We start from the raw sequence: 72,089 nt of genomic DNA, 5'->3' as shown, positions 1-72,089 counted from the left end.
ACGAGGTTAACTTTATTCTGGGCGCACCAGGACGATGTATACCCCCCGATGGCTTCCTATGTGACTAATGAAAGACAGAGCTGTTACACTAAACATTTACAGTTCAGTTTCCAGCTTTTTTTAAGTGCACTGCGCCAAATAAAGTAACAAATGTGACAAACGGTTTGTGAAATGTTTGACTTTTTCTTGCCAAATTAGAAAAGTGACAAGTTAAATGGGCATGGTCACAAGAAGATAAAGCCAGATGTATTCAGAAAAAAATTAAAATGGTGGCCAGAAGGCAATAATAATAATAATAATAAAGGCAATAATAAGAAAAAAAGTTTGTGGGCACTATCACAAACAAGATGGAAAATATTTATATAGAAGTATGTATTTTTTGCTAAAAACAACGCATTTTGGACTGATGTGTTGTTTTTAGCAACAAATGCATTCTTATGTGCAGATATCCTCCATTATGTTTGTTACATTTCCCACCACAAAACCTTTTTCTTATTATTGCCTTTATTTTAGACTTATGGGCCTTGTCTGGCTGAGTGGGTGTAGCAGCAATCTGAGTTGAATCATCCTTCTTCACCAGAGTTGTTCCTGCAATTGTACAATTTTCCCAAATGAAGGTCTTTATTTTTAAAGGAAAAAGAAATCCAAACCTACAGGGCCCTGTGTGAAAAAGTTTTTGCTCCTTAAACCTAATAGCTGGTTGGGCCACACTTAGCAGTCAGAACTGCAATCAAGAATTTGCAATAACTGGCAATGAGTCTTTTACAACCCTATTGCCTACTCATATTTGCAGAATTGTTGTAATTCAGTCACATTGGAGTGTTTCTGGGTATGAATTGCCTTTTTAAGATCATGCAACAGCGTCAGCCTTTCAGAGATGGACTTGCTGAAGTGTTTGGATTGTTGTCCTACTTCAGTGCTTCAGCTTGAGATCACAAACAGATGGCTGGACATTCTCCTACAGGATTTTTTGTAGACAGCAGAATTCCTGGTTCCATTTACCACTGCAAGTCTTCCAGGTCTTGAAGAAGCAAAACCACCTAAGACCATCAAACTACCACCACCATATTTTACTGTTTGCATGATGTTCATTTTCAGAAATGCTGTGTTACTTCTACGCAAGATGTAATGGAACGTACACCTTTCAAAAATGTCAACTTTTGTCTCATCAGTCCACAGAGTATTCTCCCAAAATTGGGGGGATCATCAAATTGTTTTCTGGCAAATCTGAGATAAGCTTTTATGTTCTTATTGCTCAGCAGTGGCTTTTGTCCTAGAACTCTGCTATGCAGGCCATTTTTGCCCAGTCTCTTTCTTATGGTGGAGTCATGAACACTGACCTTAACTGAGGCAAGTGAGGCCTGCAGTTCTTTGGATGTTGTTGTGGGATCTTTTGTGACCTCTTGGATGAGTCATAGCTGTGCTCTTGTGGTAATTTTGGTGGGCTGGCCACTCCTGGGAAGGTTCAACGCTGTTTCATATTTTGCCATTTGTGGATATGGCTCTCATTGAGATTTGCTGGAGTCCCAAAGATTTAGAAATGGCCTTATAACTAGTGTTGAGCATTCCGATACTGCAAATATCGGGTATCGACCAATATTCGCTGTATCGGAATTCCGATACCGAGCTCCGATATTTTTGTGATATCAGAAATCGGAATCGGAAGTTCCTATAAGTTCCCAGGCGTGTGCGGTGCGTATGGTTCCCAGGGTCTGGAGGAGAGGAGACTCTCCATCAGGCCATGGGATCCATATTCATGTAAAAAATAAAGAATAAAAATAAAAAATATGGATATACTCACCCCTCGGACGGACCCTGGACCTCAGCGGTGCAACCGGCAGCCTCCGTTCCTAAGAATGCAGTGTGTAGGACCTGCGATGACATCGCGGCTTGTGATTGTTCGTGTGAGCGGTCACATGAGCGGTCACGCGACCAATCACAAGCCGCGACGTCATCGAAGGTCCTTCACTCTGCATACTTAGGAACAGAGGCAGACGCTTGCAGTGGTGACAGCCAGGGGCCATCGGAGGGGTGAGTATATCCATATTTTTTATTTTTATTCTTTATTTTTTACATGAATGTGGATCCCAGGGCCTGAAGGAGAGTTTCCTCTCCTTCAGACCCTGGGAACCATCCAGGATCACTTCCGATATTTGTGTCCCATTGACTTGTATTGGTATCGGGTATCGGTATCGGCGATATCCGATATTTTTTGGATATTGGCCGATCCAATCCGATACCGATACTTTCAAATATCGGCAGGTATCGCTCAACACTACTTATAACCTTTTCCAGACTGATAGATCTAAATTACTTTGTTTCTCATTTGTTCTAGAATTTCTTTGGCATGATGTCCAGCTTTTGATTAGCTTTTGGTCTACTTCACTTTGTCAGGTAGGTCCTATTTAAGTGATTTCTTGATTGATTGCAGGTGTGGCTGTAATGAGTCCTGGGTGTGGCTAGGGAATTTGAACTCAGTTAATTTATGTTTTAAGGGGGATCACTTTTTTCACACAGAACCCTGTGAGCTGAGATGTCTCTTTCCCTTAATAATGAAGACCTTTATTTAAAAACTGCATTTTGTGTATACTTGTGTTATATTTGTTTAAGATTTAAACTTTTTTTGGTGATCAGGAATAGGAACTTTTTGCCTAGGGCCCCACTTTGTCTAAAACCGGCCCTGTGTGCAAGAACATTGATGAAACATAGCTTTTTAGCACTTCCAGCACATGGATCACATACCTCCACTCCCTGTTACACCCCGTCTGGTCTTATGGCATTTACAGAATTAATGTGATGATATTAAAATTCTCTTTATAGGACACCTACATAGATACAGTATGTCTCAGGGGCTACAGAATAAGCACCCAAAAGGCAGCTGTGGCTTTACAGCATTTGTCGGGATTACGATAAATGATAACTATTCTCTAAAAAAACAGACGATGGTCAATATATTCAACTAATTTTAGTTTGGAAGATCTGAGTCTGAAAATTGAAGACTTTTCCTCGTACATTATTGTTCATTGTGAGCAAACATGATACTATTACTAATCAAAACTTTTCAACTGCTTTTTGAAACGCACTGTCAACTGCATTCTCAGCTGCCTGCTGAGAAGGAGCAATCCTTACAATGGAGAGTAAACATACTGTCAAGAACACTTTCTACTTGAGTGAACAACATCATCAATACATTAGAAAAGAGGTCTCTTTCTTTGTTTCCAGGTACTACTGAAACAGCTTGTGCTCAAATTATGATTTTTTTTTTAGCGAATAACAAGTCACAAACAAAAGGAACTTGGAGATGACTTAATGTAATGAGGTTTTCGTTCCTGTTTTCAGATTAATATAGATGACATAAGCTTAGTGATTTTTCCAATGGTGATGTTGAAGACTTTGAAGTTTTAGTGAAGTCAGTTTAATTTTCGGCTTCAGTTCTATGTGACCTCAGGCGAGTTAAGTCATTTCACCGAGCCTCAGGCAATGGATTGAATGGATAAACTCTCTGGGGTCTGTCTCATCATGTGAGTCGAGAATAATGCTGTCTACGGTGACATGGATGCTTAAACAAACAAGACATAAATGAATGTCTTTATTAAAAAGCAAAGTTTCTTAAGACATTGGCTCTATGAGCAATTATGTTGGATTCAATTCAAGGTCTAAACTATTATTAATGTGAACTTCAATAAACTGTACACAAAAACTTGCTATCAAGACAAATTAAAAATTCAATTCACTTTGACAATTATCTTCATATATGTTAAAGTCCATGTTGGGCCCACTTGATGAGATGGTTACACAAACAACAGTTAGTGCAGCAGGCAGGTGTGGCACGTGGGAGACAGCCAGTAGAGGTACTGGAGACCGCATGTGGACAGGATGCTGAGGGACTGGAAGCTGAAAGCAGCCAGGAGACATCCTGGAGACCGCAGAAAAGTTGCAGAGATACTGAAGGCCATGGGAGACCGGACTCAGAACAATAAAGTCTTAATACCAGTACACAGGTGTGTGTCTTGTTGAGCCTTATATAGGCCCAGGCAGATAATCACATGGGATCACGCCAGACTATCTGCATATCTGCAAAGCCTGAAGTAGAGCACAGCAAGGTTCATCAGACTGAGGTGAGGGAAGCAAAGCCTGGATCTAGGACAGTTGGATAACGGTTGGTCAAACCTCTAAATGGATGGAGTCAGTTCATCCCACTGGAGGTCCTCTAAACGGAGTCTGGACACTTTGCAGGAATATGGGCTGGGCAAGAGCCGCCAGGAAGATTACAAGGAAGGAAGAAAATCCAACATAGCAAAACAATCCCAAAAATTGTCAAAAATGTTTTTATATAAAACCTAACATTTATTCCATTGTATTAAAGCTACATAGAAGGTCAAAACCAAAAAAGGTAGAAAAAGACTGACATGTTTCAACAAAATGCCTTACTCATGGTCAGAACACTGATCCTAACTTACCTCCATGTATCTAAAAAGGTGTAATATTTTGATTAAAATTGGTTGGAGAATGAATGAGCAGTGAGGAAGGAAATAAATAATGTAAAAATACATTTAACAGCAGAAACAGTGAACTTAAAATAAGAAACATAAAAAGATATATGTACAAATATTAGCAAGCACAAGGTAATAATTTGCACTTTGTTCTTCCTTTCTTTCTTCGTCCTTCCTTGCAAGTTGACAAAACCCAATAATTTTGATGTAACTAACTGAACATCTACTATGTATGAGGGGCCCTGACTATCCCCAAAAGATGATGTAATGGGAAAGAAGAGTCGAGAATGAATCATTTTAAAGCCCGACCATATTATTCCCAGGGGAAATAGGCTGCTGCTAACAGTATCTGGGGGGCTTACTATCTGACATCGGGGGGTTTAGAGAAACAGCTGTCGGCCAAATACATGCTCATCTGGCAGAAATCTATTTGATGTATGGCCACTTTTAGAAGGATACCTTGATAAAAGTTACAAAATGACACTTGTAATATGTACAGTATGCAAGGAAATCCAGCAGTAAAAGTTTCAATGCACATTAAAGAAGAGTTAATAAAAATGGACTGTCTCAATTATAAAAAAATATTTGTTGAGATCGTGCATCCTTTTATATCAAACCTTTAGGCACAGCATCAGCAATTACATACCCGATGTAATCAAAATGCTTTGGACTGTAAATATGTATGAACGAGTCAGTAGAACAATCGTTCATAAGATGAATGTTTAATTTGCCAATTGACCAAGTTCTGCAAAAAAAAAACAGGTATATCTCACAAAATTAGAATATCATCAAAAAATTAATTTATTTCAGTTCTTCAATACAAAAAGTAAAACATATATTACATAGACTCATTACAAACATATCAAGAGCATTAATACCGTTGTTTTTAAACCAGGTATAGGTACTTTTGGCAGTGCGGACAGGTGCCAAGCCGTGCTGGAGAATGAAATTTCCATCTCCAAGAAGCTTGTTTGCAGAGGGAAGCATGAAGTGCTCTAAAATGTCCTGTAGACGGCAGAGCTTACTTTGGTCTTGATAAAACACAGTAGACCTACACCAGCAGATGACATGGCTCACCAAACCATCACTGATTGTGGAAACTTCACACTAGACCTCCAGCAGCTTGGATTGTGGTCTCTCCACTCTTCCTCCAGACTCTGGGAACTTGATTTCCAAATGAAATACAAAATTTACTTAATCTGACAACAACACCTTGGATCACAGAGCAACAGTCCAGTTCTTTTTCTCCTTGGCCCAGGTAAGACATTTCTGGTGTTGTCTATTGGTCATGAGTAGCTTGACACAAGGAATGCGACACTTGTAGCCCATGTCCTGGATATGTCTGTGTGTGGTGGCTCTTGAAGCAATGACTCCAGCAGCAGTCCACTCCTTGTGAATCACCCCCAAATGTTTGAATGGCCTTTTCTTAACAATCCTTTCAAGGCTGCGATTATCCCAATTGCTTGTCCACCTTTTTCTACTACACTTTTTGTTTTCACTCAACTTTCCATTAATATGCTTGGATACAGCACTCTGTGAACAGCCAGCTTTTTTTTTAGCAATGACCTTTTGTGGCTTACCCTCCTTGTGGAGTGTGTCAGTGACTGCCTTCTGGACATCTGTCAAGTCAGCAGTCTTCCCCATGATTGTGGAGCCTACTGAAAGAGACTAAGGGACCTTTTTAAACACTTAGGAAGCCTTTGCAGGTGTTTTGTTAATGATCCTAATTTACTGAGATAATGACTTTTGGGATTTCATTGGCTGTAAGCCATAATCATCAACAATAACAGAAATAAACACTTGAAATAAATCACTCTGTGTGTAATGACTCTATATAAGATATGAGTTTCACTTTTTGTATTGAAGAACTGAAATAAATAAACCTTTTGATGATATTCTAATTTTGTGAGAAGTACCTGTATATATATTTATCTTTTGAGAATTGTCCTACCCTGCAGGGAGTGAAGGTGCTATTACAACAAGGCTCTAGAGGTCCAGAAGAAGACAACCCCATTAAGAGCTGAATTCACAGCAACATTCAAACACTATGGTCCATTTCTTAGTGTTGATAACTAACAGGTCCTATTAATGAATTGTTCTGTGCAATGACCTGAACAACAAAGATTTCAATCCAATAAGTAGAATCGCTTATGTTTGTAAAGATGGACCTTGGTATCATTTATTTTGATGGACTCAAGGAACCTCTGTCCAATATTTTATACAACACAGCTGTGCTGAAGAGCAAATATAGCAGCAACATTTACAGCATTACAACTGCCTGGAGGATAGCTGACTGCAGCTCCTGACATAATTTCCATCTATTTGTACTATTTCCATTCGTTCTCCTAATGTTTTGTATCTCCCTCTGGGTTAAGGAAGCACAGTAAAAGGACTGAATTATAAATATGAATGTGAAGACAGCCTGCAGATCCAAGACCTGAAATAAAGAATGTTAAAATGGGAATATATGCTATTTAATAAAAAACAATCATGAATTAATCTGCTGAAATTTGATTCTGCACATCCACTTGAATTTCACCAGGAAACTTGATTCAGATCGAATTTATTCCTTGAGAATCAACTATGCTATGAGGTCTCTCCTGCCCCCAGAGCATAATAAGCAAAGACAAAAATAAATAAATAAATTTATACTCACCTCATCTCGGCATTCTTCTCTTTCTGTGTTCCGCCATCTTCAGCCCCTCTGTGCTAAATGGGCATCAAAACATCATGACATGAAGTTGCCATACCCCTCAAAACATCATTGACTAGGTCTAAGGTGAAGTCAAGACATCCGGGGGATGCATGTCAAAATGTCTCAGGACAATGTTGTGAAGTTTTGAGACATAGTTAATCACAGAGGGGTTGAAGAAGCTGCAAATCAGTAGGAGAAGATGATTGAAGGTCTGCAAGGCTGGACAGACGAGTGTTGAAACTAGGTGAATATATTTGCATCTTTTCAGGCCTTTTAGAATTCAGAAATATGGTCTTCAGTTTGATTAGTGTAGAATTGATTTGCTACAATGGAGAAAATAAATATTTGATACACTGACGATTTTGCAAGTTTTGCCACCTACAAAGAATGGAGAGGTCTGCTAATTTTATTGCAGGTACACTTAATCTGTGAGAGACAGAATCTAAAAAAGTCCTGAAAATCCCATTGTATGATTTTTACATAATTAATTAGCATTTTATTGCATGAAATAAGTATTTGATGCAATAAAAAAACAGAACTTAATATTTGGTGCAGAAACCTTAGTTTGCAGTTACAGAAGTCAGATGTTTCCTGTAATTCTTGACCAAGTTTGCACACACTGCAGCAGGGATTTTGGCCCACTCCTTCATGCAGATCTTCTCCAGCTTTTTCCAGATTCAGGGCTGCCACTTGGCAACATTGAGTTTCAGCTCCCTCCAAAGGTTTTCTATTGGGTTCAGGTCTGGAGACTGGCAAGGCCACTCTAGGACCTTAAAATTCTTCTTACGAAGCCACTCCTTAGTTGCTCTGGCTGTGTGCTTTGGGTCATTGTCTTGCTAGAAGACTCAGGCATAACCCAATTTCAATGCTCTTACTGAGGGAAGGAGGTTGTTGGCCAAAATCTCACGATACATGACTCCATCCATCCTGCCTTCAAAATGGTGCAGTCGTTTTGTCTCCTTTGCAGAAAAGAACTGCCAAAGTATGATGTCTACCCCACCATGCTTCACGGTTGGGATGGGGTTCTTGGGATTGTACTGATCCTTCTTCATCCTCCAAACACGGCAAGGGGATTTGATATAAAAATTCTATTGGTCTCATCTGACCACATGAGCTTCTGCCATGCCTCTTCTGGATCATTTAAATGGTCATTGTTGAACTTCAAACAGGTCAAGACATGTGATGTAGTGAGTAGGGGGACCTTGCCTGCAATGCAGGTTTTTAATTTATGATGGATTGGTGTGTTAATAAGCCTACGAGGTGAGATCTTGCATGGAACTCCAGACCAAGGAAGAGTGACAGTCATCTTGTGTTCCTTTCATTTTCTAATAATTGTGTCTACAGTTGTTACTTTCTCACCAAGCTGCTTGCCTATTGTCCTGTAGCCCATCCCAGCAAACATGATAAAACCAAGAACTACCAAAACAAAGAATATATAATAAAAAGATATATCTTTATTTAAACAGAAGTATTAAGCAGTGACAGCAGAAAAGCACACAGTGAATGTGTACATATCAAGATATACATAAGAAATGAAAATTATTTTTTTAAAAAAATGTATATAAAAAGACCAATTTTGCATGTGGCGGATAAGGTATAATTATAAAGGTAAGATATACAGTGTGTATATATATATATATATATATATATATATATATATATATATATATATATATATATATATATATATATATAAATAATATTGCCCCTAAGAGGTATAGACACCAAAGAAAATAATAATAAAAAATATAATATATATAGTGAAAAAATATTATACAGGGAGTATAAATAATTAACTGCAATGCACAGACCAAAAAATCAAAAATAAGGGGGCACACTCGTGAGCTAAAAACAACAATACAAAATACATAAATAATATACACAAAAAATATATATACACACACAAAGTGCATACGAACAAAAAAATATATAAAAATATATAAATATATATATATATATATATATATATATATATATATATTATTTTGTACACCTTCTCATATAGGCTATGTTCACATTTGCGTTGTGCGCCGCAGCGTCGGCGCCGCAACGCACAACGCAAACAAAAACGCAGCAAAACGCATGCACAACGCTGCGTTTTGCGCCGCATGCGTCCTTTTTTTCATTGATTTTGGACGCAGCAAAAATGCAACTTGCTGCGTCCAATGCGCCCGGACGCGTGCGCCGCAGTGACGCATGCGGCGCAAAACGCAAGTGCGACGCATGTCCATGCGCCCCCATGTTAAATATAGGGGCGCATGACGCATGCGGCGACGCTGCCGCGCCCGACGCTGCGGCGCAGACCGCAAATGTGAACGTAGCATTAAAGATTTTTCTGTATTTTCATGACTATGAAAATTGTACATTCACATGAATTAACACATGTGGAAATATATACTTAGCAAAAAAGTGTGAAACAACTGAAATTATGTCTTATACTCTAGGTTCTTCAAAGTAGCCACCTTTTGCTTTGATGAGTGCTTTGCACACTCTTGGCATTCTCTTGATGAGCTTCAAGGTAGTTTTCTTTGGTGTCTATACCTCTTAGGGGCAATATTCTATATATATATCTTACCTTTATAATTATTCCTTATCCGCCACATGCAAAATTGGTCTTTTTATATAAACTTTTTTTTTTTATAATTGTAATTTCTTTTGTACCGTATATCTTGATACGTGAACATTCACTGTGTGCTTTTCTATTGTCACTGCTAATACTTCTATTTAAATAAAGATTTTTTTTTGTATATATTCTTTGTTTTGGTAGTTCTTGGTTTTATCATGTTTGGGGTATGGATTAGTTTCTTCCTTCAATGGTTCCCACTTAATCTTTTGCACTTCATGGTGTTTCTATGGTGTCTAATTATTTCCTTATATACATTTTAAATAAACAGATAATTTTTATATAATACGATAGAGTGTCACTGTTGTGCTTATCAAATCCATCCCAGCATTGTGCAGGTCTAATATTTTGTCCCTGGTGTCCATAGACAGCTCTTTGGTCTTGGCCATGGTGGAGAGGTTGTAGTGTGAATTAGTGTGTGGACAGGTGTCTTTTATACAGGTAACAAGTTCAAACATGTGCAATTAGTACAGGTTAGGAGTGCAGAGTAAGAGGGCTTCTTAAAGAAATCTGTGAGAGCCAGAATTCTTGTTTGTTGGTAGGTGATCAAAAACTTATTTCATGCAATAAAATGCAATTTAATTATTTAAAAATGTAATTATTTAAAAATTATACAATGTAATTTTCTGTTTTTATTTTTAGTTTCTGTCTCTCACAGGTGAAGTGTACCGACGATAAAAATTACAGATCTCTCCATCCTTTGTAGGTGGTAAAATTTGCAAAATCGTCAGTGTATCAAATACTTATTTTTCCCCACTGTATATGTCAATTACATATGGAATTTAAAGCTTCATCATGCAAAGAAGCCAAATATCAACACAATCCAGAAACGCTGCTGTCTTTTCTGCGACAAACATAATTTAAAATGGACTGAGGCAAAAAGGAAAACTGTTCTGTGGTCGGATGAATCAAATTGTGATTTTTTTTTTCTAGAAACCACTGATGCAATGACCTGAGGACTCAAGAGAAGAGGGACCATCCAGGTTGTTATCAGCACGCAGTTCGTACATCTTTCAAGGTATGAGGTTGCATTAGTGCCTAAGGGTACCGTCTCACAGTGGCACTTTGGTCGCTACGACGGCACGATCCTTGACGCTCCAGCGTCGCTCCATTATCGCTCCAGCATCGTAGACTGCGGACACACTTCGCAATGCACGGCGCTGGAGCGATAATTTCATGACGTATTTGCGATGTAGAAGTCATACGGGACAGTCGTACGGGCATGTCACACAGGAGGTGCTCTCACAATTCAGAGCACATTTTGCATAATCTATGCGTGACGTTGTTCATGAGAGAAAAGAATACAGCGCTCGAGAGCCGCGGTTTTATCGGCCGGGAACAATAGTACCACGTCTGTTGAATGAGCGCACAGTATTGTACCGCCCAATCAGCACACAGGAGGTGGAGAATTTGGCGCTCCTACGTATCAAGCTCCTCCACCCATTACATCGTATACAATATCGTGCACACCTTTGTTACACAATGCGATCATGCCGCCACAGCGGGACACTTGACGACGAAAGAAAGTTTCAAATGATCTGCTACGACGTACGATTCTCAGCGGGGTCCCTGATCGCAGTAGCGTGTCAGACACAGCGAGATCGTAAGTATATCGCTGGAATGTCACGGATCGTGCCGTCGTAGCGACCAAAGTGCCACTGTGAGACGGTACCCTAAGACATGTGGAGCTTATACATGAAAGGCTCTATCAATATTGAGCATTATACGGAGGTTTTAGAACAACATATGTTCCCATACAGACATCTTTTTCAGGGAAGGTCACAACAGCATGGCTTCACAGAAGAAGCATTCGGGTGATCAACCTGTCGCCTGCAGTCCAGACCTTTCACCAAGAGAAAACAAAAAAGCACAAAAAGACCTCGGACTGTTGAGCAGCTAGAATCCTACATCAGACAAGACTGGGACAAAATCTCCCAAAATTCCAGGAATAGGTCTCCTCACTTCCCAGATGTTTATAGACTGTTGTTAAAAGAAGAGGGGATGCTACACAAGGGTAGACATGGCAGGGCCCAGCTTTTTTCAGATAAGTTGCTGCCATTAATTTGTAAATGAGTTAATTTTTTGTTAATGAAATACAAAAATGTCTAAAGTTCAACTTTTGATCTGTGTCTATAGTCTGTTATAAGAGATTTCCATTTCACAGCACTCCTGTTTTCTTTACACAATGGCCCAATTTTTTTGGAATTGGAATTGTATGTGTAACCAGTGCATCCCTTTAAAGTCAAAATAAAAGGCAACAATAGGTTTAATGGCACTCAACAAAGTGGAGACGGTATATTATTATTTTACTACTAACTATGTGGCACAATACCCATGTAGGACTTGAATGTCCAAAAGAACAAGCAAACAAGAGGGCGATGAGTCTGCCCAACGGCAATAAAAAAAAAAGTAATTTATCAATTTTGCATTTCTTTTATTTAGGCTACTGCCCAAACTATTACACTCTGACAATATTTTTAGTGTCATCACATTGAACGTTAAGTAACTGGAACTTCTTGTTACAACAATTGACACTTACCCCTGAACCATCACCCTGTCGTGTAATCTTATCCATTATGCTTTAAAATGTCAACTAACAGGTCATTTTCTTGAAGTTAATATTTACCAACAACGATACACCCTAACTGCTGCCGAGACAAAAACAGAAATTGTAGACTTAAGTGCCCAGGGCAAGGTGTGTCTTCTTAATTTTAAGATCTTGGAGGTAGCACAGAGAGAAGTAAAATACAAACACTTCTCATATCGAACTTTAATGGTCTGTCTGGGCTTGGCTGTTGGATATATGAAAGTTCAGTATTATTATTATTTCACCGCCTTTAGTTCATTCTCGAGCTATGGCACTTGATGGATGAAAGATCTGTTGGAAGATTGATCTTGTGCAAGCCTAGATAGGTCTCCTTTGCCATTATTTTGCTTCTGATCATGATGTTCTGCAGCTTTTGGTCTTCCCTCTGGACCAATCGATATCAGCATCAAGTTTTCCTAGCAACTTTGATCCTAGCCCATCACGAGCATTGGTCAAACTCAGGTTGTCCATCGACTTTTCCCCAGCACCTTGTTGAGTGCTTTCTGATCTAGGTGTTCATCTACCAGCATTATATCAAATTCATTTAGTAGTACTCTCCATAATGTTTCTCCATCAATTCTATTTATTTTAAAGAGTTTTTAGACTTCTAAAAGAATGACTATTAATTTACAAATACCAAAAAAAAATCAAAATCTAATATAATTAATATGTATTTTATCCTTGCTCCTCTACCCTTGATGAATAATGGCATTGTTACAGATTTTGCATTGGGACCCAGAAGCCTCAAGTTTCTCCTGGTGCAATTTTTTTTATATATTTTTACACAATTGGGACCCGATTAATTGCATTTTTAGAAGTCAAAAATGCTGTGTAAGAATAAAATAATGTAATATTAATCTTCAAAATAAAAATTTTAGTATGGAGTTGTTTTCACAGTTTTTAAAAACATAGGTCAAATGTGCTCTGTTCATAAGAGCCTTGCTGCATTTTTCTTTTCTTTTAACAACATCTCTCAGGCATTTCCATGGAGATTTTTTCCCTATTGAATTCACTGTATAAGAACTAAAAAAAATGAAACAACATGCAGCAATGTATTTACAACTGCAGCTTTCTTAGGACTGATTGCTAACCCTTCATGACATAGGACATACATGAACATTGCTGGTGCATAGAGCAGGCTCCTTACATTGTGCATGCTCACTGTGTTAGGGCATGTCAGTGTTTCGGGTACATGTGGTGTCAGTTTTCACCCGTACCAGAGATGCTTAAACACGTCTGCCCACATGTCAGTGTGTTTCCACGGACCATGTGTCCATTTTTTAACAGGAGCACAGTCTGCAATACGTCCCGCGCACACTGAGGACACACGGATGACATCCGTGTGTCATAAGTGTGACACATATCGGCACCTGGGAATCAGTGGTACAGTTCGTAAACGGTGCCGGCTACTGAAGACCGATCTTATCATTCTCTCCTGTTCGTGCAACGATCAGAGCTAGCAGGAAATGTTGAGAGTTGTATTCAACTGATAACAGCAAGAGCAAGCGGCGGCTGATGGGAGTATTCATCAGCCTCTGCCTTTGCTTTAAATAAATAAATACATTTAAAAAAAAAATGTATTTTTGATAACCAGCCAGGCAAAACCGACAGCTGTGGGCTGCACCCCCCAGTTTGTCAGCTCTAGTAAGGTTGGTTATCAAGAATAGCCGTATATTTTAATTATTTAAATAAATAATTTTAAATAAAAAAGGAAAAGTATGTTTTGTTTTTATTTCAAATAAAGGACTTTATTCTGATTGTGTGATTATTCGCAAAACAACTATAGGATTAGTAATGGAAAAGTGACTTAAAGACGCCTCTCCATTACTAACTCATGGGCTTGATGTCACTGGACAATACAAAGGTGACATCAACCCCTCAAATATGTACCCCACTTGCCACCGCCACAGGGCAAGTGGGAAGAGTCAAGCAAAGCACCAGAATTGGCATACCTTTAATGGATGTGACTTTTCTGAGTTGACTGCAAGCTGCTATTTTTAGACTTGGGCGGCAATATCCATGGCACTTTACCAGCCTGAGAATACCAGCCCCCAACTGTCTGCTTTAGCTTGGCTGGTTGTCAAAAATAGGGAGGGCCCCAGCCATTTTTTTTTTTATTATTTCTTTCAATAATTAAAAATATGGCATAGGGATCCCTCTGTTCTTGATAACAAGCCTTGCTGAAGCTGACAGCTGAGGGTTGCAGCCCGAAGCTGTCACTTTTGCTTGGTTGGTTATCAAAAATACAGGGGAACTCACGTCATTTATTTGCTTATTTATAGCACAGACGGCAGCTGATGAATACTCATCTTGCTCTAGCTGTTATCAGCTGAATACAACTCTCAACATTGTTCCCTGCTAGCACTGATTGCTACATCGGGACAGTGATGGGAGCTGTCTTCAGCACCCGGATCTGGGGAACAGCGCTAACAGTGCCGATGCTTCCCAGGCATCTGTATGTGTGATACTGATACGGCACATGGGCGACACATGGTTGCCACATGTATGCCACAAGTGTTACACATGCTGATGTGTCCAGTACTGGTTTTTCTGGTACTAGAAATATCAGGACATGTGAAAGAGCCTTTAGACAGACAGCACCCGCCTTTAACTGGAGCAATGGAAACAAAGGGCTTTAAGACATGAAAATTTACCGTACAAGTAGTTGAGTGATCAAAAGTCCTCTAGGGAAACTAAAATATATATATAAATAAAAATTGATGCATCTTTCTTGGAAAATATTTTATAAAATATTACACTGAATCAAAATATCACAAATTTGACCATTTTGTAAAGAAAAAAATATGCATATTGGTATCACGGAAACAAACATTATTTATTCCATATGGTAAACACTGTAAAAAAATGCCTGAAAAACAAAATTGGGGGTCATAAAAAAAAATGGAATAAAAGGTGATCAAAAAGTTGCCTGCATTCCAAAATCACAAATAAATAAAAATAGGAATAAAAATACAGCTTGTCCCACAGTTTGTCCCACAAAAAAAGTACCCAACAGTTCCATTAAAAAATGGCAGGCAAATCAAATTTGTATCTATAAAAAGAGCATTTAAAAGTAGAAAAATAAACAGCAATTGCTATTATATTTCATCATCTCACCCACAGAGTTTTTACACATTTTTCTGTACATTATATAGTAAACTAAATGGTATCATTCAAAACTACAACTCCAGCTACAAAAATTAAGGACTCATCTGGCTCTATCGAATAGGGAAAAATATGCTATGGCTCTTCAAAGACAGGGAGGAAAAAATGAAGGCATAGAAGCAAAATTGTAAATGGCTAGAATGGGTTTAAAGAAAACTGTTTACTACATGTTTTTTAATTATTATTATTTAAAACTGAACATCTCACTAAATATTGGGCCTGGGCATTGATTTTTTTTCTATACACTGCATTGCTGTAATATGTTCTCATGAGGTTTAGACTGCCTATTATGCAAATTTGCTGTTTGACTATGGAGTTTGGGCTGGTGGGGTGGTAATAGAGATTCTTCTCTGGAGCCATTTTTTTTTTACCCTGTATGATGTTGCCCAGTCATAAGAAGGCAGCGTCATAGAGGGGGGGGAAATAAATGTCCACTGAGAAGGCCAAAATAGGAAAATGAGATGTAAAGTTTGGGAGTGTTGTGTCATCATTAGAGGAGCATTTGTCCCATGAGAAGAATGGTGATAAGTCCCAATACCTACAGTATAATAGCTCCAACTTCTCCTGCGATGATCTTTACAGATTCAGTGCTCCTCTTTGCAGTTCTTCCCCTTCTCTCCCAACAGTGTCAGGAGACTATGGGAGTGAGGAATTCTCAGTGTGGTCAAGTGAGATACATTAAGAAGACACCTCAGATTACTCTTAAAATGTCTGTTTTACCATTTTCTATGGGATTTTGATTTTTTCTGTCTGCATAACACTGGCTTATTGTGATTGGGCAGCGCCATAGAGGGGAAATAAGTAAATGCCCACAGAGGAGAAACTCTACTACTTAATTTATAAATGGCGCATGGTGGTGCTATTATAAAATAACATACTCTATTAGTTTTTTATTAATTGTACTCACTTACATAATGCCATTAAATTCGCAGTGCTTTACAGACAATGTCATCACTGTCCCCACTGGGACTCACAATCTAACTTCCCTATTTGGAGTCTGGGAGGAAACCAGAGAACCCGGAGGAAACCTACACAAACACAGGGAGGACATACAATCTCCCGCAGACTTTGTCCTTATTGGGGTTTTAACCCAGGAACCCAGCGCTGTAAAGCTACAGTGCTAACCACTGAGCCACCTCTATACAGCTCCTTCATACTCCTTTTAATGTCTCCAGTAGAATTCCAGACCTTCTCCTTAGACAAGTAGATGGCTACAGCTGGAGGAACGGTTCGGAGATTGTTTGTCGCTAAAGAGAAGAGTAAGGGGCATGGGTAGCAGTAACTAGATGGTTTCACATGGTGAGCATATATATATATATATATATATATATATATATATATATATATATATATATATATATATATATATATACATATACACATATCTACGCCAACATGGACCCATATATAAAATTAGTAGAAAACACCACTAAAGTGAAAGGTGTTCGTGATGTCATTGGTGCAAAAACTGTGGGCATACCCAGCACTATAGGGGATTAAATAGGTTATTATTTTAGATTTTTTTACTGTAATGTGTTTCTGCTCATTTAAAAAAAGTTTGGTCAATTCCTTTTAGAAAATTAGCTTATAGAAAAAAAAAGAAGAAAAACTCTCCACATATGGCTGCGCAATAGAACTAGACTAGTAATGAGCGAACATACTCGGGTGCTATTCGAGTATCTTGGGCTTGCTCAGATATCATGTTCAAGTCCCCACGGTGGCATGTTAGACAGCTGCAACACATGTGGAAATTGCCTGTTGTTTAGGCAATCCCCGCATGTGTTGCGGCTGTCCACCAACCACAAAACATGCAACCGCAGTGACTTGAACATATTATCTGAGAACGCCCGACATACTCAGATAATACCCGAGCATGCTTGGATAACACAATATCACACTCGCTCATCACTAAATTGGACTAGTAGTTCACAGGCTTTAGTTGACCAAATATAAAGCTAAAAGGCCACAAAAAAGTGAATTCTGGTAAACAAAAATAAAGACAAAATTTGACGATAAAGAATTTGGACTTTATGCTAATAGGAGCACGAAAGAGGATTCCATTTCCATTGATTATTTAATGCATCTAGAAACAAGTAATCCTATTGAGGGCTCACAATAGAAATGCAGCTACAATTGCCGTCTTTAGGTTGAGAATATATGTTACACGGTTGTGTTTGGGCGTTTCTACTGTGTCTCCGCTCCCCATTTACAAGCAAACAGCGCTATTGTGAGTATCCAGCATCAACAACAGATTATGCTTTTAATTCCTGTGACATTCCCAGGCTGTAATTAAGACGTCTGAGATGACTGGCTCAATGGGAGTGTAGTGGTTCAATAATGAATGGACTGGAGAGGGTCTAATAGCCAAGGGGCAAGAGAAGGAAGTGTTAACAAATTCCCAGAGGTTCCCTCCAGTAAAGCCTCCAATTGTTATACAAACCAGCACAGGAAAATGTATTTTATCATTTACTAATGTGTTTTTTTTTAATGCAGATTATAATAAACTATTCTTTAAGCTTTAATCAGTTCATCAATCGTGAGACAAAACTAGTAATTGCTTTACCTAATGTCCAAATCAAGAGGAATGGGGTGATAGTGAGCAGGAGAAAAGAGTCGCAAGATACTCAAATGGTAAAACAGGAATGAAAAATAATGAACAAGCAAATAAATAACGGTCCTTAATTTTCTCTGGAGTCAACTTTTTTTCACATCATGGACCTTTAGGGTTCACTCAGATTTGTGTATAAATCCGGTGAGTGTAATACGAGAAAAAATCACATTGCATTTGTGCCAAGTTTATTCAATGAGCCAGTGTTCATCTGCAAGTTTTTCTTCAGCTGGAAATGGAATGAGGAAAAAAATTGCAGCAGGCTGCATATGGCCGCATAGAACGGCAAGTCTCCCCAATGTACATCAATGGGTGCAAGTAACAAATCACACGGCACACGGACCATGCGCATGCCATCCGAGTTTTACACACACATCTCAAAGGAAACCCGACATTTCATCAGCCAAGCACAATAAATTCACAGCATGAACTGTCAGAATAGAGAGATAGAAAAGATAGAAAGATATCAGTAATATATATTTAATCAATGCTTTGCGCAAGTAGTTTTCTGGACTTGTATTTAGCTACTAAATAAATGAAAAAAATGGCGTGGGGTCACACTTATTTTTAATAACCAGCTAAGGGAAAGCAGACAGCTGATCTTATTAGTCTGGGAAGGGGAGCAATAAATAAAAGCTAGGAAAATCTGCTTTTATGTTCCTGGAATCAATCCATGGTTATACATCCTTTGTAGTATGGTGCTTTTTCCTTTTACCATTGGATAAACAACTAACATGAAGGGATGATGTCAGTCGGTGACAATGTTTAGGCAAGACCTACTATCCTAATCTCCATCCACAAGTATCAGAGAAGCCAGGGTGTGCAAGGAAAACATTCCCTGTCCCATTACTCCACCTCTAACAGCCTGACAGTAAGGGCATTTGTACACGTTATGCATTTCTGCATCTCTTGGCAGGAAAAACACAGCAGCAAAAACAAAGTGGTTTTGATACAGGGTTTTTTGCATTTTTGGTGCAGACTTTTTCCCACTCATTAGTATGGGTGAAATCTGAAAGAATTGACATGCCACAGATATAAATCTGCACCAAATCTGTAAGTCACAAATAAGCAACTTGAGCATGAGACTTCAGGATTCTCATTCACTTAGCAGGCACCAGGAAAGCCTTGAGGTTTTGTGACAAATCTGCACTTAAAAAACGCAGCAAAAACGCAATGTATGCATACAGCCTTCGGCTGCCGTCACACTAGCAGTATTTGGTCAGTATTTTACATCAGTATTTGTAAGCCAAAACCAGGAGTGGGTGATAAATGCAGAAGTGGTGCATATGTTTCTATTATACTTTTCCTCTAATTGTTCCACTCCTGGTTTTGGCTTACAAATACTGATGTAAAATACTGACCAAATACTGCTAGTGTGACGGCAGCCTTAAGGTTCATCTATGGGTTCTTCATACTGCTTGTGCCAAATGTTGACCCTCTATTCAGTATGTTGCAATTGGAAAGCCTGCCAGGGCCGTGGGGTACTCTGTACCAAACCGATCGGTTCTTAAAGGGATGTGTCACGGCAGCAGTGACCCGGTCCATGGCCCTAGGCGTCCAATAAAAGTTAAGGCAAATTGAAGGGGAAATAAAGTTTATAAGAGATTTGTTTGTGACGACACCCGTGGTGTTCGGCAATTAGTGGCCAACGTAACGGCGCAGGTCCACCGGGGGCGGTTTGTAACGCAGCAGAGTTGGTACAGCTCTCCACGGGAAGAGCTAGGCCCCAGGACAGTTATGGTGTTAAATATGATGGTGGATGTTGTGGTGCAGGGCAAGTGGCATAGGAATTATTCCGAGGACACAGCTGGGTGCAGTTTTCAACCCCGTACTCACAGTCCTGCAGATTACTGTCTCCAGCTGTGTGCTGTGTTCTCTGGGTCTGTGGTCCAGCCAACCCCCAGATGATTTGGGGTACACTTCTCCATCACTCCTCTCTTATGTTCCTTTTCTGGCAATCTCACTGCGCTGGTTTCCACCTCTCCTGCTCTGCGCCTTCACACACAGTGTCCCAAGCCAGAGGCACCGGATCTTGTCGGGCAGCATCTTTCTGGTCCCCTTAATCCTATGTGGCTGCTTTTTCAGCGAATGTGTGTGGTTGTGACTGTGGCACATACAGATACCACAGCCTCTGGCTGGCTAGCTGAGCCTTGTAGTTCTCCACTAGTCTTGGGGACCGGTTCCCCACTGCAACCTGATCCCTCCACCTGGCGATGGTTAGCGTGGATGCGGGCCCTGGGGTGGATTGCTCACTACCCATGCCCCTAGGACCCCTTCTTTCTCTCTCACTTTCTGCATCTTCTCTCTTTCTCTGTCTTCTGGTGCTGGGACGAGCTCCTCACTACTCCCCAGCTTCAACTCACTAACCCTCTAACTAACTCCTCCCACGCCACCCTCTACCTAAGGCCGGTTTCACATTAGCGTTTTGAGTAGCTGCGGAGGGCTGCAGACTTCCTCTGTGCAGCCCCGCCTTGGGCCGCACCTCCGCCTCTAGCTTTGTCTACTTCTGCATGCAGCCTATGTACCTATCTTTAACATTAGGTACGCAGGTCGTGCGGTTGTATGCGGATGCTTCCGCATGCGTTTTGACGATGCGGCGATGCAGCTTGTAGCAATTTCTTTTTTTCTCCACATTGTCAAAACGATGCATGCGAAAGCATCCGCATACAGCGGCACGACCTGCGTACCTAATGTTAAAGATAGGTACACAGGCCGCATGCAGAAGTAGGCGGAGCTAGCAGCGGAGGTGCGGCCGAGGGTGGGGCTTCACAGAGGAAGTCCGCAGCCCTCCGCAGCTCCTCAAAGCGCTAGTGTGAAACTAGCCTAATAACACTCTCTAGCCTGGGATGAGGCCACCCACCCATAGGGTATGCCCAGGTGCCCTGACTGGAGTGGTGAGGCGTTGGATGCTGGTGTAGTGCCCCCTCCTTATCTGAGAGTGGGACACCACACCTCTGGCTGAGGTGCAGTACCTCTGTGGTGACCAGACCCCAAGGGCACCACACAATAGAGATCTTGAGTAGTGTTGAGCGATACCGTCCGATACTTGAAAGTATCGGTATCGGAAAGTATCGGCCGATACCGGCAAAGTATCGGATCTAATCCGATACCGATACCCGATACTAATACAAGTCAATGGGACCCAAGTATCGGACGGTATCCCTGATGGTTCCCAGGGTCTGAAGGAGAGGAAACTCTCCTTCAGGCCCTGGGATCCATATTACTGTGTAAAATAAAGAATTAAAATAAAAAATAGGGATATACTCACCTCTCCGACGCAGCCTGGACCTCACCGAGGGAACCGGCAGTCTTCTTTGCTTAAAATGCGCACGTTTCCTGACTCCCGTGACGTCACGGCTTGTGACTGGTCGCGTGCCGCCCATGTGGCCGCGACGCGACCAATCACAGCAAGCCGTGACGTAATTTTCAGGTCCTGAATGCCTAATTCTAGGCATTCAGGATTTTAAAATTACGTTACGGCTTGTGATTGGTCGCGTCACGGTCACATGGGCGACACGACCAATCACAAGCCGTGACATCACGGGAGGCAGGAAACGCGCACATTTTAAAATTACGTCACGGCTTGTGATTGGTTGCGTGCCGCCCATGTGACCGCGACGCGACCAATCACAGCAAGCCGTGACGTAATTTCAGGTCCTGAATGCAGAATTAGGAATTTAGGACCTGAAATTACGTCACGGCTTGCTGTGATTGGTCGCGTCGCGGCCACATGGGCGGCACGCGACCAATCACAAGCCGTGACGTCACGGGAGTCAGGAAACGCGCGCATTTTAAGCAAAGAACGCTGCCGGTTCCCTCGGTGAGGTCCAGGCTGCGTCGGAGAGGTGAGTATAGCAATATTTTTTATTTTAATTCTTTATTTTACACCATAATGTTGTTTCGATACCGATACCCGATACCACAAAAGTATCGGATCTCGGTATCGGCATTCCGATACCCGCAAGTATCGGCCGATACCCGATACTTGCGGTATCGGAATGCTCAACACTAATCTTGAGTCATCTGACCAGGCAATGTTTTTCACTGCTGGGTGATCCAATTTTTACTCTTTTGTTCACTATTGTCTTGCATTTATGTTTCTCTTAGTCAGCATTAGCACCAAAACTGGTTGTCTGCTGTTGTGGCCCATCTTTGCGTAAGGAACGATGAGTTGCGCATTTGGACTCGTGAAGTGGACATAAGCGTTGTATTTGGCTGTAGTTTGCTTGACTGTGTGCTACACGGTCATCAGAAACATTCTTGACATTCTCCCCTGATCCCTTTCTTCTACGACTTGTTTACGTCCACAGGATCCCCTTTCTCTGGTTGTTTTTCCTTGTTCACGCTATTCTTGACATATTATTAACATCATTACATGGGAAAAATCCACAAGGTTTGCAATTTTTGAAAAAGTGTTCTGCCTAATCTACTGTAGCACCAATGACCACGGATTGCTTGAGTTTCTCAGATCACTCAATTTTCCCAATCCCCATAATGTGCATTCACATTGATACAGATTTACAGAAACCTTGTCCACTTAATTTCACAATGCAAGCCGGGGTCACATGTGGTCATTTAATGTAAATGGTGCAGAATCCTTATTTAAAATCTAGTTTCCTAATATTAAACCTTTGTCAGGGCACACATACCTACCAGGTGTGCTTTATCAAACTGATGTCTTTTTAAGGCTACATTCACATTTGCGTTGCGTCGGGCGCAGCCGCGGCGACGCATGCGTCATGCGCCCCTATATTTAACATGGGGGGCGCATGGACATGCGTTGCACTTGCGTTTTGTGATGCATGCGTCACTGTGGTGCATGCGTCAGGGCGCAGAGGACGCTGCATGATGCAGTTTTTTCTGCTCCAAAAAACATGCAAAAGTGGACGCATGCGTCACAAAACGCTGCGTTGTGCATGCGTTTACATTTGCGTTGCGTCGCCGACGCTGCACCGCACAACGCAAATGTGAACGTAACCTAAGTTGCACCTGCATGTCCTATAGCTTCCCCCCTGGTTGTGTGACATTGTATTGATGCCCCTGGACTATGCATCTTCATTACTATCTAACATGTTTATTCCAAGCTACCATTACCAGAGGAGGAAAATAAAAGGAAACTATAAAAGAAATAGAAGAGCTTTCAGCTTATTCGTAAAGTAAAGCTCCTTTTTGCACTTCACCGCAGAAAACTGAAACTGAACACTGTGTTACTGCAAGGCTTAGATGTGATCTGACCTAAAATTCACCAAATCCATTCCTTTCATAAACTAAGTAGGATTTAACCCAGCTCTCTGCAAAAGAGTGTTTATCCAGAGAGCTTCATCAAAGCTATAATCTGCAGCAAGTGCACAAGTCAAATTACTGCAAACATTTCTCTGACTTCCCAGAGTCGGTCTGAACCTTTGCTCTGCATGAACGCAAAACTTCTAATGGTCTGTGATGGCTGAAATATTCATTATATTACGGTTAAGCTTTGTTCACACGAATGTATTATTAGGCTGCTTTCACACATCAGTTTTTTGCCATCAGTCACAATCCGCCGACTTTTGAAAAAAATGATTGCGCCGCAGATTGTGAAAAACTGATGCGAAGGTTTCCGTTTTTCACTGGATCCGACTAGCTGATCCAGCTAATTGGATCCTAAAAAAATCGGAGCATGTTCAGTTAAAAAAAAACGGATAACATCGCCGGATTCTGTCATTTGATGGATCCAGCGCCATAGGCTTCCATTCTAGCAAACGATGGACGGACACAAAAAACGTTACTTTGTCCGTTGTCTCCGGCCACCGGATAAACAATTTTCGACGGATGCAGCAAAACACAGATGAAACATGAGGCCATCCGTCGCAGTCCGTCGCTAACACAAGTCTCTGAGAAAAAAAAAACGGATTCGGCGGCAACTTTTGCTGGATCCGTTTTTTTCAAAATTTGCCGGATTGTGACTGATGGCAAAAAACTGATGTGTGAAAGGGGCCTAAGATGGGTATCCTGGAGGACATGATATATAACACTTACTGATACATTAGTAATACAGCAACACACCACTTTGAAAGACAGAAAAGTGGCCATTTTTTTTTTTAATAAAGAACTATGTAAAACCCCTTAACATTATAATACAATATGATAGCCCCACCCCCACAATGCATTAAGCTACACACTATGAATGCTTCCACTGTGCCCTCTGCACATACTATCAGGCCACTCAGTACCCACTCTACACACTAAAATGCCCACAGTACATTACCCCTACACAGTATGATGCCCCACAGTACATTACCCCTACACAGTATGATGCCCAACAGTGCATCTCCAACACAGTATGCCCTCACAGAGCATTCTTCAACACACAAGTGATGTCCCCGCAGTGCAACCACACTGCATTCCCCCTTACAAGGTATCATGTTCTTACAGTAAATCCTCCCCTTACACACAGTATAATATTCCGAGTACATGGAGAATATCCCCCACAACAGTATGATACCCCCTCAGTACATCCCCTCACACACTATGATGACCCCACTTTATAATCCCCCACTCACAGTATGATGCGCCCACAGTGCATTCCCCCCAAAAAAAAAAAAACAGTTTAATGTCCCACAGTGCATTCCTCACGGAATCAATCCCACACACAGTATAAAGTCCCCACAGTACATTTCCCCCACACAGTATGATGCCTCAATAGTAAATTCCCCCACAAACAGTATGATACTTTTTCAGTACATTTCTCCACACACTGTGATGCCATCATTACCAACACAGTTTGTTACCCCACAGTATATCCTCCCACTAAAAGTATGATGCCCCACAGGATGTTCCTATACACACAGTATGTCATTAATAACATTAACCAAAATTATTTTTCACACATAGGGTACGACGAAATATGAAGCAGAGGTGAGCAGCGGCCAAAATCCATTGTGAATTACTCCTGCAGCAGCAACTCCAACATCAATATGGCCAACCACTGACGTGTCTGATTTCATGTACAGGGCACAAAAGAGGGCACAGGATGAATCGAGAAGCAGTAAGCAGATTGCTCGCTGTTCCAACGTTATATTCAACTGTATCTGTATTTCGAGGAGAACTAAGTCATAGTTGAAGTTGGGGCATGCTGCTGACTTTCTAGGACGGAGATAGTATGTATCGTCACTCCGTGAAGAGGAGATGCCCGAGTAGGTGTCTAATCCTTGATGCAATAATATGAAAGACTCCGCACTTGAGTACTGAATTCTTCATATTATTGTTTCTGGGACAGAGAGAAGCATCTTCCCAATTTTGGGAAAGTCTTGTGGGATCTGGGAAGATTAGAAGATATGGTAGCGGATTTCCTCTTTTGGCAAAATTACTTGTTTATGCAGTCTTTCCCACAGACGTGTTCATCAGCCTCCTCTGGTTGGAAAACATTTCCCCCCTGGGAAATCTGATTTTTAATTGGTGATGTCTGATGGACAGGTCTGGTGACAAGGTCCTCCAGGAAAGTTATGCATTCTGTAAGGAAGGCGGCAAATGCAATAACTAGTGATGAGCGAATATACTCGTTACTCGAGATTTTCCGAGCACGCTGGAGTGACCTCCGAGTATTTTTTAGTGCTCGGAGATTTCGTTTTCATCACCTCAGCTGAATGATTTACAGCTTTTAGCCAGCATAAGTACATGTGGGGGTTGCCTGGTTGCTAGGGAATCCCCACATGTAATCAAGCTGGCTAGTAGATGTAAATCATCCAGCTGCGGCGAAAAAAAACTAAATCTCCGAGCACTAAAAAATACTCGGAGGACCCCCGAGCATGCTCGAGAAATCTCGAGTAACGAGTATATTCGCTCATCACTAGCAATAACAAGTACAGAAGGAGAACTTGTAACACTTATTTGTTAGAAAGTTCCATTAAATCATGTCCCCAAGACATCTGTTAATGTAAATATCAAGCGACTAATCCCTTTAAACCACAGTTCTTTGGTATTATTCAGTTACTTATTGGAAAATGTATAGGTCACTAAGTGCTACCAATAAAGACCGTCCACCATAGCCAAACCGCATATGTAGGCACCATGACATTTTCACTCATATCTTCTTTTGTCAGCGCTATATGATTTAATTTATTAATGGACTGTGACTCCATCATTCAATGGACCCCCAAGAATTGTTTTAAAGCCCAAATGGTCAATCCACCTATCCATACATGCACTGGGGGCCTTTGATCTAATGTGTCAGAACTCTTTAGAGTTTTAGGCTACATGCACCCTGTAGAAAACAAGTCTCCCCCTCTAGAATTAAAGAGGTATTAACATCTTACTGTTATTAACATCTCATGGCTGAGCCAGGGTTACGGAAACGGCTGTTTCTGTAACTTCCATTTACTTGTATAGGAGAATTGGAAATGGCGGTGTGCACAGCACTCGCGGCTGTTTCTCTAAACTCATTCACCTCTAGCTGCAGCATTTAGTAATGTATTGCCATCTCAGCCATGAATAGCTAAGCTAAGTCCTTTATGTATACAGAGTAAGGATAGGACATGCAATTTTGTTTAACAGGTGGCTAAGAGCGCAGGATATTTCTCAAAAATTGAAAGGGTACAAATAAATTGGTTATTTGTGTCTATATTACCAGTTTGTGACCTACATCAAATGTATATTATACCTCCCCAAAAAAGAAATACAAATCTTTAACTTTTCTATTTCTTTTTTGTTGTTTTGATTCATCATTAGTGTTGAGCACGGGGACGCGAACATATTATTCGAGCACGCCGAAACCACTCGGTTAGCACCAGAGCATGCTCGGAGAACATCTTATCCCAGCACATTCGCTGATAACTATTCAGCTTCTAAAAAAAAAAATAATTAAATATTAAAAATTTCTTATTCAGGTTAATTCTTCAAGGACCTGGACGTTTTTCATTCTTGCGCCTTTGATTTTTCCTACCCTTCTTCCAAGAGCCATAACTTTTTTTTTTATTGACTTAGTCACATGAGGGTTTATTTTTTGCTGGATGAGTTGTAGTTAGAATGAATATTGTCTTTCAAACCTATCGGGGAAAAAGATTTCATGTGGGGTGAAAAATCGCATTTCCTCCATTGCTTTTTGAATTTTGTTTTTATGGCATTTAATGTGTGTTAAAAACGATTTGGTAGTAGGATTCTCCAGTTCAGTATTGTTACAACGATGCAAAACTTACAATATTTTTTTTTTTTTACATTTTATTGGTAAAAAGAATATTGTTTGTGTTGCTATTTTCTGAGATCTGTAACTTTTTAATTTGTATGTCCTATGTGAGTGATTGTTTGTTGCACGCCAAGCTGAGATTTGCAATGATGCCATTATAGCATACGTATATCCAGTGGCGTAACTACAAAGTTATGGGCCCTGGTGTGAACTTTCAAATGGGGCCCCCTATGCCAAAATATTTTCCACCCAAATTCACATTTTCACTATTCATTTTGCACACTATAGCTTTGCTGCAATGTTGTATAGTCTGACCTCAGTGGCGTAACTTTCCAGTGTCCCATCCTGGTATATATTTGTCTCCCATACTATCATTGTTCTGTAATGTATAAAAGAAAATAAACCATTATACTCATCAGGGGCTTACATAGAAGTCATGGGGATCCATATAAGTAGTATAATGCACTCACCATGGGCCAGTACAGTATAAAGCACCCCCCATAGGCCTGTATAGTATAATGCACTTTCCATAGGCCTGTAAAGTATAATACATTCACCATAGGCCTGTATAGTACAATGCACTCCCCACAGGCCTGTATAGTATAATACATTAACCATAAACCTGTATAGTATAATGCACTCCCCATAGGCCAGTACAGTATAATGCACTCCCCATAGGCCTGTATAGTATAATGCACTCCCCATAGGCCTGTACAGTATAATACACTCCCCATAGGCCTGTATAGTACAGTGCACTCCCCATAGGCCTGTACAGTATAATACACTCCCCATAGGCAAGTACAGTATAATGCACCCCCATAGGCCTGCATAGTATAATACACTCCCCATAGGCCTGTACGGTATAATGCACTCCCATAGGCAGCCAGTACAGTATAATGCTCCCCATTAGGCAGCCAGTACAGTATAATGCACCCCCATTAGGCAGCCAGTACAGTATAATGCACCCCCATTAGGCAGCCTTTATAGTATAATGCACCCCCATAAGGCAGCATGTACAGTATAATGCTCCCCCATAAGGCAGCCAGTACAGTATAATACACCCCATTAGGCAGCCTGTATAGTATAATGCACTCCCATTAGGCAGCATGTACAGTATAATGCTCCCCCATTAGGCAGCCAGTACAGTATAACGCACCCCATTAGGCAGCCTGTATAGTATAATGCACTTCCATTATGCAGCCTGTATAGTATAATGCACCCCCCCATTGGGTAGCCTGTATAGTATAATGCACCCGATAAAAAAACAAAAAAACAATACTCCCCTTTCTTCCTCCTTATTCCTGCAGTGCTCTGAGTGCCCGCTCATTTGTCAACAGCGGACGCCGGATACTGACGTCATTGCTACCCAGTCAGTGTCGGTGACGTCAGATTCTGACAGGGGGATGATGGGAGAAGGAGTGTAATGCTTCCTCTCTCATCAAACTGACCCTGCAATGACAGGCAGGGGGCCCACTGCTGGCACAGGGCCCCCCACTGGCTCCTCAGGGGCTGCACAGCGGCCGGGCAGCAGAGCAGGGAGATCGTGTTGCCCTGCTCTGCCGCAAAATGGAACTATATTGGCGCGCTGTGCATGCCAATACAGTTACATAGTGTAGCTCCGGGCGAGCCCCCTCAGAGTGCAGGGCCCTGGGCCACCTCACCCCTCACCCTCTGCCCCCCGGGTAGCTACGCTACTGCTTGGAGGGCAGCTCTCTCTGTTGCCCTGCGGGAGGAATCTCCTGCACGGCAACAGATTTTAACTTTTGCTGGTGTCGGCGTGCATCTGACCCACCAGGCCCCTGATCTGCCATATGAGGTGGAACCTGCATCTATCTCCAGAATTCAGGTTTCCTGACCCCATCCTGCATGATGAGGTGAACACAAGTCCAAGTGGAGAGTATGGAGTGGTGGTACTTCTATGGAAGTCGCGGAAAGAGACAAGTCTTGACTCCAGCTAAACAAAGAGCCGACCTCTAGCGTCTGTCTGCATGCAACATTCACCTGACTAGGTGGGGTGAGGGGACCCAGATTCTGGAGAATCTCAAAGGAGACAGAAATGATTAAACTAGGAAGACCTTTCTAAAAAAAAAATAAAAAAAAAAATTAGGCAATAGATGGCAAAATAGAAATAAAAAAAAATAAAAAAAAAGATGGTACCAGTGGGTGAGCAGACATTCACTTGTCCCTCCTGTCATGGTAGGGATACATCAGAGTATAAAACAGAAGCAAGAGAAGTGGGGGGTCTGCTATGGTACCATATATTTTTAAGGATTCACCTTATTCAAGAAATTCATGAATTATTTATTCCTATAGTTATAACTTAATAATTTCTCATTAAAATTAGCGTTATTTCTTGTAAGGAAATTTAATCTCCCGAAAAATAAAACAAACAAAAAATTCCCAGATAAAGGAGCCAAGAACCATGTCAAAAAGTTTTCTCCAACTTCCCGAAGTGTTAAACTTTAAGAACGTTGAAGCCATTAATCACCAGTCTAGACAAAGGTCATCGGGTTCCAAGTGTTATTGCAATTAACAATGAGGACTCATTCTGTGCCAAGTTCACAACACATGCCCTGTGGGATCCTTACTCTACCCCAAGCATTGCCAGCTTGGATGACATTGACAGATAATAGAACAAAGTGTCACAGCATGAAAAGAATTGCTAACATTGTTATCCAACACATTGCCAACATGCGAAGGCAACGACGATGTTTCCTCATAGGAATGCTGATGTGAAAAGAGTTTTACATAAAGCGCCCCTCTAATCATCAGCGCAGAATTCAGTTCAGGCAGAACACGCAGAGCCTGAGCCAAAGGACGCCATGAGGAATAAGTCAGGGGAGCTGGAGTGGAAAATGTGTGAATTTCACTTTTCTAGTTTTTCTGTGGGGGACAATGCCGGCATTCTGTCGGAATCATTTAACGGATGACAAAATATCTTCTTGACTTAATAAGTTTCAGAGTGTATTATATACAGTGGGAGAAAACCTAAAGAAGGGGGAAACGCTCCTAATCTGTACCCAGCAGCTACAATCCACATCTCCATATTAATCCACAATCGCACGTCCTTGTGAAGCTTAGTGGGTCAGTAACGACAGAGAACATAAATCAAATGTGCCTTGTGTCCTTCATTTTTCATCTCTGGTGAGGTTACAAATAGCAAATCAACATTGCTAGAAATTTTAAAGAGAGTTTTTCAGCACAAAGTGACTGTCCAACCCAGGAACATCACCTTTAAAGGTGACATTTTATTTATTATATATAGCCTGAAGTATTTAAACTTGTTGCTCTTTAATGACATAGACAAGACAAGATAAGAGATGGAACAGTGAACTGAACCACTTGACCACGTCAAGGGTGCACCAAGCTCCTCGTTAGCTTAGGTCTTGCAAAGGCAGCAATGGATTTGAACACTAAAGGTACAATTTTTTATAAGGGCCGTGTCACAGTACAAGATGCTGGGCTTGGTTTGAACAGTAATTTTAGGCTTGATTAAAAATCCTAATCTTTGATATGTGCAGCACCTGTATATCCATGGTTCGACTTCACACTCTCTGTAGTCTGATCCTGCCCCAATATTGCCTTAAATCCATTCCCAGCTTCTTTCCACCCTTTGGGACCTGTCAGTCTTGCTGAGTAGGTAGGTAAAATCCAGCCGGGACCTGCGTTTTAGACTTGGAACTTGTTTAGGACTGAGCTTTCAACTCCTGGTTCATTATTGCATTTGCATCGGTTTTTGACCAGTTTTTGGTATTTTTCACCCGTTTCCAATTTGCACTTCATTCTTCTAATTTCTTCATTTTTTTTTTTAAACATTATTTTATATGTATTCTCCGTTTTTTTTATTTTTCTTATGCTCACTGTTGCAAGTTTGGGGTCTACAAATGATTTCGGTAGATTCATCAATTGAGACTTTTTAGAAAAGCCACACCATTTTTGAAAATTTACTCATGGAATGATTTTATGGGCAAATCTTGGACAATTTTGTAAAAGTGTGATTTAAAAAAAAAAAAAGTTGTAAAACGCGTAGAAGACAAAAGATCAATATTGAGTTTGTACAAGATTCATGAACAGCGTGAGCCAGTTTGAAGAATCTGGCACAAACATAAAAAAGTGGATAAAAAGAAAAGAAAAGGAACACAAAAAAACTGAAAATATAAGAATCTGTGCCTTTGTTTTTTGCAGAAATGCGTAGTTTCAGAGTAATATATACATTTTGAGATTGCAGAAACAAGTCTGACACATGCTGCCCATGGTTCAGGATCATAAATTACTTGATAAGAAAAAATAAGTCGCTGCAAGAACGACTTGACTCCAAGACTTGGATGGCACTAGCCAATTCAACTCTATGGGTCCGTGGAGAAAAAAATAAATAAATCAACAAAACTGGATCAGTCTGATCAGCATAATCGATCTGATTTTCTCAGATGAGATAAAGATGGCTGTGTGAACCTAGCCTTATGAAGACGTTTCTGTTCAGCGCTACGGAACATGCAGCACTAGGGAGAAACGAAACCAAACCATGTACTCAAGTTCTTGTAACTTTTTTCCTTGTAAATTATTTTTTACACTAAGAGTAATAAAGAAGTTGGAATTCAAAGCCTATTAGGAGAAAAGTTTCAGTTTCACATTTCTACCCAAACTTTTTTCTCATAACGGTTAGATGGGAAATTTGCCATTTGATTTCTGCATCGCCAATTATTGATGGCCAAAGCTGTAGTTTAAAAATAAAATGTAAAAAAAAACAAAAAACAGAGGGAGTCCATCTAAAAAAGTCAACAAAGCATTGTGTAATCAATAGAGTTGGCTAAAATGCAACTACCAGATGCTACGTATATAGCGTACCTTTAAATAGAGGCCATTTATTGTTATAAGGGCCTTAAAAGGGGTATTCCCGTCTCGACGATCCTATCCCAATATGTTTGTGTATTAGCAAATACCTCAAATTCTAAATGCATAGTTCTTCTGATTTGCTAGGTCTCTTACTTCATGTGCAGGGCATTGCAGTAGCTAAGGTATCCAGGTTATAACAACTCATATAGTGACAGTTAGTGGCTGTAACCATGGATAGCCAAGCTACTGCAATGACCTGCACATGGGGTATGAGGCATAGCAAATCAGAAAAACTATGCAACACTTCTAATTGGAGGTATTTGCTATTATTATTACTACACCTACTACATATTGGGATAGGATCTTGGAGATGGGAATACGCTTTCAAACTTTGAAATTCTCTATGGTGCTTCTAAGACAGCACACTAGGCCTCATTTATCGAAAATGCCAGGTTGCCCATAGCAACCAGTGCTGAGCTTTAATTTTTTTTTTTTTTTTTTTTTTAAGTGTCTGTGGAAAACTGAAAGCAGCACTGGTATTGGTCGTTATGGGTAACAGAGCTTTTCTATTGGACAGATTTGCTAAATCCGGTTTTCTTGGGTACTGTACCAGCGACATCAATGCCAATTCGTTCAAATAGTGGCAACCATACATTTGCATATCTACGGACATTCATGTTAGAACCCAAACTCCACATGTCAGGTTTTCAGGATTTCTTTGGTATTGCACAAGTGATGGAATTATTATTATTATTATTATTATTATTATTAAGGCATCAGAAACTGCCACAGACTCTCTCACCTGTGCAATACTAAGGAAATCCTGACAACATGATGTGTTGGGGGGTCCATGAGGACAGATTTGGGAAAGTCTGATGTGGATGGAGCCTTGTAACCACACAGTATCCCAAAAGCAACAATTAAAAACCAAACCATTGCTGAAGGACTCCCCACAATTTGTTTTTTTCCCAATCCTGTCCATATAACGCAGAGTATCTGCATTATATGGAGTCTCGTCATCACATAACTTTTCAAACAGAATACAGGAGCTCGATGCACCATGGCATTGTCAACCAGTTCATTCCCACCAACTTGTTTTCCTTCCCTCTCCTCATCACCCACCCACTCCTTTAATTGACAGCTCTGGCTTTAAAGAGACCGAGAAGGATGGAGATAGATGGAAACAAGTAGATGGGAAATTGCACTTAAGTGTTTGGCCATGGTGCACCGGACGTTTGTACAGTTATTCTATGGATGTCAGGTTCCCTTCAATACACTTACCGATCGCAGTTTTCAACATCGCAACGGTCCTCTTCTCAGTTATGCAAATATTCTACCTCTTTACCGGTTCACGCAGGGACCGTTGAGTGGGTCGATGCTACATTCCCAATGTGAGTCTAAGGAGACTCAGAAAGAGAATCCATAGACTTACATTGAGAAAGTAACTTTGGGTCGACAGAAAAACCTCTCTGATCCAGAAAGTCAGAAAATAAGTCACTTGACCAAGAGAAGGAATGGGGCTACACTGTAAACCAAGGATGTCAGTGATCATATTAAACGCACCTATACTACATTAACACAGGATAGTTAAGAAAAAAAATCCTTGGCAGTGCATCTTTAAAAATGTAAGATGATAAAGTAGAGGAATGGCAGGATTTGGGTATACAGTTTCGAGCACTGGTGATAAAGTCCTGGTAACATCCTTCAACAATAATATCGATTAAATATCTGGAGAACATGAAGACTACCAGCACTTTGACCTATTAGAGGACTTCCAAAATCACCACAATGTGACCAAACATTCTGCCCTTGCTTTGCCAGGGTTAGTGCTGTACATTTGATAACAGATGTGCTACGAGCTGAAAAACAAAACATGATACTGGATGAAACACTGATCAAAAATACTGATGTGTGAATAAACCCTTAGTCAAAGCCCCTTTAGTCAGCTAGCAAAACTGGCCGCCAATCTGATATATAAGGCCTATGGGTAGGCCATTTTTTGAGACATGTTGAAATAGAATTGGTTCTTCTAGAACAGGGGTGGGGAATCTTTCTGCCAAGGGCCATTTAGATACTTATACCATCTTTCGGGGGCAGTACAAACTCCGCCCACAAAGTGCATCCTGACTCTGGCACTGGTGTCAGGACGTAATCTTTCATTGCATGCCCTTCAGTGTTCAGTAGTGAACACTGCGTGTGTGTGCTAACAGAGCAAGAAGAAATTAATAAACTGGTTGTAATCAAAATACACCTCCCTGCCCAAGAATGCGGACCCTAAGAATCTGCTCGGGGGCCTGATAAAAGGTCATCGAGGGCTGTAAATGGCCCAGGAGCCTGAGGTTCCCCACCCGTGTCCTAGAAGAACAGTTTCAGTAAACTTCCACTCCCCACAAATTGGGTTGAGTATAGAGGGAGTTGCATACCCTCGGCAAAAAGCTTTACTTACTATGGATGGTGGGGCTGATGGAGAAAGACAAGTAAGGCGCTTGGATCCAGCAGTCTCCACAGTGATCCAGTTTGCTGGTAGGACCCCCCCCCCCAACAATCCAAAATTTAATCTTCTAATCACAGGAGAGGGGTTAAGAGGTGCGTTTTTGTTTTAAGAATATAAGGGGCCATTGACGCTCTATACTTATCTTTGGGTAAAATTTGGGTATAGAGATCTTTAAGTAGGACATACAGCTAAATACATAAGATCTAACAGTTTCCAATACTCAATCTTACGGCCTCTCTCCGCCAGAATAAACCTTATGCAAAATTTTTCGAACGATAACATTTGTAAAAGAATATAAATAAAAACCTTGAAGATTTTAGTTAAATATGCACAATTTATTGAAGAGATTAAAGACAAAAACATTAAACCAAATACATAACATTCAAAGCACCAGAGGCAGTAATACCCCACCATGCACGTTTTATCACCAGTCTCTCCTCTTACTAAAGGAAATAAAATGGGTCTTATGGGGCAGGGGAAAAAAAATAATTAAAATATAGGAAAAAACAATTTTTTCAATTCCATCCTGATCAGCACCATCTTGAGTATTTAGTACTCCTCTACCGATAGCTACCAAAATAGAACCTAGGTCAGGTGCAGTTTTGTCAATTAGAAGTCAAGAATATTAGAATATAGACTGTTATTAAGAAAAAAAAAATATAATAATCTTCCCATAGGGGCAGGCAAACGGTTTCCCAGAATTCAAATGCCAAGTAGCTGTACACACATGCCACATACTACAATTAAGCACAAATTCAAGTAACATTTACATACTTAGAGTCTACATGTACCTACCCAAAAAACTTGACCATTTCACAAAACAGATACGAGCAGGTTAATCAGAACAACTGAGGTACGGGAAAAAACACAAATATTTCTGTTTATATTTTATTATATAGCAATACAGAGGTGGTGGTTGGGGGAGAATGCCTGTTATAGTCAATACAAGCCATATAATAAAATCAAAATCCAAAATACACAGGAAAATAAAAAAGGAAGTGTTTAAGTACAGCATGTAATGTGTCATTGTAAGTCAACCCGTAATTTAATTGAAGTACTGGCTTAATACATCACTACTGTGACATTATCATGAAAATAAATAAATCTTGACAATACAAAAAGGTGCACTTAATGCTTCTCCGTGCAGGGGGCATGGGAAGGAAATAGGGGGAGGAGGAAAGAGACCTTAGTGGATAGTCATAAGCTTATAAAACTATTTCCTTTGAAATGTTACTTAAAATAATCTCTCCCAAAAGTTAAAGAAAGAAAACGAAAAAAAGAAAAATTATGTGGGAGACGAGTTATTAGTAGGCCATCCCTTAATAATGGCTCTGCAGCTTACATCGTTTATAGGTATACTCCTGGCTATACGTGCAAGGTGGCATTTGTGGAAGCCAGAAAAAAAAAAAAAAAGAAAAAACCCCGTTTATTTTTCCAAAAAGGTAATATTGTCTGCCACAAGCATATAACGATTACACATCTAGGAGTCAGAATGAGAGCAGCTTCCTGTAGCAAACCCAACGAACAGAAAAACAGTACAGCTTGTTAAATGAATTATTTCCCCTTAAGGGAACAAAGTATTAAAATGTCATTTCCTGATTGGAATACTAAAGTAGTTTATGATTAGACCAAAGAAAAAAAAAAAAAAGAAAAAAAAAGGGGGAGGCAAAAATAGGTAAACAGAAAAAAGAAAAAAAAAAAAAATAGCACCTACTGTGTCAGTGCATTCAACTTTTTATCTTAAATGTACCAATTTGGCAAAATTAAAATTTAAGAAATGAAAAAGCCAATTGTACCTTCCCTGAACAATGGCACGAGAAAAATGTTATTTATTATGCATTTATTTTTAACAGTGCGATGCCAGGATGTGTGCGTGGCAAAATCATTGACAAATATTACTATTAAACAGGAGTGACAAAGCTGCACTGTAATTGGCTTGTGCAGTCTCCTTGGCTCCATACAGGGTGAAGCTACACTTTATCCATGCTAGTTAAAAAAAAAACAAAAACAAAAAAAACAAAACATAAAAACACATTTATAAAATAAAAGACTAACTGTATAGCAGCCTTAATGCTACATGTGTAGAGTAGTTCCTTGCAGACTTGTCTTCTCAAAACCCAAGAAAAGCCCAGTGGAGCTTTTTTTTTTTAGCAGCTACCATCCTGGGACAATACAGATTTGGAATACTAAGGTCCGAAAGGACTCCTTCATGTGGCCATGGTCAACTCAAGTACCGAAAAGAAAAAGTCTTGTGCTCAGTTAAAAAAAGGGTCCGTTTCCTCATCCATATTGACATCAGGCACCAGTTGATCTGACACTTCCTTAGCACCATATCCTGAATTCAAAGCATTGAAATCTGTGGAAAACCAAGGATGGTCCAGAATTTCTTGAGATGTTAGCCTTTCTGTTGGATCCCGACGAAGTATGCTACGTATAAGGCATTTTGCCTTGGGGGATAGTGTTTCTGGAATGTTAAACTGCCCACGACGTATTTTGCTAAACAAAGAGCTAGGCTCGATGTCATGAAAGGGGTATCGTCCGACCAACATGGTGTAGAGCATAACACCTAGACTCCAGACATCGGCAGCTTTGCCCGAGTAACTGCCATTTGTATTAAGGATTTCTGGGCTCACATAAGCTGGACAACCATGTTTGTCTGATAGAGAGTCATCACATCCTGATAGAACATAGGCGTCTTCCAGACTTTCCAATTTCACCTTAGACCTGGAAACAAAGGAAAAAAAAAAAAAAAAAAAAAGCTTAAATTTAGTCAAGATCTCAAGTCAACACAAAAACTTGAGAAAACATAACATTTATTTGCGAGCGTTTTGTACAAAGTACCTATAATAAAGGAAAACAGTATGTATAGTTTTGGGCACCTGGTTATAAGATCTACAAGAAGAGCAAAAGGTTGAAAACCAAAATAAATGGGAATACCAAGAAGGCCGGTTTTATATGTCCAATATTTATGGTCTGTGTACGGAATTCAAAAGTCTCATAGCCAAAATTCAACCAGCTTGTAGGTAGAGTTGAGCGAATTTCTTCGGATCCCGGGTTATTCGGCAAGCTATAGCGCTTGCCGGATATGCTGCAGAGGGAACCTGGTTACATGGCATGTGTCGGCTCATCAGCGCCACAGTTGCATGTGTTGCGGCTGTGTCATTGTCACAGCACATGCATGGGGAGCCCAACACACGCTGTGACAGTGACACAACCGTGACATGCAGCTGCGGCGCTCATCAGCCTACGCGCTCCATGTATCTGGGTTCCCTCTGCAACTTATCCAGCAAGCGCTATAGCTTGCCGAATAAGTGGCATATCTGTTGTGATAATGGTGGTGAAACAATGACTGGCATTGTTGTGAATGGCCGATATGTGTCGCAGAGGGAGTCTGCGTGGTAAGTCTTTTGTAATGTTGTTGTTCTGGGACCTGTAATCCCTCAAGAGTTTGTGTAGTGTTGTATATTAGTCAAGGGAGACTTACTAGGCTAGTTGTGTGAGATGGGCGGGACAAACTAGCCACACATCCACACTCCCATCCAGGGGAGTGGTTAAGGGTATATAATGTGACCAGGGTGTGGGTCACATGTTCCTTTGTGGTTCCAGTGTTTGGACCTGAGTGGTGAAGGTCCTGGAAGTATGTGTTGGATTTCCTGGGAGTAGGAATCCTGAATAGCACACTGGGCAGCATGTGTTGGATTTCCTGGGAGTAGGAGTCCTGAGGAGTTCATGCTGGTGTGTTGGGAGGTTCTGGGAGTAGGACCGGATCCCTGAATAGCGCACAGTAAGACTCTGATTCTGGATGGTCTATGTTGGGGGAAGCTACCGTCCTTCGGTGGGTCTGGACTGACTAAGATATGCCGCCCAGGCAAGCTGGTGATCCCTGTGAGGCAGCTTTTCCGGAGGAGTGGACTGACAAGGAGTCAGCAGGTGGAGCAGGAGCTCCCGTCAGGTACTATACAGACTGTTGGTGCTTGTGATGTTCTATGAACTGTGTGGTCTCCCACGGCAACTGAACAGAGTGAGTTTCAGCGTGTTTAGAGACCGCGACCCAGTGTCATATGCGCTGTATGTGACTTGGGACATTGGTGAACTGTACGGCGTACGGACACCCATGGTAACTGGGCGAAGTGAGAGGTCCAGCATGTTTAGTGTCCGTGAGTCAAAGCCGTATATGAAGTGTACAAGATAAAGCTGCAAGTTAATATCACCAGTTGGTGCCTGTTGTTTCTATGGAATGTATATAATGAACTGTGCATAACCCGGTTTATGACACTTTAATAAACCGTATAGACTGTAAGCAAAGAATCGTGCCTGACTACGTTAATCCCCAGCCAAGCGAGTGTCCCCCAAAACACTCAGTAAGAGCAATCTTACAACTTCTGAATATTTTGGAGATATACGGGGAATTCCAACCAAACACATTGGGGGAGACGAGAATTCTTAGAAGACAATGACCAAGATTGAGGAATTACCAAGAACCATGAGCGAGTAAATCTATGATGTTCTAGATAAACATTTCCATGGTCAACCGGAGTTGTAGACAACATATGTATATACATATGCCGTCAGTTTGCCTTTTATAGAAGGCATCTATAATTTCCTGTTATCAGGGAATACACTAGATCAATACGATGATTGATTAGATTTTGTTTTAGTGTGGAAGCCTTGAGCATGAGAAAAGGAGGAAGCAATTGAGCCTGTGAATGCTTCCCCATTAGTGGTGAATGAAACCGCAGAGCTTAAAATCAGAGGCAGCCATGGCACTTAGAAACAGGAAACGCATCTGTCTCCATGGTAACAGACAGGGATCCCCAAGCAAGACAAAGGCGCAATTTGAAAGGGAACTGAATTGCCGCATTCAACACTCATCTAGGAGCCACAAAAACAACTTGATCAATTGAACGTTAAAAGAAAAAAAAAACAAAAAACACAACATCAAAACACTTTCAGCTCATCAACTCAGTTTATGCATTCCCGCTAGCAGAGCTCAAGTTCTATCCAAATTCTTTGCCAATTATTAGAAAAAAATAAATAAAAAAAGTCAAGGGCTTTAAAACCACGGACAGGTTTACAATGAACACCCTTTTCTAGAAGTTCCTACACAAGATGTCCGAGACGTATTCTGAGAAGGAGGGAGAGAAGAAGGCATCTAGAAGAGAGAAACCTTAACAGAAATATTTTCACGGATTTCCCTGCCTGTTTCCAAGGAAACCAAGACGTAGATTCCGTCTCTAAGAATTACTGCTGCACTTCTGTGGTTTTCCCTCACTGGTAATGGAAAACATTTTGCATTCAGCTTCATCTCTAAAGACCTGGTAATGCCTTTGCGCATTTCAGTTCTCCAAAGTCAAACAAACAATGATAAGAAAAAGATTAGAAAAATAAAATAAAAGCATCAAGCGATGTAAAGACGGGTCTCCATCTCAGAGGATGAGGACATAGATAATGTTAAAATTCAAGATGGCACACAGCCTTTACATCAACACAGCTAGTGCTAGCTAAGCGGATGCCGCCAGTGCTTAGAAAAGGGCCGGCACCATCTTTGAAACGGAGTGAACGCAGCCAGCACTTGGGAGCAATCCTTCTTGATCTCTGAGATCAGACAACTCTCTATTAGCCCTACTAACCACAGATAACCCTCCTGTAGCTCTACTACCCAGAAACCGCTCTTAGAGCCCCTTACTAGGCCATGCTCGTACCATGAAGTCAGTGCTTGTACCATCTTGCATGGACATCTGCATGAGCCCTTACAATTACAAACAGCCCTTTAAAAAAAAAACACAACCATAGAGATGGCCCTTTGTGAAAATGAGCCTGACACCCGAATTAGATGATGGTTTCATGTGTAGACAACCTGTCCGACACTACACCTCCATGACTGCCAGCACAACATGCATTGCAAAGAGTTTACCAATGATGACACCATCGCCTCAGCCTTCCAGACGTATAGGAACCCAAGACATATACTATATTGGGTAACATGCCTATATTGGTACAGCTGTGAGGTCATTTGTTCTAGACACTGCCTTTGTGGTGTCATAAGATCCAAATGGTGAAGGAGGGCAGAAAATCCCATCCTGAAGACTGAGCTGACACACAAGGTCCATATACACTGGCTGACGGGCGGCCATAAACAACCTCCGATCAGTAAATACATTGGTGGCTGTTTATACAGTCCATTTACACAGGCAGAACTGCTACAAACAATGCGCCATGAACAGTTTGTAATAGATCGTTCAGTACATAGGCAGCAATTGGTCCATGCAGCGCGAGTCCTGTTTAAACCCAATGTGCTGCCGAGAACTATGATCTTTCTGTGCTGCACCAAAGACCATTTCACCCGCTGAATGAGCATTTTGCGCATTCATGGCAGCTGGTGAACACTAAGATTATAGTGAAACCAGTGGCCTATTTATCTAAAGTAAGTTTCTTCCCCCTCCCCCATAAGTCGGTATGAGATTAAAATAAACTTTGCAATATCTTACCAAATCTACTTCGTTCTGTTCCTGGAATGAGCTTTCATTATGTAAAATCTGCATTTAATAAATTAAAGATGTTCACATTACTGGGAGATGATTGTTCCTGTCGTTTCAAGAGAACTTGCAGCAGAACGTATGTCTGCCTCCCTCTCCATAGAGCTTTATGAGCATCAACTGTATTTAGTGAAGACAGGTTTCACTGGTGACTTGAGAATGAAAGACACCTTTCTCTTATGGGATCTAATACGCAGTTTCTCATTTTCACATGTACCACTGATACATGGAAGGATGGTTGCACCTTAAGCGTCCACATGTGCCCTTTTAAGCAACAGCCAACACATGTTAGGTTATACTCTACCCAAACTGCATAATACAGTCAATGAATAATAAACCCAAATAGACATCCATAAACCTAAAATAAATCAAGCCCAAGGAAACCGGCGCCAGTAATAAATTGCCAGGGGTATTGGATTGGTCCCTGGCTTCAACTTAAGGCACCCAATTAACTCTATTAGGTGTGAAATGAGAACAAATGATGAACTATTCACCTCCATTGAAGAAACCACAAGTCTATGTGTGGGTAAGGTTGGGAGGGATGACATCAGACGTAGCTTATTGGTTTCACTAACACATTATAAAAATGTATGACATCAGGAGCAAGTCTGGTGCAGATGGAAGTAGCCAGCAGGGCCATCTAAAAAGGAGTTTCTCAAGGTTTTGGGGGGGGGGGGGGGGGGTTTGAAACTACAGTAAAATTTACAAAGGCTCACATGGTGGAATTAGTGGGATTTGCTCTTTGAAGTTACTCCCCATTTTGGTTAATATATTAGGGTCCTGTACGAGGGGTTGAACCCCCCACTTGTGCTTAATACATGTTAGGGAATTGTCAGTAAACAGGAAAGTCCGTAAAAGGGAAGCCATCAGCCCACAAGAGGATTCACATTAGGCAGGTTCCCAGCTGAGAGAATCACCTTATTGCGGCTGTTGGGTACATATGAATTCGCCAAATTAAAGCGCTAAGTATTCTCAATTTTTCCTATTTTCTAGAGCAGTAATGCAATTTGTATTTCATGTTTTCATGCTACTTTGTTAGTTATATATGGAGAAGGCAACTCCTAGTGAGCACCTGTTTGGAAGTGTCGGCCAGTCTTGATATTCATAAAATTACGTTCCCACAATCAGGAAATGGCAGTGGATTGGTTGCAGGTAAATCCGCATGTGATCACTGAACCGTGCGGATTCACCGCATCCAAATACATTCTATTGTTGAAATTTCTGTTCTGGGGATGCTAGGCTCCGCAAGAGAAATGGACATGCGGCGGCTCGTAATCCCGTGCCTCACGTCAGTGTCCGCGGGTGATCTGGAGGTGCACATGGAATTTCTAGAAATCCCATCCACTATGCTGTAACATCTGGCCAACAAGTTTTTTTGACCCTGAATAAATACGCAGTGTCAAAAGCGCAGCAATTTATGATCATGGGAAGAGGAGAGGACAGAGCTGTTACCCTATACCTTGGCATATGATTTCACAGAAATGTAACAATTCTACTGGCGTCATGAAGGAACCAAACTAAAACATATTTGGTTTTGCAACGATCAGCATAACTTGATGGGCCGTGAAGATAGCGTAATCACTAAAGTCAATGTCAGCACAAAGTCCCAGGCCAAGTGGGAAAGTTTATTAAAAAAAAACAAAAAAAAAAACCGAACATTTAAACACAAATATATATAGGTCTGTGTAATTATTAGATATTGAATCTTTTTTTCTGTCTTGTAAAAAAAAAAAAAAAAAAAAAAAAAAAAAAAACAGAGTGCTGCCACTAGGGAGAGCCCACGAGACAGCAGCTTAGAGTCTGTATACAGCCGTATTCTTCGGCACTGGTTTATTGGGCGGCTGCTGAGATATGTTCAGCACTTCTTTTGAGGGAAATAAGGTGGAACACAAATAGATTAAGGTTTCTAGTAACCTATTGACATCTAGCATTCTCTGTCCTAACCTCTGCCCGCCGCCACGTGGGTCGGGATGCTTGCTATGCACAGCTCAGCATGGTACACAAACAGAATGCTGAGCAATGGACAAATGTACACATTGCTCATATAGAATGTGCTGATCTGACAGGTTCCATCATATCCTCCACGAGCTGCCAATCACCCTCCCCACACAAAGCTTGATTATTCATAGAGCGCTGCAGTTTGGACTGCTGTCACCATACGACTAGATGTGGACTCAGCAGATTGTCCTTCATCCTGCTTGTGCAACATCTGAACCGCAGATCATCTACTCAGCAGAAAATCACAGGACAGATGAGCAAATACACTACCCAGAACTACTATAGCTGTACCTGCAAGCCAAACTGCATAATAATCCTATGTATGGTAAATAAAATAGAGAAACCCAGCAGGAACATCCATGGGGGACACATAGGCACATTAGCTCTTCTGGGAGGGAAGAAGACGCTCACCTGAACCAAACCAAAACCTGGATCGTCAAATGCGAGGGTTTTTTTTTTTTTGTATTTCAAAATTTTGTTTTAAATACGCAACTTAACCTTTTGACTAGTTAACAAACCCCCGTTAGTTTCCCCAGACTAGTCGCCCACTCAGCACGTTATCACGCTGATATGGGCATAACATAATTTGCAAACGTCGGCGTTATTGGCAGCTCTCAGAAAATCCTACATACACGTGCTAGTTTCCCACGGGTCTACACTTCCTGGCATTAGAGGAACACTGCAAAAGTCCAGATGGATAGAAGAAGCTTGACCTTAGACTCCTTGGTTGACATCAGGCTTCTTTCCTTCCAGACATGCGCAGCGCACCTCCGAATCTGGGAAACGTACACTCGACTTCAGAGACGCAATGACCTGAGGGAAAGTCTCGTGAATGAGCGAGTTTTTCAGAGAAGCGGCGATGACGCCGACCCTTGCAAATTATGTTACCACAACCTCAGGCTCAGGGGAGTCAACTTGTTGGGTGGGCCGACTAGCCTGGGGAAATAAACCCTCCATCAACTGGTCACAAGGCTCATTTGCATATTAAAGAAAAAAGGGACTGTAGAAATACTAACAGATCCTCAAAAAAAAAAAAGTATGTTAAACAGTACAAGGGTTTGTTGGGCAGGGAATTTATACAGGAGTTGAGAAATGCTGGTGGTTTGGAGGGCAAGGGTGACCCGTCAGGTTGTCTTTAATAAGATTTTCAGAGACACCGATTTCAGAGAGAACTAGGTGGCACGCAGAATTGGAAATGGACCTAGAGCAGTTTGCTGAGATGAGGAGAGCATAGTTTTTATTTTCACAGAACATGTTTTTGAGATGTCCAAGATGTGTGAGATCGGCCTTATATAGCGATACAAAAGTGGTAGATGTAACCAAGAAGCAACTCATGAGGGAGCTCTATCCATATCAATGATGAAATCGACCAGGTTAAGGGGGCACTCAGCCTCCCACTATCCCCTTTACTAGTGATCAGATTGGCAACAGGTCCCAAAACTCGGAAGTGAACCATTATAGCCCTAGAAAGAGCGCCCCTCCTGTCCACAAACAGTATCAGAAAATGCAGTTTAGATGCTTACAACTAAGATAGACCCACATGAAACCACCAAACATGGACCCCTGGCCAAGATTGGTGCAGTTTCTGGAGAGAAGGGGTGGTGGTGGAGCTGGGGTGATGGGAAATTAAGAAATTTTTTAGAAGGTAGGAAATTGTGACAACATACAAAAATCCAGTGGCTTCAAATACCCATGAGGTCAACATGTAGGGCGCCGGTCCAATTCCTTGTCAGAGTTATGAAGGGGTGGGGGTAGCAATTCAATGGGTATATTACATTGTGCAGACATTCCTAAACATTGTCGACTGTTCTAGGTATAAAGGGTTATTGAGAACTACCTAAGCGATGTTAGAAGATCAGCCAAAACCAACCTAGAAGAAGTCCTCTGGAGAGACAGGAGCTTCACTTATGGGAACAAGGCCGGCCACCCACATACAGTCAGGGGACAACGGGGTCCTAGTCAAGAAGGGTTTATACATAAGAGCAATGGTGACAAATGCTCAATGGAGAACTTCTCTACAAGCCAGAAGCTGCACTCGGCCATAGTCTTTGGCCGTCGTCTTCAGCATCATATTTTATGTAACCCAGATTACATTGTATTTGCAGCCAAAGCTGATTAACAATTTCCTCCAGCCCGGCTTGTGCCCTATTCAATATGACCGAGGTCATGGAGGTTAGTGCAACCAGAAGTAAATCAGCTGACTGCCATAAAATGACACAAGAAAAGCATTGTTAGAAGCAAAGGAATCCAGAGGGGACTGCTCATTAGATGGAGCCGGCTTCCCACCGAGGAAGGAAAACAGAAGCACCACTGCATCAACACAATGGCAGATATCATCCATTACCATAGGAAAACATTGTAACCAAGTAGAAAGAGCACAGCCCCTTACAATGCCCATGAGGGTGGTCACCCAGCTACCAACCCTGAATGGTAATGTTAATTTGCATAGCCCTTTGTTTATGTAGTGTCAGTCATCACTTAAAGTTCTAGAATTCTGTTCATAGTGATTAAAAAGACAAAACTATTTTATGAATGGTGACAAAACTAATAATTGGATTTTTATGTGTGGGGGGGGGAAATAATAAAAGCCTGTTTATACAATTGCATCCCAGGGAAGTTTTGGCAAGTCATCAGTTTCAAATCAGTGGGTGTGCGAGAGAAGGGTAGAAGGAAAAGTGCCAAGATCACCATAGACCAGGGGCGTAACTACCGCGGTCGCAGCGGTCGCCATTGCGACCGGGCCCCGCAGGTCAGGGGCCCAGGGCCGGCCCCTGACCTGCGGGGCCGGACTGGCCATCGGGCACTTCTGGCAAATGCCAGAAGAGCCGGTGCCAGTAGTGGGCCGCCCGCTGCACTGTTCCCCCCCCGCCAGTGCCGCCGCCGCATTAAACTATACCGGCGTCTATGACACCGGTACAGTTCAATGCAATGATGTCGGAGAGAGCGTCACCTGACGCTCCCTCTCCCATCATTCCCCGCTCTGCCTCTGACAGTACACTGCGGGTGCGAGATGACGTCATATCATCGCGCACCTGCTGTGTCCTGGGCAGACTGCAGCCGCCGGGAGCAGCGCGGGCAAAAGGAAAGGTGAGGAGAGTTTTTTTTTTTCCTTTTTAACTGGACTGTGGGGCCATTATCGGGGGGGGGGGGGATGAGATGTGGGCTGTGCTCTATATATCCCTGTGCGGGCTGTGCTCTATATACCCCTGTGCGGGCTCTGCTCTATATACCCCTGTGCGGGCTCTGCTCTATATACCCCTGTGCGGGCTCTGCTCTATATACCCCTGTGCGGGCTCTGCTCTATATACCCCTGTGCGGGCTCTGCTCTATATACCCCTGTGCGGGCTCTGCTCTATATACCCCTGTGCGGGCTCTGCTCTATATACCCCTGTGCGGGCTCTGCTCTATATACCCCTGTGCGGGCTCTGCTCTATATACCCCTGTGCGGGCTCTGCTCTATATACCCCTGTGCGGGCTCTGCTCTATATACCCCTGTGCGGGCTCTGCTCTATATACCCCTGTGCGGGCTCTGCTCTATATACCCCTGTGCGGGCTCTGCTCTATATACCCCTGTGCGGGCTCTGCTCTATATACCCCTGTGCGGGCTCTGCTCTATATACCCCTGTGCGGGCTCTGCTCTATATACCACTGTGCGGGCTGTGCTCTATATACCACTGTGCGGGCTCTGCTGTATATACCACTGTGCGGGCTGTGCTGGATATACCCCTGTGCGGGCTGGGCTCTATATACCACTGTGCGGGCTGGGCTGGATATACCACTGTGCGGGCTGTGCTGGATATACCACTGTGCGGGCTGTGCTGGATATACCACTGTGCGGGCTGTGCTGGATATACCACTGTGCGGGCTGTGCTGGATATACCACTGTGCGGGCTGTGCTGGATATACCACTGTGCGGGCTGTACTGGATATACCACTGTGCGGGCTGTGCTGGATATACCACTGTGCGGGCTGTGCTGGCACCCAACACCATGTTGCAGTGCAGGAGATTCCTGCAACAGTCCGAGGCGTATCTCACACACACACACACACACACACACACACACACACACACACACACACACACACACACCAGGTTCCACCTTTCACAAGGTGATGTCACAGCTCACAAACTCCCTTCACAGTGGCCATTGCACATGCTCATTACAGGCTTCAATGCAAAAGATGCAGCTAATGTACATTTTTTGAAAGAAAACAACATAGGAGTCTAGAATAAACTCAGGGGGCCAGTGTAAAAATTGAAAGATCTGAATACCATAATAAATAATACCATATTTTGTCTGACCTAACAAGGTGGCAAGAAAAGGAGAACTACTGGCAACGTAAGATTCTCAATGAGCCACTGGTATTGGTGGTGAGATGTTCTAAGATCCAAATGAAGTCAGGAGCACCACAGTTATTACATGGGTCCAGTCTACACACATTTAGGAGAACCTCCTTGAAATGAGACCCAAAAACTATCACTAATGGCCAGCTTAACATTATTGTTATCCAGGCGGCCTAACAAATAATGAAAAACCCTAAGAAGCATAGACCGAAGTATGGCCAAAAGGTTATAGAATTTGTTGGAGCTAAATAGCAAATGAGAACTTTCATAGGCAACACAGAATATTAGGCCATTTGCACATTTTAGGTGAGTGACTACTTCTCTCCACCAGTCAGAGGCATTTTGTACAGACAAATCAGATCTCTTGCTTTGCACTGAGGAGGGCCAAAAACCCTGAAACACGTGTTTACAAACAGTTTCTCTTTTGGCTTCTTATCCCAAGTCATGAGACAAGGCTCGTTAATAGTGATGAGCGAATGTGCAGGGATAAGGTGTTATCTGAGCATGCTCAAATGCTTACCGAGTGACTTCATCATGCTCGAATAATATGTTCAAGTCTCCACGGCTGCATGTCTCGTGACTGTTCGACAGCCGCAACACATGCAGGGATGGCCTGTTTGTTAGATAATCCCTTTCACGTGTTGTGGCTGTTGAAAGGCCACAAGACATGCAGCCGTGGGGACTCGAACATATTTGAGCACGATGAAGTCACTCGGGTAGCATACGAGCATGCCCAGATAACACCTTATCCCTGCACGTTCGCTCATCACTACTCATTAAGGGTCGATATTGACATTCAGGATTGCTACATCCAATAGGTGGCGATAGAGTTTGAGTCCTCTACCTCACTGAAGGATCCATTTGCATATTTAAAATTGCCAGAGGAGCATTGCATGGCCTAAAAGTCTCCTTACTCCGGCTTAGCACTCGCTACAAGGAGATACGGTTCCCCTCTGACCCCTATTTAGCACCAGAGATTTTTCAAGCTCTGACCTTTTAGCAAACAAGAACCTTTTAGAATTAGATAATTAAAACTGGGTAAACAGGCGCACGGTCAGCAGAAATGTATGCACCCATGATCTATGAACACCGCTATATTCCTCTCTCCATTGTTCTCCTTACGCTGCTTTCACACATCAGGTTTTTTGTTTCAGGCACAATCCGGCAGTTTCCGAAAAAAACGGATCCATTTTTTTTCTACGCCGGATCTGTTTTTTTTCCTATACAGTTGTATTAGCACCGGATTGTGCCTGATTGTGCATGCGTTTCATCTGTTTTGTGCCGGATCCGTTCCTTCAGGCTTTTTTGCCGGACACAAAAAACGTCTACTGCGTAATGTGTGAAAGTAGCCCAACACATCACCTATATATTTCAGAGGCTTTGAAGGTCCTGGAATGGATTATGCGGTTATGACATAAAGTAAGACTAGGAGGGCGTCTTGTCTAGTCCCCATTGCTACACACTAAACCAGAACGTCGTTTAACAAGACCAAACATGGACAGCCTGAAAAATGTAGAATAAATATTATGTACTCAAAATAGCAGAGGAAATATTCAAGGGTGATGAAACTAAACAATACATTTTCAAGATATTCCAAGAAAGAAAAAACAGTGTACAAAAAAAAAAAAAAAAAACTCGGAGGAGCTGTGGGAATAAAATAAGGCGAGTTACGGTATGTGCCCACATTGCGGATTTGACGCTGAGGATCCGCAGCAGTTTTCCATGCGTTGTACAGTACCATGTAAACCTATGGAAAACCAAATCCATAGTGCACATGCTGCGGAAAATTCCATGCAGAAACGCAGCAGTTTATTTTCCACAGCATGTCAATTCTTTGTGCGGATTCCACAGCGTTTTACACCTCGTGTGCACATACCCTTAGAACTGGCCCTTGACCTGCTGAGAGGTCCTCATTAATAGAGCGCATGTCTCCTACAGGAGGAGACCATTCAGCAGGCAGAGATACTTCAACTGGGGTCATGATATATTGAATTGGAACATTTGCTTCAGGGTGCCCCTTTAGTTACAGTCCACCACTTTTGGTCTCTGCAGCAACACGCCTAGTGATCGGCGTCTTATCAAGGAACCCTAAAAATGCCACCACCGACACTTCACCTGCAGCAGCATCAAATGATTAGATGTCCAATATAGATAGAAATAAATCTCACACGCACAGTAGGAGATATGTCCGCCAAGCTCAAAGTTGACCATCTCGCATGGTCACATCTGGTCAAGCAAGGTGGGGGGGTGGTCAGCTCTTTCATGGCAGCTCTCCAAACAAGCATATCAAGGGAGGTCATAAGCGGGGGAGGTCCTAATAGGACATTGGTTGTCCTAGCTTGCCTATATTTCCTAATTAGGACCAATGTGTTTCTCACCGACATGGCTGGTATTGGTTACCATCGGATTATGCCATGATCATAATAAGTTAGATTTACATTTCAGGAGTCTGTGATAGCTAGATGAATTGGAATGGTGCTCACATTGCTTTCCCAAAACGAGAAACGTACTAAAGACCTTAAAAAGGGCTTGTCTGGTCTCGAGGTAAGTGAGTGCAGTCACACCAAGACTCCAGATTCCGAATCCTTAGAGTGGGCACTGCACCCCATCAGGATTCTCCGGTGCAGAGACTAGGAAGTCAGGTGACCGCAAGTATGCGATTTGCAACTAGACTTGCTCTGTACGTGGCCATGTATGCGAGTCGTACAGAAGCGATCACTTTATCGCCTAGTTTCAACGCGACACCCGAGAATCCAGAGAGCGTATGGCGCGCACTCTGTCACTGACAGAGGACTTTCGACACAAGACCAGGCAACCTCATAAAAAGATACAAAATATTAAGTAATAGCCCCTTGAAATTAAACTGGTCACAAACTGCCCCCTCGCTGGGTCCTTCAGTGATCATCACCTAGAAACCTATGAGGAGTCCTGGCAGTAAACGTTTAGTTTTACCTGCAGTACTACTAGAGGACAAAAGAAGTATTGCACAGCACTCAATCAAAATCAGTAGGACAGATCCTCCAGGGTGAGATGCCCTTTGTAACCTCCCCATTTTGGAGAAGAGATGACGGTCCTAAACAGAGAACCCCCCATATCCCTTTGTTAACTGAAAAAAAAATAAATAAATAAATAAAAATATATATATATATGTTTTCCAAAATGTCCAACTCAGAAAGGGGGAGTTTGCATAATGCTTGGCACCCAATTCATAAGCCGGGTATAAAACACTGCCCTGGTATTTTAGGCCGAATCCTTATCCCACAAGCAGAATGTTTTGCACTGCACCGATATACTGTATGACTTCACAATGCTGCGGATGCAGCCAGAAAGGAGCCGAGCGTCAGCACTGACACAGCTAATACCCATTCACAGATATATTCTGCCCGGATCATCTGGCGAATATTTAACCACAAAGGTCAAATCTTCAAAACGAGACTAAATAGGCCATTACTGTAATCATTCGCTCAGGCCTGCGCACACGTTTTATGTTCTATACTCAGGGGGAAAGGAGACAAGATGGGAAAGAAAATGGATTATTTGGAAAAAGGCGACGGTACTGGCAGGAGGTTAGTATTAGGGAGACGGTTCCATGTACAGAAGATACAGCGCAACCGAGTGTCATTTAACTCTTTAGGTCCGCATTCTTTTTATATTTTTTTTTTAAGAAATGAAGCAGGCTTTCAAGCTTCCTATCCAACATGACAAAACACTGGGATTTTTTTTTTTCCCATGCAACTGGCCTAACGTATATCTCATAACATACATTTGTTCTTTAGTTACAGTTTTTCAGTGGCATATCGGATTAAAATGCTTTGAATACATAAAATGCAATTGTGTAGTGGACTGGAGGGCGAACAAAAAAAAACAAGCCACACAGCAAAACAAACCCTATGTGAATGCATCCTTGCAGCTCACAGATAAAGCCAGGAGATGAGTCAACTGCATTTGCCATAAAATGTGTAAAAATAAATAATAATTATTGTGGAATATGTTGGAGATATATATATATATATATATATATATATATATATATATATATATCTATCTATACACATTATACATACATACACTCCCTATATGGGAAGATGTCACTTCTAATATACTAGGTGACTGGTGCATTTCACTTGCTGGTTAACCTGCGGCAGTGGGATACATTTACCGCCCCTCATTCCATATGTTACATACACTGTATACTGTCTGTAATGCATTACAAGACACTTTTACCTACGATTGAATTTGTATTGTTCCCCTATAGTCACCCAATGCAATATCCTACACTCCCTTAGGATTTTAAGCTCTCCGGACTCGTGCCCTTCACTACATCCTGTGAGTACCCACTATCGCATAGGGAACATATTACAACTGTATAAACTAAATAAGTACACAGACACATTCATATGTATTCACAAAGTTCTGTTTGGAAGTTTCCGCAAACTTGGCGCTACATATTGCCACATGTGGCTTTCCTACAATCGAGATCCGGAGATTTGCTTAAACACATCCAGTTCCGCTACGTGACTTAAACTTACGTTCGTACTAATTAAGAGATCTTACCGTTCTTCATCGTTGAAGACAAATTTTCTAAGTTTGAGGTCACGCAGCACCACCCCTCCATCGTGACAGTGCGCTACGGCCGACACGATCTGATAGAAAAGTCGGGCTGCTTCTTCCTCTTTGAGCTTTTTGCAGGTACGAACAAAAGAATGCATGTCCCCATGGCTTTTTTCAAAGAACACATAGGCTTTAGTCTCTCCAAGAATGATCTCAGCTATTTGGTTAATGTTGCTGTGTATAGGTAGACAAAAACAGGGCGCCAAGGACTCCTGGTAGCAGCGAATATCAAAAACCTGCATGTGGGGGTGGGAAGAGGGGAAGAAACAAAAGGATTGAGAAGAGTGGCAGCAAACAGAAGCCTCACGTGGAGGACTGGAAGTTCAAGAATAGCTTTCAGGATGCACAGTTCTAATCCATATGGATGGTTCACAAGATCTATTAACCCTTTATATTCATACACCCATGACAGATCTGTAGACACCGTACATTTCAAAACAGTCAGTAATAAGGTGCATTTTACCATTAAACTGCATAAAAAAAGTTCATATTCATATAAAATCATTACTTATGCAATTCGATGAATTGATGACCATGTAATTTAGAGGTGAATAATGCCTACTCATAGCTATAGGCTGATACTGTGCCTCCATTAGAAGGCACCATAATTCTATGGAAGAATACGGGTTCTTATGGCGCCATACAGAACACCTATGGATCTGTAATAAAGACCAGCAGGGACCCCATGTGCCACCATAAAGGCTCAATGCACACATTGCTTTTGAAATAATGGAGCCATTGACCTCAGATCTTTTCTGGTTTTTGTCAAAGCTGCAAGAAACAATTTGACCTAAACTAAAGTGCTGCGGAATATTTTGGCGCTATAGAAATAATAATAATAATAAATAATAATACTTCTATGAAATAATAAAATATAAGTGCTCAATGCTCTTTTCCCCCCATGAAAGTGTACGGGGGGCAGTGCAGACATCGGTTCTGCTGTAGTGAGCACACATAAGGGGAAAGTGTCCTTTCTTTGTAAATACAAAACTTGCAACATATGTTACAAGTTATTTACTAATACTCATTGATGGAAGATGCAACATTATCTAGAGATGTCAGCAGAAAAGTTACACCGCGCATAAGGCTGGGGACTAGAGGCGGCAGCTTATGCAATTCTGGGGTCTGAATTTCAACAAGCTTGCAAAAGAAAAATAAGTAAAAGAAAGAAAAGAATGAAGGGCATTGATAAACAAGTCAAAGAATGACTCATTCCTAACTGGTGATCACCATTAGTCTTCACCCCCTAGAAATACATTGACTGCATTACATAAAGTCTTCCATTGAAAGCCTTCAGAATGGATCGCCATATTATCCCCCATAGGGAATGATGTGGCCGTCTACAGTTCGCAATTACATCATTCAAGCCCCATTGTTTATGAATGAATGGAGGAGAGCGTGTTGGATGTCGCCTTTCTACAGGATGTAGGCAAACAATGAATGGAAGCTGAATGACACAGGCAGAGATAGTTTGTTTAGGTGGGTTTGAAATATTGCAGACAGAGCAATAATAAAGAGTGGGGGGGGGGGATATATATCAAAGGGGCACCCAATGATGCCTGGGTCTACAATGCCTCATTTCATCCACAGCTTAGGGGCCCCCAGGTAGCCTTATAAAGGGTCTTTGTGTCCACAGCTAGTGGCAAATGAAAGATCAAAGCCGGTTCTTTTAGCTTTGTGACTACTAAGAAGTTATGTGCACACCTGCACTCTTAAAGGGATATTCCCAAAAGCAGAACCCAAGCTTATGCAACCCTTTTAGTTAATTGAATGATCTCCAGAACATAAGGTGTGCATAAAACAGATGGATGCCCCTGAATTAAAAAGGCCGGCTAATGATGAAACAAGTGGGAGCAGGAGAAATCCAATAGGAAATACAAGAAAGAGGGTGAGGATGAGAAGGATCTTGTACCTTACAGAGTAGTTCCTCTCCGCTATGCAGATGCACCGCTCGGAAAACGTGGTCTCCCTCCAGAGGCTCCAACAATAAGTATTTCCCAATGCAGGAAACGCAATGCGACGAGTTGGGAGTCTCTGGGGGGCTTGGGGAGCCGAGATTGGGGCTGAAGCTCTGGCTGGGTTCTGTGCACCTTATGGATGACAACTCTTCAAAATCCTGGTTCTTATTCCTAGATCTCCCATACCTTGTGATTGATATAGGGTTCGACCTTTGTATGTTCATGAGTATGAAAGAGCAGCCAAATCCAAGGCTACTTGGGGGGGACTGAAGACTTTGTGCTTCTTTATTTTTGGAGGTGGTGCTTTCCAATGTAGCTGTGCAGAGACAATGTCAGTAGGAAAATGGGGGTCCTGGGGGGGTTGTGCAATAGCAAATCGATTTTGAGTGGAAGAAAATAGGTTGGGGTAAGGCAGCTAGATCTGGGCTTCTCTAGGAACTGTTAGAACGTTGAGAATTCCTTGAAAAATTCAAAATCTGAACGTTCTGGAACGCCGAGAACCCTGGAAATCTGAACGTTCTGGAACGCCGAGAACCCTGGAAATCTGAACGTTCTAGAACGCCGAGAACCCTGGAAATCTGAACGTTCTAGAACGCCGAGAACCCTGGAAATCTGAACGTTCTAGAACGCCGAGAACCCTGGAAATCTGAACGTTCTGAAACGCCGAGAACCCTGGAAATCTGAACGTTCTGAAACGCCGAGAACCCTGGAAATCTGAACGTTCTGGAACACCGAGAACCCTGGAAATCTGAACGTTCTAGAATGTTGAGAGCTGATCCCTCGATCCAGTTCTTGTGCAAAATCCTCTCCAGCAAATATATATTTAGAGGCAGATCTTTACTCAATATAATTTCTTATCTCCCCCCAGAAAAATAGCAATATCCCAAGGAAACAAACTAAAATCTTTAGCTTCTTCTATCACTTGACTTCCCAATGAGAAAGTTGACTTGGTGCTGACTGTAGATGGCGTGTGGAGCTCGGGCAATGCCTGGGCGATGGAGTCCTGCTGGAGGATTAGCAGCAATGGGTGAAGCGCTCCTGCACCAAGGTGGCACCTCGGATGGGTGGCGAGGACGAGCCCTGCACGAGGAAAGTTCAGCCGAGGACAGAGCAGCTGGATGGTGGCCACTGTGGGCTCCTGCAGAGGACAGTGGCGGCTGGTGAGGCGGCGCTTTGTGTCCGGGACGGGAGAGGATCGCCTTGCGGTGTGTGTGTGCTTCTCCCCAGGGCAGAGTCTTCTGTGGAGGTAGGAGGGAGAAGACGAGGGATGGCTCAGGCCGATCCCTTTCAGCAAGACATCATCTTCCTCGACGTGCAGTACTTACGTGGCCGGGAATGTCTCCCTGGTGCCTGAGTGTGTGTGCGCCTCTCACGCTGCCTCACTGCTCAATGTCAGCGGCTCCGCTCAGCTCCCAAGCTGGCCGGAGCGGCGAACAATGGGAGGCGGCTCCGCCCTCTCCTGCCGGAAGGCTGTCTGCTGATAGGTCAGGCCAGCCGTCAGTCACCAGCCAGCTTTTCCCGCCCATCTGAGCCGCGCAGATCTCATTCTAATCCTGTAGCAAAAGGAAATAGAGCATTAAGAGCTTGTATCCCTCCGCGGGGGTGAAGGGGCTCAGGTGATTCTGTAATCTGTGAGGTCTGCTTTCTAGGTAGAGGAAAAGTAGTGCAACTTCCTCCGTCTCCTAAAGGGAAATAAATACATAGATGTGTATGGGTCTGTACACACACACACCACAAGCAATACATATTTTAGTTATTTTCTGAAAATGAGAAATGGTCCAAATAAGAAAAAAAATGCATTGCTTGCATATCTCAAATAATGCAAAAAAAAAAAAAAAAAGTTTGCAATCATTTAGAAACCACAATACTAATGTTTTAACTCAGGAAGAGTTCAGAAATCAATATTTAGTGGAATAACCATGATTTTTAATCACAGCTTTCATGCGTCTTGGCATGCTTTCCACCAGTCTTTCACACTGCTCCTGGCGCAAAAATGTAAGCAGTTCTTCTTTGTTTGATGGCTGGTGACTATCCATCATCCTCTTGATTACATTCCAGAGGGGTTCAGGTCTGGAGATTGGGCTGCCCATGACAGGGGTTTGATGTGGTGGTCTCTTAATTTTTGCCAGAGCTGTAGATAGATAGATAGATAATCTCTTAAAATATCCAATACTCTTTTTAGTTTTATTTTTCTTTAAGGGAATGGTTTACATACATTTTTTAAAATTACCACTAATACCACATACAAGGGACAAATACTGTCACACCGTGAACAAACCACATATTACCACCACATACTGACCGAGTAATATCACATACAAGCAACAAATACCACCACATCGTGACCAGACCACATATTACCACTACACAGTAACCGAATAATACCATGTACAAGGAACAAATACCACCACACCATGACCGGAAAACATATTACCACCACATAGTGACTGAATAACACCACATACAAGAGAAAAATGCCTCCACATCTTGACCAGACCACATATTGCCATCACATAGTAACTGAATAATACTACATACAAGGAACAGATACCGCCACACCATGACCTGACCACATACTACCACCACATAGTGACCGAATACTGCAATACTGATCATTAATTAAAAAAACAATACTAAGTGCTATTATACACAGAAGCTCTGGATACACTGTCAGTGTATAGGTAATACAGTGACTCACATTGACATTATACTCAGGAGCTCTGTATATAGTATACAGTATATAGTGTACAGGTAATACAGTTAACAACAGTAACATTATACACAGGAGCTCTGTATATAGTGTACTTGTAATACAAGGATCACCAGTGACATTATACACAGGAGCTCTGTATATAGTGTACTTGTAATACAAGGATCACCAGTGACATTATACACAGGAGCTCTGTATATTGTGACAGATTATAAGTAATACAGTGATCACCATTGACATTATTCACAGGAGCTCTGTATATAGTATATAGTGTCAGTATACACTGACTTATGTTGTGAATTTGCTTTTTGCTCCCTCTAGTGGTTACTAGTTTTTTGACTCTGGTTTTTCTGTCATTCCTTTTATCCGCACCTGGGTCGTTAGTTAGGGGTGTTGCTATATAAGCTCCCTGGACCTTCAGTTCAATGCCTGGCAACGTAGTTATCAGAGCTAGTCTGCTGTGCTCTTGTCTACTGATCCTGGTTCCAGTTATATCAGCTAAGTCTGCCTTTTGCTTTTTGCTATTTGTTTTGTTTTTGTATTTTTGTCCAGCTTGTTCCAAATCTATATCCTGACCTTTGCTGGAAGCTCTAGGGGGCTGGTGTTCTTCCCCCGGACCGTTAGACGGTTCGGGGGTTCTTGAATTTCCAGTGTGGATTTTGATAGGGTTTTTGTTGACCATATAAGTTACCTTTCTTTATTCTGCTATCAGTAAGCGGGCCTCTCTGTGCTAAACCTGGTTCATTTCTGTGTTTATCATTTCCTCTTACCTAACCGTCATTATTTGTGGGGGGCTTCTATCCAGCTTTGGGGTCCCCTTCTCTGGAGGCAAGAAAGGTCTTTGTTTTCCTCTACTAGGGGTAGCTAGATTCTCCGGCTGGCGCGTGTCATCTAGAATCAACGTAGGAATGATCCCCGGCTACTTCTAGTGTTGGCGTTAGGAGTAGATATATGGTCAACCCAGTTACCACTGCCCTATGAGCTGGATTTTTGTATTCTGCAGACTTCCACGTTCCTCTGAGACCCTCGCCATTGGGGTCATAACAGTTTGCCAGGCCAGTATTAAATGTTTAATGCATTGCAGAAGAGGGATTATAAGAAAGAAGATTCTGAGTTTTTTTTTTTTTTTTTTTCTTCTTCCCCTTTACCTCAGAGTGGCTATGCTTGCTGCAGACATGAATGTCCAGACCTTGATTACAAGTGTGGACCAGCTGGCTACTCGTGTGCAGGGCATACAAGACTATGTTATCAGAAATCCTAGGTCAGAACCTAAAATACCGATTCCTGAACTGTTTTCCGGAGACAGGTTTAAGTTTAGGAATTTCGTGAATAATTGTAAATTGTTTTTGTCCCTGAGACCCTGTTCATCTGGAGATTCTGCTCAGCAAGTAAAGATTGTTATTTCGTTCTTACGGGGCGACCCTCAGGATTGGGCTTTTTCGCTGGCGCCAGGAGATCCGGCATTGGCTGATCTTGATGCGTTTTTTCTGGCGCTCGGTTTACTTTATGAGGAACCCAATCTTGAGATTCAGGCAGAAAAGGCCTTGCTGGCTATGTCTCAGGGGCAGGACGAGGCTGAAGTGTATTGCCAAAAATTTCGGAAATGGTCCGTGCTGACACATTGGAACGAGTGTGCACTGGCCGCTAATTTTAGAAATGGCCTTTCTGAAGCCATTAAGAATGTTATGGTGGGTTTTCCCATTCCCACAGGTCTGAATGATACTATGGCACTGGCTATTCAAATTGACCGGCGGTTGCGGGAGCGCAAAACCGCAAATTCCCTCATGGTGTTGTCTGAACAGACACCTAATTCGGTGCAATGTGATAGAAAAACCGCAAATTCCCTCATGGTGTTGTCTGAACAGACACCTGATTTAATGCAATGTGATAGAATCCTGACTAGAAATGAGCGGAAAATTCATAGACGCCGGAATGGCTTGTGCTACTACTGTGGTGATTCTACACATGTTATCTCAGCATGCTCTAAACGTATAGCTAAGGTTGTTAGTCCTGTCACCGTTGGTAATTTGCAACCTAAATTTATTCTGTCTGTAACTTTGATTTGCTCACTGTCATCTTATCCTGTCATGGCGTTTGTAGATTCAGGTGCTGCCCTGAGTCTCATGGATCTCTCATTTGCTAAGCGCTGTGGTTTTACTCTTGAACCATTAGAAAATCCTATTCCTCTTAGGGGTATTGATGCTACACCATTGGCAGCAAATAAACCGCAGTATTGGACACAGGTTACCATGTGCATGACTCCTGAACACCGCGAGGTGATACGTTTCCTGGTTTTACATAAAATGCATGATTTGGTTGTTTTAGGGCTGCCATGGTTACAGACCCATAATCCAGTCCTGGACTGGAAGGCTATGTCAGTCTCAAGTTGGGGCTGTCGTGGTATTCATGGGGATTCCCTGCCTGTGTCTATTGCTTCTTCTACGCCTTCGGAAGTTCCGGAGTATTTGTCTGATTATCAGGATGTCTTCAGTGAGTCTGAGACCAGTGCACTGCCTCCTCATAGGGACTGTGACTGTGCTATAGATTTGATCCCAGGCAGTAAATTTCCTAAGGGAAGACTGTTTAATCTGTCGGTACCTGAACATACCGCTATGCGTTCATATATCAAGGAGTCTCTGGAGAAAGGACATATTCGTCCGTCTTCTTCCCCTCTTGGTGCGGGATTCTTTTTTGTGGCAAAAAAGGACGGATCTTTGAGACCTTGTATTGATTATCGGCTTTTAAATAAGATCACTGTCAAATTTCAGTATCCTTTACCGCTGTTGTCTGACTTGTTTGCCCGGATTAAGGGTGCCAAGTGGTTCACCAAGATAGACCTTCGTGGTGCGTACAACCTTGTGCGCATTAAGCAAGGTGATGAATGGAAAACCGCATTCAATACGCCCGAAGGTCATTTTGAGTACTTGGTGATGCCTTTTGGGCTCTCCAATGCGCCTTCAGTTTTTCAGTCCTTTATGCATGACATTTTCCGGAAGTATCTGGATAAATTTTTGATTGTTTATCTGGATGATATTTTGTTTTTTTCTGATAATTGGGATTCGCATGTGGAGCAGGTCAGGTTGGTCTTTAAAATTTTGCGTGAAAATTCTTTGTTTGTCAAGGGCTCAAAGTGTCTCTTTGGTGTACAGAAGGTTCCCTTTTTGGGGTTCATTTTTTCCCCTTCTGCTGTGGAGATGGACCCAGTCAAGGTCCGAGCTATTCTTGATTGGACTCAGCCCTCGTCAGTTAAGAGTCTTCAGAAGTTCTTGGGCTTCGCTAACTTCTACCGTCGTTTTATCGCTAATTTTTCTAGCATTGTGAAACCTTTGACGGATATGACCAAGAAGGGCTCCGATGTAGCTAACTGGGCTCCTGCTGCCGTGGAGGCTTTCCAGGAGTTGAAACGCCGGTTTACTTCGGCGCCGGTTTTGTGCCAGCCTGACGTCTCACTTCCCTTTCAGGTTGAGGTGGATGCTTCGGAGATTGGGGCAGGGGCCGTTTTGTCGCAGAGAGGCCCTGGTTGCTCTGTTATGAAACCTTGTGCCTTTTTCTCTAGGAAGTTTTCGCCTGCCGAGCGAAATTATGATGTGGGCAATCGGGAGTTGTTGGCCATGAAATGGGCATTTGAGGAGTGGCGTCATTGGCTCGAGGGTGCTAAGCATCGTGTGGTGGTCTTGACTGATCACAAAAATCTGATGTATCTCGAGTCTGCTAAACGCCTTAATCCGAGACAGGCCCGCTGGTCATTGTTTTTCTCCCGCTTTGATTTTGTTGTCTCGTATTTACCAGGTTCAAAGAATGTGAAGGCCGATGCTCTTTCTAGGAGCTTTGTGCCTGATGCTCCTGGAGTCGCTGATCCTGTTGGTATTCTTAAAGATGGAGTTATCTTGTCAGCTATTTCTCCGGATCTGCGACGTGTGTTGCAGAGATTTCAGGCTGATAGGCCTGAGTCTTGTCCACCTGACAGACTGTTTGTCCCGGATAAGTGGACCAGCAGAGTCATTTCCGAGGTTCATTCCTCGGTGTTGGCAGGTCACCCGGGAATTTTTGGCACCAGAGATCTGGTGGCCAGGTCCTTTTGGTGGCCTTCCTTGTCAAGGGATGTGCGGTCATTTGTGCAGTCCTGTGGGACTTGTGCTCGAGCTAAGCCTTGCTGTTCTCGTGCCAGCGGTTTGCTCTTGCCCTTGCCTGTCCCGAAGAGACCTTGGACACATATCTCCATGGATTTCATTTCTGATCTTCCGCTATCTCAGGGCATGTCCGTTATCTGGGTGATATGTGATCGCTTCTCCAAGATGGTCCATTTGGTTCCTTTGCCTAAGCTGCCTTCCTCTTCCGATCTGGTTCCTGTGTTTTTCCAGAACGTGGTTCGTTTGCACGGCATCCCTGAGAATATTGTGTCAGACAGAGGATCCCAGTTCGTTTCCAGGTTCTGGCGATCCTTTTGTAGTAGGATGGGCATTGATTTGTCGTTTTCGTCTGCTTTCCATCCTCAGACTAATGGACAGACGGAGCGAACCAATCAGACTTTGGAGGCTTATTTGAGGTGTTTTGTCTCTGCTGATCAGGACGATTGGGTGACATTCTTGCCGTTGGCTGAGTTTGCCCTTAATAATCGGGCTAGTTCCGCCACCTTGGTTTCGCCTTTTTTCTGCAACTCTGGTTTCCATCCTCGCTTTTCTTCGGGTCATGTGGAGCCTTCTGACTGTCCTGGGGTGGATTCTGTGGTGGATAGGTTGCAGCAGATCTGGAATCATGTGGTGGACAACTTGAAGTTGTCACAGGAGAAGGCTCAGCGCTTTGCCAACCGCCGCCGCGGTGTGGGTCCCCGACTACGCGTTGGGGATTTGGTATGGCTTTCTTCCCGCTTTGTTCCTATGAAGGTCTCCTCTCCCAAATTTAAACCTCGTTTTATTGGGCCTTACAAGATATTGGAAATCCTTAATCCTGTATCTTTTCGTCTGGATCTTCCTGTGTCGTTTGCTATTCACAATGTATTTCATAGGTCCTTGTTGCGGCGGTACATTGTGCCTGTAGTTCCTTCTGCTGAGCCTCCTGCTCCGGTGTTGGTTGAGGGCGAGTTGGAGTACGTGGTGGAGAAGATCTTGGATTCTCGCCTCTCCAGGCGGAGGCTTCAGTACCTGGTCAAGTGGAAGGGCTATGGTCAGGAGGATAATTCCTGGGTGGTCGCCTCTGATGTTCATGCGGCCGATTTAGTTCGTGCCTTTCATGCCGCTCATCCTGATCGCCCTGGTGGTCGTGGTGAGGGTTCGGTGACCCCTCACTAAGGGGGGGGGTACTGTTGTGAATTTGCTTTTTGCTCCCTCTAGTGGTTACTAGTTTTTTGACTCTGGTTTTTCTGTCATTCCTTTTATCCGCACCTGGGTCGTTAGTTAGGGGTGTTGCTATATAAGCTCCCTGGACCTTCAGTTCAATGCCTGGCAACGTAGTTATCAGAGCTAGTCTGCTGTGCTCTTGTCTACTGATCCTGGTTCCAGTTATATCAGCTAAGTCTGCCTTTTGCTTTTTGCTATTTGTTTTGTTTTTGTATTTTTGTCCAGCTTGTTCCAAATCTATATCCTGACCTTTGCTGGAAGCTCTAGGGGGCTGGTGTTCTTCCCCCGGACCGTTAGACGGTTCGGGGGTTCTTGAATTTCCAGTGTGGATTTTGATAGGGTTTTTGTTGACCATATAAGTTACCTTTCTTTATTCTGCTATCAGTAAGCGGGCCTCTCTGTGCTAAACCTGGTTCATTTCTGTGTTTGTCATTTCCTCTTACCTAACCGTCATTATTTGTGGGGGGCTTCTATCCAGCTTTGGGGTCCCCTTCTCTGGAGGCAAGAAAGGTCTTTGTTTTCCTCTACTAGGGGTAGCTAGATTCTCCGGCTGGCGCGTGTCATCTAGAATCAACGTAGGAATGATCCCCGGCTACTTCTAGTGTTGGCGTTAGGAGTAGATATATGGTCAACCCAGTTACCACTGCCCTATGAGCTGGATTTTTGTATTCTGCAGACTTCCACGTTCCTCTGAGACCCTCGCCATTGGGGTCATAACAGACTTACCAGTGACGTCTCTAGTTGAAGTCCTTTATTTTTCTTCTTCATCTAGAGCAAACCACCATCACTTCTTCAAGCCAGAACTTGTCTTGCATAAAATAACTGAGTTATCTAGAGCACTGCTTCTAGAGCATATTGACCACTTTTTCCCTTTCTTCCACACTACACAGTTGAATACAGAAGTGCACCCACAATTAATACATAATTATTTATTATGCAAACCACCATTCCAAATATAAATTTTAATCCACCACTGTGCCCCTGCTAACTATAAATAGCCACTTTCCCACCTAATAAATATATAAATTAATTAGCTCCTGTACTATTTCCCTCAGTTCAATAATAGTTACTGCATCCTCAACAGCCCCCACTATGTACATCTTGCTCCCCCGATTCGTTATATTTACATGCCACTTCTGCCCCAATTCATTAGGTCATGGATTCTCTCTCACACCCCCACCCTCAATTCATTATCAACTGCTTTCCCCCACATTCAATACATCATTTACTCTCCCCTATCCCCCACCCCAATTCATCATCATTTGTTGTCTCCCACCCTCAATTCATAATTAACTGCCCCCCCATCCTCCAGTCTCAATACATTATCATTTACTCCCCCCACCATCAAAATTCATCATAATTTGCTCTCCCCACCCCCCACCTTCAATTCGTCACTTGCTGGTGGAGGTGGAGGTCTGCAGTGATAGTTAACTTTGTGGAACTTTCTCCCATCTCCCTACTGCATCTCTGGAGCTCAGCCACAGGGATCTTCAGGTTCTTCTTTACCTCTCTCACCAAGGCTCTTTTCCCATGATTGCTCAGTTTGGCTGGACGGCCAGGTCTAGGAAGACTTCTGGTGGTCCCAAACTTCTTCCATTTAAGGATTATGGAGGCCACTGTGCTCTTAGGAACCTTGAATACTGCAGAAATTTTGTTGTAACCTTGGCCAGGTCTGTGCCTTGCCACAATTCTGTCTCTGAGCTCCTTGGCCAGTTCCTTTGACCTCATGATTCTCATTTGGTCTGACATGCACTGTGAGCTGTGAGGTCTTATATAGACAGGTGTGCGCCTTTCCAAATCAAGTCCTATCAGTTTAATTAAACACAGCTGGACTCCAAAGAAGGAGTAGAACCATCTCAAGGAGGATCACAAGGAAATGGACAGCATGTGACTTAAATGTGAGTGTCTGAGCAAAGGGTCTGAATACTTATGACCATGTGACATTTCAGTTTTTCTTTTATATTAGATCTGCAAAAAATGGTACATTTCAGTTTTTTTTTCATTCAAGATGGGGTGCAGAGTGTACATTAATGAGAAAAAAATGAACTTTTTTGAATTTACCAAATGGCAGCATTAAAACAAAGAGTGAAAAATGTAAAGGGGTCTGAATACTTTCCGTAACCACTGTATACACACACACACACACATATACCGTATTTTCCGGCGTATAAGACGACTGGGCGTATAAGACGACCCCCCAACTTTACCAGTTAAAAAATAAAATCTTCTTAAAAGTCGGGGGTCTTCTTATACACCCTATGTCGTCTTATAGGGCCGGTGAATATGTGCCTTTTGGGGGGGGGGGGGAGTGATCCTGATGAGGACGAGGGGGCGTCTCACAGGAAAGTGAGTATCCCCCATTACCTTATCATAGCGCTGCAGCGTGGGGTCTCTGTGCTGGGAGCGGCGGCTGCTGTGCTGTGCTGTGCTGTGCTGTGCTGTGGCGGCTCCTCTTCTGCAGTGTGGGGCCTCTGGTGCTGTGGGGCGGTGGCGGCGGCGTATCTTCATACAGTCGGGGCTCCTCCGGCATCTCAAAGACTGGAAGCCCCGCCGGCAACTCCATGGGTACAATGCGGTCAGGTGGCCTCCGGGAAAATGGCCGCTGCTCAGATTCAGATCTCGTCCCGAGATCTCGGGAGACGAGATCTGAATCTGAGCAGTGGCCATTTTCCCGGAGGCAGCTCAATAGGTGCGATGCGGTGGCCCGGCCGCTGGGGGCTGCGCATGCTCAGATTCAGATCTCAACGAGATCTGAATCTAAGCAGCGGCCATTTTCCCGGAGGCCAGCGCATTGTACCGATGGAGTTGCCGGCGGGGCTTCCAGGCTGAGATGCCGGAGGAGCCCCGACTGCATGAAGATACGCCGCCGCCGCCACCGCCCCACAGCACCAGAGGCCCCACACTGCAGAAGAGGAGCCGCCACAGCACAGCACAGCAGCCGCCGCCGCTCCCAGCACAGAGACCCCACGCTGCAGCGCTATGATAAGGTAATGGGGGATACTCACTTTTCTGTGAGACGCCCCCTCGTCGTCATCAGGATCACTCCCCCCCCACCCACCCACCATATACACCCGGCGTACAAGGCGATTCCCGGCGTACAAGACGACCCCCGACTTTTAAGAAGATTTTCAGGGGTTAAAAAGTCGTCTTGTACGCCGGAAAATACGGTATACATAAACATATATACCACCAAAATCTACCAAAGAACATGTAGTATAATACCAATACATTTCTTAACAAGTTTTTGGAGATGTTAGGCTATGTGCACACGTAGGAAAAGAGGTGCAGAATTTTCTGTGCAAAATCCGCATCTCCTGGCAGAATCCGCAGACACGGATTTGCAGCGGTTTTTATGCGGATTTTGTGCAGTTTTTATGCAGAATTGATGCGGATGTTGTGCGGATTTTGTGCGGTTTTTGCCACTGCGGATTTTTGTCATGGAGGGGTGCAGAAACGCTGCAGATCCGCACAAAAGAAGTGACATGCATGTCTTTGAAATCCACCGCATTTCCGCACTGATTTTTCCGCACCATGTGCACAGCTTTTTTTTAATCCCATTGAATAACATTGTACTGTACATCACAGTGCGGATCTGCAGCGTTTCTGCGCGGAAAAATCCGCTGCGGATCCGCAGCAAATCCGCATCGTGTGCACATAGCCTTACGATTAGTGATGAGCGAGTACACTCGTTGCTCGGGTTTTCCAGAGCATGCTCGGGTGGTCTCCGAGTATTTGATAGCACTCGGAGATTTAGTTTTCGTCGCCACAGCTGCATGATTTACAGCTGCTAGACAGGCTAAATACAGTACATTTGGTTTGTATGGGAGGGGAGCACGGCAGAGCTCAATACCCTGATGACCAACTTAAATCAGAATGAACTAACTATTAAACTTACCTTTAAATACGGTAGATCGGTTGATTTTCTGGATTTGCAGATACGTGCCCGCCTGGAAGGGGACATTGTTACCAACGTGTTTCGTAAGAGTACTGCTACAAACTCGTTGCTTCATGCCCGGTCAGCACATTTGCCCTCTACAATTAGAGGAATCCCTGTTGGTCAGTTTTTGCGGGTTCGCCGCATTTGTTCTAACGAGGCTGATTTCGTGACTCAATCAGAGGATCTAGCTGACAGGTTCTCACAACGTGGATATGGTTAGAAGACCATCAGGAGAGGGCTCTCAAGAGCAAAAAATACATCTAGGGACGTTTTGTTATATGGTAATAACAGTAGTAGAGCGAAGGATGGCAAGGACCAAATACGGTTTATTACAGGATATCACAACAAATGGCAGGACTTTAGGCGAATTGTAGAAAGTCACTGGGCCGTTCTGCATACGGACCCAATATTAAGATCAATTATACCTGAAAAACCGGATATAGTGGCTAAGAGATCGAGAAACATCAGAGATATCTTAGTACATAGCCACTATGAGCCTATAAAGAGGAGAAAAAATGGGGGTATGGATTTGGTGGGCTTTTTTCCGTGTGGCAGGTGTAAGGCCTGTGCCAACTGTATTAAAACAAAAAAGTTCACCAATTTTGATGGCTCAAAGGTTTTTGAGATTCGTAATTTCATCTCATGCTCTACTAAGGGGGTGATCTATCACTCTACCTGCCCCTGTGGGAACGTGTATGTGGGCCTCACGACTAGGGAACTGAAGTTACGTATCCGGGAACATGTACGGGATATAGAGAAGGCTGTGACAGTAGAAGATCTTGCCAGTCTTAAGACACTCCCGAGACATTACAAAAAGTTTCATAATTGCAATCCCCGCTCTATGATAGTCAAGGGCATAGATCTTGTGACTGTAGGTCCCAGGGGTGGAGATTTGGGTAAAGCCCTAGCGCAAGTTGAGAGCCGGTGGATTTACCGTTTGGGTACACTGGCCCCACAGGGGCTAAATGAAAATTTTGGTTTTGGGTCCTTTTTGTAAACCATCTTCCTTTTGGTCTTTTTGTGTACATGGTATGACTGGGTCGGTCTTTTAAACTTTTAACCTTGTGTGTGTTTTTTGGTTTGGTTTTTGTTTGATTGTTTTTAATTGTAAGTTTATCACTTTCAGAATCCGTTGCTAGATTGCGATTCTTTGGACCTATGGTTAATTTCCCTACTACATGAATGTGGACGTGGATGCGACCCTGGGATTCGGTATCTTAAAGTCGGAAGAGACTGTATGCTGGACTATAGGATCAACTTGTCAAGTGATTTGACTAGGGGATGCTGGCGTAACACTGAAGATGCCAAGAGCACCATTGGTGGCTTTATAGAACTTCATATTTCCTGTTGATATGGACTGACCTTTTATGAGTGCATTTGATAGATGGACTTATGTGTTATGTACTTATTATCTAATGTGTTCCAAGTTTATTTTTATCTATTCAGTCTTTATGATGCCATACTTTGTTTTGGCAAGACAGTGGGGTATGATTCATAGGTACAACGGTAGTTTTAGTATGCCCTTCTCCTTTTTCTTGGATGGGTACGCCATTGCTTACCTGTGTTTCCATCAGTGCACTTGGTATGTTAGCATTAGCACACTCTTTCTGGGGTATATCTACCAAACAGTGGGAGTATGAAGGGGTTTTTGCTAGGAACGGTGATTGGTCCTATAGGTGAATACCGCTGTGTATTAGCATTCAGTGAGTGATTCCGCATTTTCCTTGCAAATCTTGGTATCCCTATTTGCTGTAGCGGTACTAATTAGCTTACATCAGGCTGGGCACAGTTCAGGGGGTGTGGGTTCATGCGGGGGCGATGGTGACTGTCGATGCCCCATCCTGCAGGGGAGGCTTCGGCGGTGCCTCGCTGTCCTTTGCGTGACTCTGCCTCGTGGTGCTTCAGTTTTATTTGGCAGTAGTTTTCTTATTTATACCTATTAGTTAGCATTAACGTTCTCCATGCTCCATCTAGCACTGACAGCTTGTTTTGGTTGCGCATGAAATAGCGTGACCGTGAGGTGCTTTGTAAGTCCGGTAATAGATTCTCTGTTTTTGCCAGTAGCGTGGGAGTCGGCATGCACTTAGCATCTGATTGGCCGATGTCATTTAGGGAAGCACCGTTGTGATTGGGTTGGGATTCTTTGTGAAGTATGACTCACCGGGGGTAAGCCCCAGTTCGGCAACCTGATTGGTTGCTCCTGCTCTTAAGAAGCAGTGACGCCTTACCAGAGACACGCCCCCAGGAAGAAGCAGATGCGAAACGCGCGTCGGGGTAACGGAGTCACAGCGTGCCACGAGGTTTCGAGTTTTTGCTTATGTACCCAGGTAATATGTATTGCATCGGACATTGTCTCCATGTGGATTCTCCATAGTGAGGTACGCTTTTCGGAGTATAAGTGCAATGAGGATCTAAGCTGAAATTTTTGTCTGGCTTGATCCCTCTTGTAGTTGGGGCAAGGTCTTTTGTTCCCTTGAAACTTATGTGAGGTATGGGTGACTATTTTGTGATCTGGTTACTGGGAGGCTATATGGCTCAGGAATATATTAGAGGTAAATTTACACCATATTGAATGTCAGGTGATTGCCCATTATAATTGTGGGACAATTTATCATTGTGCTATGACCTGTCACAGGTTTCCTTATGGGGAGATGGGAATGCACAATACATATTGGCATCCCTAGGGATCTTACCAGCTATCTAGTCTGCACTGTCACTTTAATTCTATCGATTTTTGTATTATATTATATTTGATGCATGACCATTTATATTAATTATGCATATTATGCAAGGAGATTGTGATTTACCTGGAATTGCGTAAGCAAAATTTTCGCTGGTCTCTGTAGTGGTATTAATATTTTTGATTGTGAGGCTTTTTTTAACTATGTGTATTTTATGTGTTAATAAAGGTATTTGGTAAAAAATGTAACGCTTCATGACTATGGGAGTTTAATAACTCTAGTGTCAGTATGTTTTCTTAAATACAGTACATGTGAGGAATGCCTGTTTGTTAGGGAATTCCCACATGTATTCAGGCTGTCCAGCAGCCGTAAATCATGCAGCTTTGGCGACGAAAAACTAAGTCTCCGAGCACTAACAAATACTCAGAGATCACCCGAGCGTGCTCGGGAAAACCCGAGCAATGAGTATACTTGCTCATCACTAGTTACGATTCCTCTGCTCAGAGTGACTGGGACTCAGTGGTGGACAGCTCTGTCATCCTATCCTGTGTTGTGGCGTGCTGAGCTGTTAGTGCTTTGATTGACAGCTCGGTTGACCTATCTGACTGGGAGGTGCAGAGATTTCCACAGATGTTCCCTGTTGTTGGTCATTGCCCTGCTAGTTCCGTGAGCTGTCTGGCCCAGATCACTGCCAGTCAAGAGCTTGTTCTAAGCTTGTGCTCTCTGGTGTGTGTTCGCTTTATACCTGTGCTGTAAGTTCTGATCTTCTGCTGCTGACCTTTGGACCGTGTTCTGTCTACCCATTTGTTATTGCCCCTTTGCATCTGATATTCTCCTTTGCTTATCCGCTATTTCTCCGGTCTTCTGACCCTGGCATGTGACCTGACTTACGACTTATTATTTTCCTTTGGTTTACTACATTCTCTTTCAGTATTGACCCCGGAACATCTGACTTCGCTGACTCACGGCCTGTTCATGGGTTGTGACTAGCGTCACAGGAGGGTAATATACCACCAAAATGTACCCAAGAACATGTAAAACTGTATGGATGAGCAATATTATACCCCCCAAAAATAGACAACTTGTTTTGAGGGTTAGATAAAACCAAAATCTTCCCATTAATATGTAATGCTCTATGGATGACCAATATAATACCGATACATTTTTTAACCTATTTTTTGGATGCTTATATACCTCCAAAATCTATTAAAGAACATGTAATACTCTATGGATGAGCAATATAATGCCAATACATTTTTGAATAATTTTTTGTAGGGTTATATACCTCTGAAATCTACCCAAAAAAGGTAATACTCTATGGATGAGCAATGTAATACGAATTGAATTTTTAACAATTTTTTTGAGTGTAGATACCACCAAAATGTACCCAAGAAAATGTAATACTCTATGGATGAGCAATAGACGATACATTTTTAATTCATTTTTTAAGGGTTATAAACCAACGAAATGTACCCCAGAACATGTTATACTCTATGGATGAGATTAAATCCAGATACATTTTTGAACTTTTTTTGGAGGGTTATCTATCACAGAAATTTATCCCAGACTACTGAATAGTGTATGGCTGAGAAATTCAACTCAGCAACATTTTTTAACACTTTTTTGGAGTGTTGTAGCACAGAAATGTACCGAAGATCACAGAGTACTGTATTGGTGAGAAATTTAACCCACGAAAATGTTTTATCTCTTTTTTTTAGATTTACATACCACCGCAATGTACCAATAACTGTGTTAAACAGTGTGGATGACTAATTGAATCCAGAAATAAATTTGGAATGCAGATATTTTGATAGTGGAGTTTATGTATTTTTACACTCATAAAGGCTTCGCGGAAAGTGCAAAGCCAGGAAAAAATTATAAGGAGAGTCATCCATAGACCCCTGAAAGGCAGCAACTTGCGGGCCTCATTCAAATATTTTTAAAATGTTGCTGCTGTCCTCCTACACTCGTAAAAAATTATAAAGGGGTAATCCTCTTCAGGTGTCCGCTTCTCCTCCTTCCTCGGGAGGCTGTGGGGGACTGCGTCCACCTGCTTCCTGGTGTCCTGGAGTGCATCTCTGGTGCCTGGACTATAAGTGACCCAGCTTTCAGTAGTGCCATAGCCCTCAACATATAAAAATGGACAACAGCCCTCTGTATCACATGCACCATCGGCTGCTTCCGCATAAGAGGTGGGGAACCCCAAGGACAGTACGCTCTAAGGGGTGGTAGTAGCCCTTTCTCAAGGCGCCTCAAGGAGTCTCTTTCAGGTCTTTTAATTTATCAAGAAGGGTTAATTCTGCTCCTTTTCTTCTGGGATGACACTCACTGCACAGCAGCAATGTTGCCCCTTCATTTTGAGGAACGTGACCATGGTTTCAGCCATCAGCTCTTGCAGCCTTCAAGACAATTGTTCCGTCTCTACTTTCTGATGGTTTAGCCAGATATGATGATGTGTACCAAACACTTCAATGGACCCCCTTCTCCCCTCATGGTTGTAAGTAATGATCACCCGCCGGGATGCTAACTGTTGCTACCTTGCGGCCAGCAGGCCGATAACATCTCTCCAGACTTGGTCCTGGCTCTCTTCCTTGTCTCTTCCAACCAGCCTAGGCCCCTCAGTTCGCTCACCAGTTTCTGGATCCTGGCTCTCTCATCTGCAGTCCGGAAGATCCCCAGTGGTAAAGGATGCGGGCTGGGTTCGGGAACTGGTGGTTCTTGGAAATCATTTGAATTTGGACCAAGGACACCTATGCTGTTGTACCAGCTTCCTCTGACTCCAATATTCCTCCTGTCATTTCCTTGGGAGTGTTGCGTGCTTCTGCCATTTTTGTCGCTCACTAAGCACATTACATTGACTAACTGAATACAGCAAAAAAACAAGTAACACTTTTTGGGATGTTATATACCAGAGAAATGTACTCCAGACCACAAAATAGTGCATTGGTGAGAATTTCAATCCAGCAAAAAAAAAAAAACACTTATTTGGTGTGATAGATATCATAGTAATGTACCCCAGACCATGGAATAATGTATGGGTGAAAAATGTAACCTTGCAATACATTTTTCACTTTTTTGGAGTGATATATTTCACATTAATGTACCCCAGACCATGGAATACTGTACTGTATGGGTGAGTAATTTAACATAGAAAATTTTTGAAAAGCTTTTTGGGAGTGTTAGATTTCACAGAAATGTACCCCACACTACAGAATGTTGTATGGCTGAGAAATTTAACCTATCAACATTTTTTTATGCTTTTTTGAGTATTATATATCACAAAAATGTACCCTATACCACAGAATACTGTTTTGGTGAGAAA

General features: G+C 42.5%; 1 protein-coding gene across 2 annotated transcripts; it reads right to left on the bottom strand.

Moving 5' to 3' along the window:
- Positions 1-34,969: 34,969 nt before the first annotated feature.
- TRIB2 (tribbles pseudokinase 2) lies at positions 34,970-55,557 on the bottom strand. Of its 2 annotated transcripts, none has more exons than XM_077291447.1 (4): positions 54,809-55,557; positions 54,058-54,707; positions 52,089-52,381; positions 34,970-37,379 (listed from the first exon to the last, which is right to left on the bottom strand). In XM_077291447.1, the coding sequence occupies exons 2-4, from the start codon at positions 54,325-54,327 to the stop codon at positions 36,911-36,913; spliced, it is 1,032 nt and encodes a 343-aa protein (XP_077147562.1). In that variant the 5' UTR covers positions 54,328-54,707; positions 54,809-55,557; the 3' UTR covers positions 34,970-36,910. The 2 variants fall into 2 exon arrangements, with proteins under 2 accessions (XP_077147562.1, XP_077147561.1); XM_077291446.1 differs by having other exon boundaries at positions 54,058-54,673; positions 54,775-55,497.
- Positions 55,558-72,089: the final 16,532 nt, after the last annotated feature.

This window comes from Ranitomeya variabilis, chromosome 2, assembly GCF_051348905.1.
Source record: "Ranitomeya variabilis isolate aRanVar5 chromosome 2, aRanVar5.hap1, whole genome shotgun sequence".
NCBI lineage: Eukaryota > Metazoa > Chordata > Amphibia > Anura > Dendrobatidae > Ranitomeya > Ranitomeya variabilis.
This window is presented reverse-complemented; position numbering and strand designations above follow the sequence as displayed.

Excerpts from the sequence above, each read along its gene's own strand:
- TRIB2 (XM_077291447.1), bottom strand. The coding sequence starts at position 54,327 with ATGAACATACAAAGGTCGAACCCTATATCAATCACAAGGTATGGGAGA. Across the intron at positions 52,382-54,057 it reads GAGAGGAACTACTCTGTAAG|GTTTTTGATATTCGCTGCTA; the intron begins GTACAAGATCCT and ends CCCCACATGCAG. Across the intron at positions 37,380-52,088 it reads GTCTTCAACGATGAAGAACG|GTCTAAGGTGAAATTGGAAA; the intron begins GTAAGATCTCTT and ends CTTTGTTTCCAG.